The following is a 72089-nucleotide window of genomic DNA, read 5'->3' on the forward strand; positions in this document are numbered from 1 at the left end:
CACCTCTTTACTGTGCTCCTCCTCATTAGGGAAGATGCCCTTACCCTTTCTCTCCAGGTGTGTATTTCTGCCTTGCCTCTGTTGTAAATAAATAAACTGCTTCTCTCTGTGCTCTCCCACATGTTGTGTTGTGCTAATAATAATACATTTTGTACTTGTTTTTACAGTTTTTACCTCCGTAAAATATTCTTGCTTTCAAATGGGGCAAGATCCAGAGCAACTTTGCTTCTAGCCTCTCTACCCTGGTGGACTAGCATCTAGGATTTCTGGTTTTCATCTAGACTACTTAGGTTCAATTCCTGGGCAGGGAACTAAGGTCCTGCTTCAGAATTGCTAATTGCCACCTCTCTGAGATCAGAACCTTGGTGTTGATGAGAAAGAATCAACCTGACCCCCCACCCCCAAAAGAAATGACACACTTGTAATCTCTTTACCTTTCATGGTGTTATTCTTAGAGGAAGACTAGGAAGAAGTTCTAGTCTTTACACACTGATTCTTATATTTAATGTACAATTTCAAGAAGGCACAAGTCTCTTTCCATTGTTTAATAACAAAAGAAACATGATTCGGTGTGAAATTAATTACTACTATCTGTTTCCTTGACATCTTCCATTCAGTGCTTTCAGATTGCTCAGCTCATAGCTTCATCCCAGCCAGGCAGAGGGTTCAATTTATTCAGAGGAGGAAAATGAGCCACAAAAGAATCTGAGCTTATAGAGGAAGGAGAAGAACAAGAGAGGAATCCCCAGAAGGGTGGGCATGTCTACACTCTCTATCTCCCCTGCATCTTCCACATCTTCTTGAAGGCCCTCATTACCTCCTTGTTCCTCAGGCTGTAAATGAGTGGGTTGAGCATTGGGGTGAGGATGGTATAGAAGATGGAGGTGGCTCGGTCCCCCACTGGAGTCCTAGCGGAGGCTCTCTGCATGTAGCTAAATATGGCTCCCCCATAGTAAAGACCCACCACAGCCAGGTGGGAGGAGCACGTGGACAGAGCCTTCTGTTTCCCCTCAGTGGACGTCATGCTAATTACAGCCATGAGGATCCGGGCATAGGAAGCCACAACGACCCCCAGGGGCAGCAGCAGCATGATCACACAGCAAGCATAGATGAGGTCCTCAAAGAGGGATGTGTCTGCACAAGAGAGACGCAGCACGGCCGGGACCTCACAGAAGAAGTGGTCCACCTGGAGAGAGCCACAGTAGGGGAAGCTGAAGACCATCCCTACATCAATCACACTGTCAGTCACTCCACCCATCCAGGACGCCAAGGACATCAGACAGCAGGCCTTCCAGTTCATGAGCACAGGGTACCGCAGGGGGTGACACACGGCCACATACCTGTCATAGGCCATGACTGCCAGGAGGAAGCACTCAGCTCCTCCTACCATGACCACTAAGAAGACCTGAGTGGCACAGCCACCCCGAGAGATGAACTTACTTCCCGAGAGGAAGTTGGCTGCCATCTTGGGCACGACTGCACCCATTATGGTCAGGTCCATGATGGAGACCTGACTAAGAAAAAAGTACATGGGAGTGTGCAGGCGCCTGTCAGCGTGGGTGAGCAGGAGGAAGAGGATGTTGCCGGCCAGGGCTGCAGCAGAGGCCAGAAGGACAAGGGAAAATAGGAAGAAGTCATATGGTGAATAGCTGAACAGACCCAAAAGGATAAAGTCTGATAGCGAGGTGTGGTTCCAGATGTCCATGGCCTTGACCCTGAGGGAAAAATAAATGAGTAAACATCAAAACGAAACAACTTACCTGGCATCTCCATCATATACGTAAACTGTCTCCTGTTTCTTCTAGAGGACAGCGCCCAGCTCTCTGTCTTATCCCTGTCCTTTCCCTCTACAATGAAATCCTTTTCCTCTCATTTGTCCTCGATGGTTACCAAACAAGATTTGATCCTTATTTCTCTAGAAAACTAGTCAGTATGCCCCCAGAGAAAGGGACCTAAATAATGCAAAGGGAGAGAGAGAAGGGGTTTTAGGATAAATAGCTATAGGTTTAGGAAAAGTGGATACAGATTTAAGACTATGAGAGTATTGGAGTTTTCAATAAAGAGTAGGAGGAGGAAAAGTGTATAACAGATGTAAGAATGAATGCTATTAAAAATATAAGGCTTTAATTTTCCCTTCCCCCATTTTCTTAAAGCATTTACTTCAGAGAAATGTGTAATATATTTGACTCTGGAATGTACACAAACAGTTTAAAAGTGAAATAACCTTCTAGCCAGCATTCAGACCCAGTAGTGTCTTTCTCAAAAACTTGAGCCTCCAATTAAAATAAATTAATTAATTAAAAAAAATTGAGATCCATATCTTTTCAATGCAATAGAGCCCCTACTCCCCCAGCTCTGTAGGAGGGCAGGATCCTAACTTCAGCAGGCACCTTGCTCCAAGTGGCAGAATTCTCTCTTGTCGTAGAATGAGAAAAGTTTATTTTCCTTGAATAAAGCCATTTAACCAACACAGTCACTCCAATTACCAGGTGAATCTAGAATGAACTCTGTGTGCCAAATGGTGCTGTCAAGTCTCTTATTTGAGAACTGGTTACTGTTTATCCTGAGAGCACAAATATAATGGATTATCCTTGCCTGGATGTAGAAAAGAGTGATATTCTTCTGTCTTTGCATTCACTTAGCAGATCACCAATAATGCACATCACATTCTGATTTAATGTTTGTTCAAAAATAAAGCTGTTTTCTTTCTCTTATACCTTTTTGGAGAGGTTTTCAGGGTAGGAAGGAGATTTAGTTTTTGTTATATTTCTAGAGTCAGAAAATTGTGGCAGTGGGAGAGAAATCCCAGGACATAGTGAATTACACAAACTTGCCAGCCCCTAGTGACACATGATAAAGAATTTGCCTGCAATGCAGGAGACTTGGGTTTGAACCCTGGGTCAGGAAGATCTCCTAGATGAGGGCATGGCAACCCACTCCAGTATTCTGCCTGGAGAATATCTATGGACAGAGAAGCCTGGCAGGCTACAGTCCACTGGGTCACAAAGAGTGGGAGATGACTGTGCAACTAAGCACAGCCAGCCAAGGGAGCCAGTGTAAGCTCGGGTAGGTAGATTCCTTGATCAGCACAGGCAGGAACACTGCAGTGACGCAGACACATGTGTGGCAGAGACACAACAGATCTGTCTGCCCACTTTGTCTCAGTTCAGAGGCTGGAGAACAGATGATCAATGATAAAAATTTCCCCAAGAAAACTAGGATTATCATATTCTGGTCTCTGATGCTGATAACATTTGTCACTTGACAGCAAGGAAGTATCTGTGTGTCCAGCCTGACACTATAATCTGAAGCCTGAAGTGAAACTAACTTCACATTTCTCAGTCACTTTCAGTCCCTTATCTGTCAGGTCTTCCCTCACCTGCTTCAGCACCTACCACCCCTATTCCTTTCCCCACAGTTCATCTTTCACTCTGACCTATAAATCTCAACAGAAACGGGTTAAACCCAAGCAATATGCAAGGATTTAGTCCTCAGGGCAATGCGTGAGCAAATGGTGACCCGAGATATCCCCTCACAGACTCTCCTCCAACTCTATAGCTCCAAATAAAAATATGTAGAACTAACCATCCAAGATCTTCTTCTGCTGCTTACAAAATTGATGAGCTCATGTCCCAGGTTTCTATCTCTAGTTGCAGAGCAGATATCCTGGGAGACCCAACTGAGCTCATAATGACCCCAGGGAATAGATAGAACTTCCACCCCAAAGAAGAAGCCAAAATTAATGACATGGCCTCAGGATAAAGTTCATTCCCCACAGCCCTGGCTCTGAAAAGCACCCCAGACTCCCTTCTAAGCAAAGGAAGGACCCATCCCTTGACACGTCCACCTACGCTTCCCTCAGGACTCTTAACCCTCACTTCATCCATGGGAGCTAGGAGAGAATGTGATCACCACTGAGTATCAGAGTGAATATCTAGCTGCATTCTGGAAGTTTGGTCATGGATGATGAAGTGGTCCCTGGTCAGTTAATCTATGAAACTTGTACTCAAGTGACGTCCTATACCTTTATGGACTTGATTGTTGGTTTTTGGTTTCCATTCAAGAAGCTATATTTGTGCTCTATGCAATGAAACAAAGAGCAGCCCATGAGGGAAGCAAAGGGTCTTTCTTCAGAGCTTTCGGTAGCAAAAGGGTCAGCCACTGTTACTTGCATTTTGGCAGAGACACAAAGGCAGGCAGAGGAGTGGGAAAGCTTTGGAAAAAGAGAAGCTCCACATGTGCCCTGAGTGGAGAATATCGGTGTGGTGAATCTGTTAGCAGACTCATCAAGACCCCCGTATTGGTAGGGTACATATTTGGCTTTTTTTGGTTGGCCTTAACTTGGAAGTGGGGTAAAAAATTAGGGAAGTTGTCAGTTATTAATCGAGCCTTAGACATTTGGGGCCTATTGTTACAGAAGCAATTGTTAGGCTTCCTATATTGTTACCCAAGTGAACACTCTATCTTCTACAAGACTGACTTACAAAAGACTGCCTTTCTGGCTGGACTGTTTATGATTGACAAGAGGGTTGATTTCCTTGGCAAGTTTTGCAATTTGTGGGTCAGAGTTCTTTTTTTATATATGGTCCATTGTCTGTATATTCAATCCCTCAGCAGCTACAAATGTGAATACCACATTGCTGCATTGTAATATGAAAACTGTTGAGAGAAACTTTAAAAGTTCTCATCAGAAGGAAAAAAAATTTGTATTTATATGAGATGATAACTAAAGTTAATTGAATTTTGTGATAATCTCATAGTATATTTACATCAAATCCTTATGCTGTACATTTGAAACTTATACAGTGCTATATGTCAGTTATATCTCAGTAAAACTGGGAGGAAAAAAGAACCATAAAGAAGGTTCTAACAATGCTGAAAGAAAAGGAAGAAAAAAAGAACAAGTGTGGGTATATACAATGGGTTACAGTTCATCCATTAAAATATAAGGAAATTCTGTCATGTGCAACAATACAGACGAATCTTGAAAGCATTCTGCTAAGTGAGATAAATCAGACACAGAAAGACAAATACTCCATGATCTCACTTATATGTAGAATCTAAAAACAAAACAAAACCCCTCATAGAAACAGTTTCTACTGATTGCCAGAGGCTGGGAGGTGGTGGATAGGGGACATGGTGGGAGAATTGGGTGAAGGAAGTCAAAAGGCACAAATTTCCTGTTATAAGATAATTAAGTTCTTTAGATGTAAGGTACAGCATAGTAACTATAGCTAACAGTACTGTAGTGTATATTTGAAAGTTGTTAAGAGAGTAGATCTTAAAATTCCCAACAGAAGGAAAAAACTTTGTAACCATGTGAGGTGATCGCTCACTCGCTCAGTTGCTTCAGTCGTGTCTGACTCTTTGCAGTCCTATGGGCTGTAGCCTTCAGTGGTGTATCAGATTCTTTCTGTTGCTGTAATAAATGACCACAAACTTGGTGGCTTAAAACAATTTCTTTTCTCTTACAGGTCTAGAAGTCAGAAGTATAACATTAGTTTCATTGGTTTGAAGTCAGAAAGCTGGTTGCTTCTGAGGTCTCTGAGGAAAAATTCTTACTTTGTTCAGATTCTAGTGGCCTCCTGTATTTTTTTATTTCTGACCCTTTTCTCTGTCTTCAAAGTCAGTAGCATAGCATCTTCAAATCCTTCAAATAGCTTCCATTGTCTTATCTCTTCCTTTTACAGTCAAATCTTCATATCCCTCTCTTTTGTGATTCAATTTAGGGCCAGATAACCCAAGGCAGGGGCTCCTTGGTGGTTCAGTGGTAAAGAAACTGCCTGCCAACGCGGAGATGCAGGTCCAAGCTGTGCATCGGAAAGATCCACTGGAGAAAGAAATGGCAACCCACTCCAGTATTCTTTCTTGGGAAACCCCATGAACAGAGGAGTCTGGTGGGCTATAGTCCATGGGGTCACAAAGAATTGGACGCAATAGCGACTAAACCACAAACTCAGGGCAAACTCTCCATCTAAAAATCATCATCTTAACAAATTCAAAGTCCTTTTAACCATTTGTATTCATTTCCTGGGACTGCTGGAACAAAGTAGCATACACTGGGTGGCTTAAATGACAAACATTTATTATCTCACTTCTGGAACCAGAAATCTGAAATCAAGGTGCCTGAAGGACATGAAGAATTGATTCTGTGCTTCTCTCCTTGCTTCTGCTAGCATCAGGCATTCCTTGGCTTTAAAATGGCATTCTCCTTGTGTCCCTTCACATCATCTTCTGTGTATGCCCATCTGTCTCTATATCCACATTTCCCTTTTTGATAAGGACATCACTCATGTTGTATTTGAGTCCACTCTAAAGATCTCATCTTCACTTGGTCACCTACAAAAGACCTTATTTCCCAATAAGGTCACATTCACAAGTAGTGGGAACTTCAAATCTTCATGATTTTTATTTATAAAAACACATGTATAAAAAGATACAATAATCATAAGTAAAATAGACACATAAAATGCCTAGTGAATTAAACAGTGTTAATGACGGATTTGTTCATAAGCATGAAATCAAGAAGGACCCAGTGTTACTGAAAGCTTGGCCTATCTTTGCACCAGTGCTGAATCAAATCCCAGAGACAGAGTTTTGGATAAACTAAAAAGCTTTATTGCTTTACCAAACACTGGATTTCTGCCCCAATAAACTATGTGTCTCCACCCCAGAGAACCTGATGAGGGGTTTTATAACAATGGGTTAAAGCTGGGATCTCTGACAAGATTAGGGTGTGAACAAGGCTTGGATTCCCTTAATCTCATCTCAGATGGTCAGTCCCCTAATCTTGATGAGTTTCTCTGTCTGTTTATCAGGTGGTTTCTTGGCTGTTCCTCCCTTGATCAGCAGCTGTTTGAATCCACCCTTTGGAACTCACTCCCTGGTGGCTCAGAGGTTAAAGCCTCTGCCTGGAATGCAGACCTGGGTTCAATCCCTGGGTCGGAAGATCCCTGGAGAAGGGAATGGCAACCCACTCCAGTCTGAGGGAGGAGACAACTGAGTTCACTTTCACTTTGCAACTCAGGGAAGGTCATAATGACTGGAGCCTTGCAGGCAAGAGATGGGTGACAGAAAGACCTCTGTGCTTGGGAGCCCCAGAGGGCCCCACTAGGTTTCACCTGCAAGGCTTTCTCAAGGGTAGATCCCCCATATCCCCTATCTCTTACTTATTTGTAGAAAAACTTTTGCCTCCAGACCCACATATGCTGTGTGGAGTTGAAACACTTTATTTTTCACCAAGCATTGATAAATATTTTAAGTGAAAGGGAAGAAAATAAACAATAGATTAATATTCATAACATTAAACAAAAGAAATTTTGCTGTATTTAACTTTTAATGAATTCCATTTGAATTGTGAGTCTTTCAAGAAAGAAACCTATTTGGGAATTTCTTTCACATTCCAAGCACTCTTGAAGTTACCCACTTCTCCACACCCACCTAGGCTGCCCCACCCATCTCAGTCACCATCAAGGGTGACTCTAACTACAAAATAAATTTCCAGAAGTGGAATTCCAGGGCCTAGCAATATATCTTACATTTGGGGACATATTGCTACATTGTCCAAAATGTATGAGAGTCCCTGTTTCTCCAGTAGAAGCACCCTCTTGCCCAGTCCAAATGGTCAACATGGACCCAGGGCAGGGATGTAGTTCTGCTGGGGTCAGAGCTCCACACAGCATATATGGGTCTGGGGGCTTTGACTTTTGCTAACTGTTGCTAACCCTGAGGCTGCAGCTTCACTAAAGGGTGATAATCCCAAAGACTGAGAGGTTTATGTATTTATTTATGACAGATTAGGTGGAGATTGGACTTCCCTGGTGGCTCAGATGGTAAAGAATCTGCCAGGTGGTGCTAGTGGTAATGAACCCATCTGCCAATGCAGGAGACACCAGAGAGGCAGGTTTGGTCCCTGGTTGGGGAAGGCCAGGGCAACCCACTCCAATATTCTTGCCTGGAAAATTCCATGGACAGAAGAGCCTGGCCGGCTACAGTCCATAGGGTCACACAGAGTCAGACACGACTGAAGCGACTTAGCACTCACCCACACACACAGGTGGAGATTAATGTAGTGGCTTCCAGGCAACAGCACCATGACAAACTCCCTAAATTCCTTGTCTGATGTCTGTCCCCTCTGTCTGATGATCTAGACAGAGGAACTGTAAGAATTTGGTGTGTTCAACTCATCCCTTTTGTTTCCTCTTTGTTTTCCATTCTAGAAGCCACTCCCTCCAATCATGGCAAGAGTATCAGAAGTGCCCAGAAAGGTTCTTAACTTTCACAGGCTTTGGGTTGTGGACAGACCTGTGTGTACAAAGTATGTATGTGTGCATGGGAGTAGGGAGGAAGGGGGACTCAGGAGTGGGGGTAGGAGAGTTCTTTATATTGCTTTTATAATTTTTTAAAAAATAACACAGGACTATGTTTCTATGTTTATTTCTTCATTACACTCACAATCTTATTAGTATTTGTTGTCATCAGGGCAACAGCAGAGGGATGGAAGTCAACTCTTCTTGGGAACTCAGGGATTTCTTCCCTAATTATATTAATTCTAATATCTAAAAGGTGGATCCCAATCCTGTTTCTAATCACAGAGAACTCTGAAAATAGACTAATTTATCTGATGCAAAATCAGCACCTAAATAGACAGATCTTTAAACGGGGGAAACAATATCGCAATAAAATAGATAACCTGGAAGAAATGGACAGATTCTTAGAAAAGTTCATTCTTCCAAGACTGAACCAGGAAGAAACAGAACGTATGAACAACCCAATTACAAGCACTGAAACTGAAGCTGTGATTAAAAAAAAAAAAAAAAATCTCCCCCAAAACAAAAGCCCAGGACCACATGGCTTCACAGGAGAATTCTATCAAACATCTAGAGAAGAGCTAATGCCTGTCCTTCCAAAGCTCTTTCAAATAATTGTAGAGAAAGGATCACTTCCAAATTCATTCTACGAGGCCACTATCATCCCGATACCAAACCAGACAAAGACAACACAAAAAAAGAAAACTACAGGCCAATATCACTGATGAACATAAAATCGTCAACAAAATTTTAGCAAACAGAATTCAGCAACACATCAAAAAACTCATACACCATGATCAAGTTGGGTTTATTCTAGGAATTCAAGGACTCATCAATATATGCAAATCAATCAATGTGATACACCATATTAACAAATTGAAAGATAATAACCATATGAACACCTTGTCTCACGAGTGTATGTTCCTCGGTTCTTTGTCTCGTCACAACAAAGATTTGGAGCAACGGACATTAAGCCCTTGGCACGTCACAGCTCTCGGGTCTTGGACAAACCGTGTTATAGCTCTTAGGCAAATCAGTGTTACAGCTCTATTTTATTTAGAAGATAGCAGGACAATCCATCCTCAAAGCGTGAGGGCATGCCAACCCAAAGACTCAAAGAGAAGAGAGTGGAGGAGCGCGCAGGGAGGGAGAGACAGAGAGTGAGAGAGGGAGAGAGAGAGAAAGAGTGTTTTGGCTCCTCCTTTTATATGTTTTTTCCTCCATTTGGGCCTGCCCATTGCAAATTGGGCTTAGCCAGGAGTGCTGTTTATTCTACCTGAAGTCTTCACTCTGGTCCTCGGACCTTCCTTTGGCCTTCCTTTGTTCTATTTTTGCGGGCTTTTCCCTTCCTTGTCTTTTAGCCACCGCCATTCTGGACTCCTATTCCATATTCTACCTACCTAACAATCTCAACAGATGCAGAAAAAGCCTTTGACAAAATTCAGTACGCATTTATGACTAAAACTCTTCAAAAAATTGCCATAGAATGGCAGCCCACTTCAGTATTATTGCCTGGAAAATCCCATGGATGGTGGAGCCTGGTAGGCTACTGTCCATGGGGTCGCAAAGAGTCAGACACGACTGAGCGAAGGGAAGGAAGAAGACCTCAACATAGTAAAGGCCATATATGATGAGCCTACAGCAAACATCATTCTCACTGGTGAAAAACTGAAAGCAATCCCCCTAAGATCAGGAACAAGACAAGGGTGTCCACTTTCACCACTATTATTAAACATAGTTCTGGAAGTCCTAGCTACAGCAATCAGAGAAGAAGAAATAAAAGGAATCCAGATCAGAAAAGAAGAAGTAAAGCTCTCACTGTTTGCAGACGATGTGATACTGTACAAAGAAAACCCTAAAGATCATATCAAAATATCACTAAAGTTAATCAGTGAATTTAACAAAGTTTCAGGATACAAAATCAAGACACAGAAATCACTTGCATTTCTATATACTAATAATGAAAGATCAGAAATAAAAATTAAGGAATCAATTTCATTCACCACTGTAGCAAAGAATTAAATATTTAGGAATAAACTTACCTAAGGACTGGAATGCAAAAGTAGGAAGTCAAGAAACACCTGGAGTAACAGGAAAATTTGGCCTTGGAATACTGAATGAAGCAGGGCAAAGACTAATAGAGTTTTGCCAAGAAAATGCACTGGTCATAACAAACACCCTCTTCCAACAACACAAGACTACACACATGGACATCACCAGATGGTTAACACTGAAATCAGATTGATTATATTCTTTGCAGCCAAGGACGGAGAAGCTCTATACAGTCAACAAAAACAAGACCAGGAGCTGACTGTGGCACAGATCATGAACTCCTTATTGCCAAATTCAGACTTAAATTGAAGAAAGTTGGGAAAACCACTAGACCATTCAGGTATGACCTAAATCAAGTCCCTTATGATTATACAGTGGAAGTGAGAAATAGATTTAAGGGACTAGATCTGATAGATAGAGTGCCTGATGAACTATGGACTGAGGTTCGTGATATTGTACAGGAGACAGGGATCAAGACCATCCCCATGGAAAAGAAATGCAAAAAGGCAATATGGCTGTCTGGGGAGGACTTACAAATAGCTGTGAAAAGAAGAGAAATGAAAAGCAAAGGAGAAAAGGAAAGATGTAAGTATCTGAATGCAGAGTTCCAAAGAAGAGCAAGAAGAGATAAGAAAGCCTTCCTCAGCGATCAATGCAAAGAAATAGAGGAAAACAACAGAATGGGAAAGACTAGAGATCCCTTCAAGAAAATTAGAGATACTAAGGGAACATTTCATGCAAAGATGGGCTCGATAAAGGACAGAAATGGTATGGACCTAACAGAAGCAGAAGATCTTAAGAAGAGGTGGCAAGACTACACAGAAGAACAGCACAAAAAAGATCTTCACAACCCAGATAATCACGATGGTGTGATCACTTACCTAGAGCCAGACTTCCTGGAATGTGAAGTCAAGTGGGCGTTAGAAAGCATCACTATGAACAAAGCTAGTGGAGGTGATGGAATTCCAGTTGAGCTATTTCAAATCCTGAAAGATGATGCTGTGAAAGTGCTGCACTCAATATGCCAGCAAATTTGGAAAGCTCAGCAGTGGCCACAGGACTGTAAAAGTCAGTTTTCATTCCAATCCCAAAGAAAGGCAATGCCAAAGAATGCTCAAACTACTGCACAATTGCACTCATCTCACATGCTAGTAAGTCAGTCAGTTCAGTTCAGTCTCTCAGTCGTGTCTGACTCTTTGCGACCCCATGAATCGCAGCACGCCAGGCCTCCCTGTCCATCACCAAGTCCCAGAGTTCACTCAGACTGACGTCCATCGAGTCAGTGATGCCATCCAGCCATCTCATCCTCTGTCGTCCCCTTCTCCTCTTGCCTCCAATCCCTCCCAGCATCAGAGTCTTTCAATGAGTCAACTCTTCACATGAGGAGACCAAAGTACTGGAGTTTCAGCTTTAGCATCAGTCCTTCCAAAGAAAATCCAGGGCTGATCTCCTTCAGAATGGACTGGTTGGATCTCCTTGCAGTCCAAGGGACTCTCAAGAGTCTTCTCCAACACCACAGTTCAAAAAGCAGCAATTCTTCGACGCTCAGCCTTCTTCACAGTCCAACTCTCACATCCATACATGACCACTGGAAAAATCATAGCCTTGACTAGACAGACCTTCTTTGGCAAAGTAATGTCTCTTCTTTTGAATATGCTATCTAGGTTGGTCATAACTTTCCTTCTAAGGAGTAAGCGTCTTTTAATTTCATGGCTGCAGTCACCATCTGCAGTGATTTTGGAGCCCAAAAAATAAAGTCTGACACTGTTTCCACTGTTTCCCCGTCTATTTGCATGAAGAGATGGGACCGAATGCCATGATCTTCGTTTTCTGAATGTTGAGCTTTAAGCCAACTGTTTCACTCTCCACTTTCCCTTTCATCAAGAGGCTTTTTAGTTCCTCTTCACTTTCTGCCATAAGGGTGGTGTCATCTGCATATCTGAGGTTATTGATATTTCTCCCGGCAATCTTGATTCCAGCTTGTGTTTCTTCCGGTCCAGCGTTTCTCATAATGTACTCTGCATAGAAGTTAAATAAGCAGGGTGACAATATACAGCCTTGACGTAGTCCTTTTCCTATTTGGAACCACTCTGTTGTTCCATGTCCAGTTCTAACTGTTGCTTCCTGACCTGCATACAGGTTTCTCAAGAGGCAGGTCAGGTGGTCTGGTATTCCCATTGCTTTCAGAATTTTCCACAGTTTAATGTGATCCACACAGTCAAAGGCTTTGGCATAGTCAATAAAGCAGAAATAGATGTTTTATGGAACTCTCTTGCTTTTCCATCATCCAGCGGATGTTGGCAATTTGATCTCTGGTTCCTCTGCCTTTCTGATTTACATATATTGCTGAAGCCTGGCTTGGAGAATTTTGAGCATTACTTTCCTAGCGTGTGAGATGAGTGCAATTGTGCGGTAGTTTGAGCATTCTTTGAATTGCCTTTCTTTGGGATTGGAATGAAAACTGACTTTTCCAGTCCTGTGGCCACTGCTGAGTTTTCCAAATTTGCTGGCATGGTAAAGAAATGCTCAAAATTCTCCAAGCCAGGCTTCAGCAATACGTGAACCGTGAACTTCCAGATGTTCAAGTTGGTTTTATAAAAGGCAGAGGAACCAGAGACCAAATTGCCAAAATCTGCTGGATCATGGAAAAAGCAAGAGAGTTACAAAGTTATCTGATAGAGCCTAATTGGAGGAAAGTCCAGAATAAAAATCTGGGCATTTGTGTGGAGAGAAAACAGCAGGTGGAAGATGGTAGCTGAGGTGAAGACTTTAAACACCTAGGTCATAGGTGTACTGTTTGAATTTAGTGTAGTTTTGAGTCTAGTGTGGCCAAAGAATTCTTCAGATGATACTTAGAATATTTATAATTAAAATGGATTGAGTCCCTTAGGTGTTTTGATGGGAAAATTAGCCATAAAGCCCTAGACTTCTTATTTGAAAGTTAAATTTTAAGTTTACTAAATTAAACAGTGTACAACTCTAAAATATGTATAAGTCACAAGGTAAAAAGTGCAAAATTATAATAGTTAACATTATTATAATGTTGTTCTGTACCTTTGCTTCTGATTTCTTGTGTAAAGTTCAGGCATTTATGGTGAGAAAAGGGTTTTCCACCCTCACACTCTGGAGGGCTAGAAGTTAACTTGTTGTGCCAAGCTAGTGCTAAAAGTACACGTTTGGTCATTTTGAAGCTTAATTTTTGATATGCTGTAATGTTAAAACCTCTAAGTAGGTGTTCGTTTTCCTGCAGTGTGTTGTGCTGATTTTCCCTGTTAAAACACAAAACATTGTTATGGCTCCTGCCTGCTTTGCAGGGTATACTAGACTTCATTGTTGTCTCTCATGGTCCTTCAGTTACTTGGTTTATGCTAGCCACAGAAAGCTATCAATAACCGTTTCATGCTTATACCAAAGAATTAAATCTGATCCTTAATATCTGGTATTTTGCTTGTAAGTCTACTGATAAGGGATTATTGGAAGCCAGTCACACTATTTGAAAGTAAACTTTAGTCTTTCTGTAGGTCGAGGACTCATTGCAAAACATTTTTGCAAGTATGAATGCTTAGATTTGATTCATGAACAATACATTTTAGACTGGTTTAGAATTATTGATAACTTATTTTAAAGCAAAGGAAAAACAACTGAGCATGAATTTTCTATCTTTAGAGAAGTTTGTGAAAATATGGTAAAAAGATGTTTTCATTTTCTTGTTCTTTTAAATATTATTGTACAGAGCTGTTATTAATGCTTTATTTTTAAATCTTAAAAATCCCTCCAAATATTGATATTAAGTGCACTAAACAAAATGTCGTTGGTATTTTAAACTTTTGCTCTTCATGCGTCTGTAATTTCATTTCCTTTTTAAATATAAAATCTTGCCTTTGTTACAAAAAAAAAACAAACCTCTGAGCAAACAAAAGTCCAAACCAAAATTCAAGGAAGAATTAATATCAAAATTCTCAAACTCTTACAAAAAACAGAAGAGAAGGGGATGCTTTCAACTTATTTTACAAGGTCAGCCTTACCTTGATACAAAACCAGAAAAAGATGGCGAAAGGAAAGAAAATGAAACATCAGTACCACCAGTGTACTTAGAAGTAAAAATTCTCAACAAAATATTGGTGAACCAAATTTAACAATACATGACAAGGATCATATACCATGATCAATAGGGATTTATTCCAGGGATGCAAGGGTGGCTCCACATTCAGAAGTAAATCAAGGCAATATACCACATTAACAAAATTAAGCATAAAAATCACATGGTTACCTCAGTGGACACAGAAAGAGCATTTGACAAAATTCAACATCTATTTATGATAAAAAAAACTTTCAACAGTGAGTATAGACGTCATGTAACTCAATGCAATAGAGACTGTATACAGTAAGCTTACAGTGAATATCATACTCAACAGTGAAAAAATAAGAGCTTTTCCTCTAAGATCAGGAACAAGATAAGAATGCTCACTCTTGCCACTTTTATTCTACATAGCATTGGAAATCCTAGCTACAGCACTTAGGCAAGAAAAAGAAATAAATGTAATCCAAACAGAAAAGAAGAAAAATGATCACTATTTGCAGATAGCATATATTATATTAAAAACACTCCAGATTTTTTTCACCAAAAATATCTATTAACTAACCAACAAATTCAGTAAAGTTGCAGGATACAAAATCCATATATGAAAATCTGTTGCATGCACAAGTAATGAACTATCAAAAATTAAGAAAATTGTTTCATTTACAAATGTCTCAAAAATAATAAAAATAGTCTAGGAATAAATTTAATCGAATATATAAAAGACCTATACAATGAAGAGTATAAGACATTGATGAGAGAAATTGAACAAGGCACAAATAAATGGAAAAATATTCCCTGCTCATAGATGAGTAAAATTAAAATTGTTTAAATGTCCATACTGTTAAAAGCAATCTTCAAATTCAATGAAAACTCTATCAAAATTCTAATGGCATTTTCACAGAAATAGAACAATCTTAAAATTTGTGAAGAATCACAAAAGATCCCAAATAACCAGGTTGGTTTTCTTTTTGCTAACAGAGGGCGCAGATCATAACTCCTCATTACTCAAAACCCTATCTCTTCACATAGCCTATCAAACCTTATGAGATGTGGGCCCTGTTTTCTAGCCAGCTCTCCCTCAGCCTATTCCTGGCTCGCTTTGCTCTAGAACACTGGCCTCAGCCATTGCTCAGTCATCCCTTCTGCCTAGAACATTTTGTATCAGTAGCCAGACCCTAAACTCTCCCAGGGCCAGGCTATGCTCTTTCCTTCACCACTGTGTGTGCACTCCACCCACCCCCATAGGTTGCCAAAACCCCACAGACTCTAAGGATATGAGTGCAAGTCTCTTGGAAGCAGTATGATTGAAAAGAGATTTTTGGTCCAGTGTGTCCAGGGAGCTATTTGTAGAAGACATGACTCAAGAGATTATTTCCCAAATCCCTCCAGAGCTCTTGAACTAAAAATTGGATAGAAGCCAGTTTCTGCCAGGGTTTTATCCTCACACCTCATTTCTCTCCCAACTGAGTTAGCAGATAGATGGGCCCAGGGGTTGAGCTGTGGGAGTTTGTCAAACTGAGATTTTATTTTTCTTAGACACTCCAAGCACAACGTTAATGTCAAGATCTGAACTGTGCTGGAGTAAAGAGATAAGAGGACCACATCTCTCATTCCTGAGGTCAAGGAAGTCTCCTCAGCTACACATGTGCAAAAAGACTCCCAAGGAGAGAGGCATCTTCTCATAATATGTGTTGTCCTACTCCTTTTAGCCTTTGCACAGAAATCCAGCTTAGCAAAAAGATGCACGTGAATATCAGGGAGGGTCCTAAGGAAGTTCAGATGTGGAAAAAAGAAGTGAGATGTTTGGCCAGAGGAGAACAAAGACCCAGAAGGTCTGTTCCTAGATAAATGACTAGCCACCTCTTTACTGTGCTCCTCCTCATTAGGGAAGATGCCCTTACCCTTTCTCTCCAGGTGTGTATTTCTGCCTTGCCTCTGTCGTAAATAAATAAACTGCTTCACTCTGTGCTCTCCCACATGTTGTGTTGTGCTAATAATACTACACTTTGTACTTGTTTTTACAGTTTTTACCTCCGTGAAATATTCTTGCTTTCAAATGGGGCAAGATCCAGAGCAACTTTGCTTCTAGCCTCTTTACCCCGGTGGACTAGCATCTAGGATTTCTGGTTTTCATCTAGACTACTTAGGTTCAATTCCTGGGCACGGAACTAAGGTCCTGCTTCAGAATTGCTAATTGCCACCTCTCTGAGATCAGAACCTTGGTGTTGATGAGAAATAATCAACATGCCCCCCCCTCCCCAAATGGAATGACACACTTGTAATCTCTTTACCTTTCATGGTGTTATTCTTAGAGAAAGACTATGAAGAAGTTCTAGTCTTTACATACCAATTCTTGTATATAATGTGCAATTTCAAGAAGGCACAAGTCTCTTTCCATTGTTTAATAACAAAAGAAACATGTCAGACTTACTTTATTGGTGCAGATGATAATGTGAAGCCCAGAGAATGGAGTAACCTTGTCCAAGGTCACACAGTTCCTACAAGTAAGACTCCATCTCTGACCTTTGCATCACATTTCAGTGAGCGATGACTTCTGAATTGGATCTCCTTCTGCACTTTTAACATGAGTTCAGAAGAAAGACTGTCCCTAGCAATTCTGGGGAAATGGTAAGTAATATATATCTATGGGTCTTTATAAGATGAAAATAGAGGTGCTCGTGGAGGAAAGATTCATTGTGAAACTAATGATTACTCTGTTTTCTTGACATTTTCCATTCAATGCTTTCAGATTGCTAAACTCATAGCTTCATCCTAGCAAGGCAGAGGGTTCAATTTGTTCAAAGGAGGAAAACAAGCCACAAAAGAATCTGAGCTTATAGAGGAAGGAGAAGAACAAGAGAGGAAGCCCCAGAAGGGTAGGCATGTCTATATTCCCTATCTCTATCTCTCTCTATCTCCCCTGCATCTTCCACATCTTCTTGAAGGCCCTCATTACCTCCTTGTTCCTCAGGCTGTAAATGAGTGGGTTGAGCATTGGGGTGAGGATGGTATAGAAGATGGAGGTGGCTCGGTCCCCCACTGGAGTCCTAGCGGAGGCTCTCTGCATGTAGCTAAATATGGCTCCCCCATAGTAAAGACCCACCACAGCCAAGTGGGAGGAGCACGTGGACAGAGCCTTCTGTTTCCCCTCAGTGGACGTCATGCTAATTACAGCCATGAGGATCCGGGCATAGGAAGCCACAACGACCCCCAGGGGCAGCAGCAGCATGATCACGCAGCAAGCATAGATGAGGTCCTCAAAGAGGGATGTGTCTGCACAAGAGAGACGCAGCACGGCCGGGACCTCACAGAAGAAGTGGTCCACCTGGAGAGAGCCACAGTAGGGGAAGCTGAAGACCATCCCTACATCAATCACACTGTCAGTCACTCCACCCATCCAGGATGCCAAGGACATCAGACAGCAGGCCTTCCAGTTCATGAGCACAGGGTACCGCAGGGGGTGACACACGGCCACATACCTGTCATAGGCCATGACTGCCAGGAGGAAGCACTCAGCACTTACTACCGTGACCACTAAGAAGACCTGAGTGGCACAGCCACCCCGAGAGATGAACTTACTTCCCGAGAGGAAGTTCGCTGCCATCTTGGGCACCACTGCGCCCATTATGGTCAGGTCCATGATGGAAACCTGACTAAGAAAAAAGTACATGGGAGTATGCAGGCGCCTGTCAGCCTGGGTGAGCAGGAGGAAGAGGATGTTGCCGGCCAGGGCTGTAGCAGAGGCCAGAAGGACAAGGGAAAATAGGAAGAAGTCATATAGTGAGTAGCTGAACAGGCCCAAAAGGATAAAGTCTGATAGCGAGGTGTGGTTCCAGATGTCCATGGCCTTGACCCTGAGGGAAAAATAAATGAGTAAACATCAAAACGAAACAACTTACCTGGCATCTCCATCATATACGTGTACTGTCTCCTGTATCTTCTAGAGGACAGTAGCCAGCTCTCGGTCTTATCCCTGTCCTTTCCCTCTGCAATGAAATCCTTTTCCTCTCGTTTGTCCTCGATGGTTACCAAACAAGATTTGATCCTTATTTGTCTAGAAAACTAGTCAGTACGCCCCCAGAGAAAGGGGCCTAAATAATGCAAAGGGAGAGAGAGAGGGGGTTTTATGATAAATAGCTATAGGTTTAGGAAAAGTCGATACAGATTTAAGACTATGAGAGCATTGTAGTTTTCAATAGAGAGTAGGAGGAGGAAAAGTGTATAACAGATGTAAGAATAAATGCTATTAAAAACCTAAGGCTTTATTTTTCCCTTCCCCCATTTTCTTAGAGCATTTACTTTAGAGAAATTTGTAAGTTGTTTGAGTCTGGAATGTACACAAACAGTTTAAAAGTGAAATAACCTTCTAGCCAGCATTCAGACCCAGTAATGTCTTTCTCAAAAACTTGAGCCTCCAATTAAAATAAATTAATTAATTAAAAAAAACCTTGAGATCCATATCTTTTCATTCCAATCATCCAGGAAGATAGAGCCCCTACTTCCCCAGCTCTGTAGGAGGGCAGGATCCTAACTTCAGCAGGCACCTTGCTCCAAGTGGCAGAATTCTCTCTTGTCTTAGAATGAGAGAAGTTTGTTTTCCTTTGAATAAAGCCACTTAACCAACACAGTCACTCCAATTACCAGGTGAATCTAGAATGAACTCTGTGTGCCAAATGGTGCTGTCAAGTCTCTTATTTGAGAACTGGTTACTGTTTATCCTGAGAGCATGAATATAATGGATTATCCTTGCCTGGATGTAGAAAAGAGTGATATCCTTCTGTCTCTGCATTCACTTAGCAGATCACCAATAATGCACATCATATTCTGATTTAATGTTTATTCAAAACTAAAGCTGTTTTCTTTCTCTTATACCTTTTTGGAGAGGTTTTCAGGGTAGGAAGGAGATTTAGTTTTTGTTATATTTCTAGAGTCAGAAAATTGTGGCAGTGGGGAGAGAAATCCCAGGACATAGTGAATTGCACAATCATGCCAGCCCCTGGTGGCTCACATGATAAAGAATTTACCTGCAATGCAGGAGACTTGGGTTTGAACCCTGGGTCAGGAAGATCTCCTGGATGAGTGCCTGACAACCCACTCCAGTATTCTTACCTGGAGAATCCCTATGCACAGAGAAGCCTGGCAGGCTGCAGTCCATGGGGTCACAAAGAGTGGGAGATGACTGTGCAACTAAGCACAGCCAGCCAAGGGAGCCAGTGTAAGCTCGGGTAGGTAGATTCCTTGATCAGCACAGGCAGGAACACTGCAGTGACGCAGACACATGTGTGGCAGAGGCACAACAGATCTGTCTGCCCACTTTGTCTCAGTTCAGAGGCTGGAGAACAGATGATCAATGATAAAAATTTTCCCCAAGAAAACTAGGATTATCATATTTTGGTCTCCGATGCTGATAACACTTGTCACTTGACAGCAAGGAAGTATCTGTGTGTCCAGCCTGACACTATAATCTGAAGCCTGAAGTGAAACTACACATTTCTCAGTCACTTTCTGTCCTTATCTGTCAGGTCTTCCCTCACCTGCTTCAGCACCTACCACCCCTATTCCTTTCCCCACAGTTCATCTTTCACTCTGACCTATAAATCTCAACAGAAACGGGTTAAAGCCAAGCAATATGCAAAGATTTAGTCCTCAGGGCAATGCAGGAGCAAGTGGTGACCTGAGAAATCCCCTCACAGACTCTCCTCCAACTCTATAGCTCCAAATAAAAATATGTAGAACTAACCATTCAAGATGTTCTTCTGCTTCTTACAAAATCGATGAGCTCATGTCCCAGGTTTCTATCTCTAGTTGCAGAGCAGATATCCTGGGAGACCCAACTGAGCTCATAATGACCCCAGGGAATAGATAGAACCTCCACCTCAAAGAAGAAGCCAAAATTAATGACATGGCCTCAGGATACAGTTCATTCCCCATAGCCCTGGCTCTGAAAAGCACCCCAGACTCCCTTCTAAGCAAAGGAAGGACCCATCCCTTGACATGTCCACCTACACTTCCCTCAGGACTCTTAACCCTCACTTCACCCATGGGAGCTAGGAGAGAATGTGATCACCACTGAGTATCAGAGGGATTATCTAGCTACATTCCGGAAGTTTGGTCATGGATGATGAAGTGGTCCCTGATCAGTTAACCTATGAAACTTGTACTCAAGTGACGTCCTATACCTTTATGGACTTGATTGTTGGTTTTTGGTTTCCATTCAAGAAGCTATATTTGTGCACTATGCAATGAAACAAAGAGCAGCCACATGAGGGAAGCAAAGGGTCTTTCTTCAGAGCTTTCGATAGCAAAAGGGTCAGCCACTGTTACTTGCATTTTGGCAGAGACACAAAGGCAGGCAGAGGAATGGGAAAGCTTTGGAAAAAGAGAAGCTCCACATGTGCCCTGATTGGAGAATATCGGTGTGGTGAATCTGTTGGCAGTCTCATCAACAGCACCGATATTGGTAGTGTACATATTTGGCTTTTTTTGGTTGGCCTTAACTTGGAAGTGGGGCAAAAAATTAGGGAAGTTGTCAGTTATTAATCGAGCCTTAGACATTTGGGGCCTATTTTTACAGAAGTGATTGTTAAGCTTCCTATATTGTTACCCAAGTGAACACTCTATCTTCTACAAGACTGCCTTCCTGGCTGGACTGTTTATGATTGACAAGAGGGTTGATTTCCTTGGCAAGTTCTTGCAGTTTGTGGGTCAGAGTTCTTTTTTTAAATATGGTCCATTGTCTGCGTATTCAATCTCTCAGCAGCTCTAAATGTGAATATCACATTGCTGCATTTTAATATGAAAACTGTTAAGAGAGAGTTCTAAGAGTTCTCATACAAGGAAAAAAAATTTGTATTTATATGAGATGATAAGTAAAGTTAATTAAATTTTGTGATAATCTCATAATGTATTTACATCAAATCATTATGCTGTACACTTGAAACTTATACAGTGCTATATGTCAGTTATATCTCACTAAAACTGGGAGGAAAAAAGAACACTCACCATAAAGAAGGTTCTAAAAATGCTGGAAAAAAAGGAAGAAAAAAAAAGAAAAAGTGTGGGTATATACAATGGGTTACAATTCATCCATTAAAAAATAAGAAATCCTGCCATGTGCAACAATACAGATGAATTTTGAAAGCATTCTGCTAAGTGAGATAAATCAGACAGAGAAAGACAAATACTCCATGATCTCACTTATATATAGAATCTAAAAACAAAAACAAAACCCCTCATAGAAACAGTTTCTAGCTGGGAGGTGGTGGGTAGGGGACATGATGAATCATCATTCAGATCACAGTCATCTGCATATCTGAGGTTATTGATATTTCTCCCGGCAATTCATTCAGCTGCTTCAGTTGTGTCCAACTCAGGAAGCAAGGATTCTATCTTCCTTGATGATTACATTTCAAAGAGATGGATTTTAGATCCTTGAAAAGACATTCCTGATTCAGAAGTTTGGTTAGAGATTATTTTACTTTAAAAAGATTGATCAGATCAGATCAGATCAGTCGCTCAGTCGTGTCCGACTCTTTGTGACCCCATGAATCGCAGCACACCAGGCCTCCCTGTCCATCACCAACTCCTGGAGTTCACTCAAACTCACGTCCATTGAGTCAGTGATGCCATCCAGCCATCTCATCCTCTGTCGTCCCCTTCTCATCCTGCCCCCAATCCCTCCCAGCATCAGAGTCTTTTCCAATGAGTCAACTCTTCTCATGAGGTGGCCAAAGTACTGGAGTTTCAGCTTTAGCATCATTCCCTCCAAAGAAATTCCAGGGCTGATCTCCTTCAGAATGGACTGGTTGGATCTCCTTGCAGTCCAAGGGACTCTCAAGAGTCTTCTCCAACACCACAGTTCAAAAGCATCAATTCTTTGGCGCTCAGCCTTCTTCACAGTCCAACTCTCACATCCATACATGACCACAGGAAAAACCATAGCCTTGACTACACGAACCTTTGTTGGCAAAGTAATGTCTCTGCTTTTAAATATGCTATCTAGGTTGGTCATAACTTTCCTTCCAAGGAGTAAGCGTCTTTTAATTTCGTGGCTGCCGTCACCATCTGCAGTGATTTTGGAGCCCCAAAAAATAAAGTCTGACACTGTTTCCACTGTTTCCCCATTTATTTCCCATGAAGTGGTGGGACCAAATGCCATGATCTTCGTTTTCTGAATGTTGAGCTTTAAGCCAACTTTTTCACTCTCCACTTTCACTTTTGTCAAGAGGCTTTTTAGTTCCTCTTCACTTTTTGCCATAAGGGTGGTGTCATCTGCATATCTGGGGTTATTGATATTTCTCCCGGCAATCTTGATTCCAGTTTGTGTTTCTTCCAGTCCAGCGTTTCTCATGATGTGCTCTGCTAATAAGTTAAATAAACAGGGTGACAATATACAGCCTTGACGAACTCCTTTTCCTATTTGGAACCAGTCTGTTCTTCCATGTCCAGTTCTAACTGTTGCTTCCTGGCCTGCGTATAAATTTCTCAAGAGGCAGATCAGGTGGTCTGGTATTCCCATCTCTTTCAGAATTTTCCACAGTTTATTGTGATCCACACAGTCAAAGGCTTTGGCATAGTCAATAAAGCAGAAATAGATGTTTTTATGGAACTCTCTTGCTTTTTCTATGATCCAGTGGATGTTGGCAATTTGATCTCTGGTTCCTCTGCCTTTTCTAAAACCAGCTTGAACATCAGGAAGTTCACGGTTCACATATTGCTGAAGCCTGGCTTCGAGAATTTTGAGCATTACTTCACTAGTGTGTGAGATGAGTGCAATTGTGTGGTAGTTTGAGCATTCTTTGGCATTGCCTTTCTTTGGGATTGGAATGAAAACTGACTTTTACAGTCCTGTGGCCACTGCTGAGTTTTCCAAATTTGCTGGCATATTGAGTGCAGCACTTTCACAGCATCATCTTTCAGGATTTGGAATAGCTCAACTGGAATTCCATCACCTCCACTAGCTTTGTTCATAGTGATGCTTGCTAAGGCCCACTTGACTTCACATTCCACGATGTCTGGCTCTAGGTCAGTGATCACACCATCGTGATTATCTAGGTCGTGAAGATCTTTTTTGTACAGTTCTTCTGTGTATTCTTGCCACCTCTTCTTAATATCTTCTGCTTCTGTTAGGTCCATACCATTTCTGCCTTTATTGAGCTCATCTTTGCATGAAATGTTCCTTTGGTATCTCTGATTTTCTTGAAGAGATCCCTAGTCTTTCCCATTCTGTTGTTTTCCTCTATTTCTTTGCATTGATCGCTGAAGAAGGCTTTCTTATCTCTTCTTGCTATTCTTTGGAACTCTGCATTCAGATGTTTATATCTTTCCTTTTCTCCTTTGCTTTTCACTTCTCTTCTTTTCACAGCTATTTGTAAGGCCTCCCCAGACAGCCATTTTGCTTTTTTGCATTTCTTTTCTGCGGGAATGGTCTTGATCCCTGTCTCCTGTACAATATCACGAACCTCATTCCATAGTTCATCAGGCACTCTATCTATCAGACCTAGTCCCTTAAATCTATTTCTCACTTCCACTGTATAATCATAAGGAATTTGATTTAGGTCATACCTGAATGGTTTAGTGGTTTTCCCTACTTTCTTCAATTTAAGTCTGAATTTGGCCATAAGGAGTTCATGGTCTGAGCCACAGTCAGCTCCTGGTCTTGTTTTTGCTGACTGTATAGAGCTTCTCCATCTTTGGCTGCAAAGAATATAATCAATCTGATTTCGGTGTTGACCATCTGGTGATGTCCATGTATAGAGTCTTCTCTTGTGTTGTTGGAAGAGGGTGTTTGTTATGATCAGTGCATTTTCTTGGCAAAACTGCCCTGCTTCATTCCGTATTCCAAGGCCAAATTTGCCTGTTACTCCAGGTGTTTCTTGACTTCCTACTTTTGCATTCCAGTCCCCTATAGTGAAAAGGACATCTTTTCTAAAAGGTCTTGTAGGTCTTCATAGAACCGTTCAACTTCAGCTTCTTCAGCGTTACTGGTTGGGGCATAGACTTGGATTACTGTGATATTGAATGGTTTGTCTTGGAAACAAACAGAGATCATTCTGTTGTTTTTGAGATTGCATCCAAGTACTGCATTTCAGACTCTTTTGTTGACCATGATGGCCACTCCATTTCTTCTGAGGAATTCCTGCCCGCAGTAGTAGATATAATGGTCATCTGAGTTAAATTCACCCATTCCAGTCCATTTCAGTTCGCTGATTCCTAGATTCACTCTTGGAATTCACTCCTAGATTCATTACTGATTCACTCTTGCCATCTCTTGTTTGACCACTTCCAATTTGCCTTGATTCATGGACCTGACATTCCAGGTTCCTATGCAATATTGCTCTTTATAGCATCGGACCTTGCTTCTATCACCAGTCACATCCACAGCTGGGTATTGTTTTTGTTTTGGCTCCATCCCTTCATTCTTTCTGGAGTTATTTCTCCACTGATCTCCAGTAGCATATTGGGCACCTACTGACCTGGGAAGTTTCTCTTTCAGTATCCTATCATTTTGCCTTTTCATACTGTTCATGGGGTTCTCATGGCAAGAATACCAAAGTGGTTTGCCATTCCCTTCTCCAGTGGACCACATTCTGTCAAATCTCTATAGCTTATCAATCCCTGGGCTTCCCAGGTGGCACTAGTGGTAAAGAACCCATCTGCCAATGCAGGTAGACGTAAGAGACACGGGTTCAGTCCTTTGTTCAGGAAGATCCCCCGGAGGAGGGCAGGATACCCCACTCCAGTATTCTTACCTGAAAAATCCCTTGTATAGAGGAACCTGGTGGGTTACAGTCCATAGGGTCGCAAAGAGGCACAACTAAAGCGACTTTGCACGCATTCACTTACCTTATCAGAGACATAAGGAAGTTACAATTATACTTCTTCTAAGTAATTGCTAAGGAAAGAGGGAGGTAGGAGTCTCTTCCTTTGTTTTCAAGTTGGTTTGTCCTTACATCTATTCCCCCCTTTCCCACCTCCTCTCTCTTTCTCTCTCTTCACACCCAAGACTCACTGCTGCTGCTGCTGCTAAGTCGCTTCAGTCGTGTCCGACTCTGTGCGACCCCATAGATGGCAGCCTATCAGGCTCCACCATCCCTGGGATTCTCCAGGCAAGAACAGTGGAGCGGGTTGCCATTTCCTTCTCCAGTGCATGAAAGTGAAAGTGAAGTCGCTCAGTCATGTCTGACTCTTCGCGACCCCATGGACTGCAGTCTACCAGGCTCCTCCGTCCATGGGATTTTCCAGGCAAGAGTACTGGAGTGGGGTGCCATTGCCTTCTCCGCGAGACTCATTAGAGGAAGAAATTTTCCTCTACTTGTCTAGGTTTTCAGGATGGTCTAAGAATTAAATTCACCTGATACACATTTACTGGAGAAAATCAAACACAGGTTTAATAACTTTCGTATGTGGGAGAGACCCAAGAAAAGTGATTAACTCACCAAAAGGACAAAAGTGAAAATGAAAGTCCTTCAGTCCGACTCTTTGCGACCCTGTGGAAAGGACCTCACCTTAAATACTATCTTGGCTTTCAATACAAAAGAGGATGTTGGCGATTGTGGTTTGTGACTATTTACATGGTGATGAAAAAGCAAATGTTTGGTAAATAAATGTTTGCTGGGCTATGCAGCGACAATGGGAAACTGAGTGGCCTCTGATCTCTAAGGCCCTCCCTAGAGTCTGCTCTCACACACAGGTACACTGAGTCCATGTTCTTTGCAGATTTCTCTTTTGGTACTCTTTTAGGTACTTGGGGTGAAAGTCAGTTTCTTCTTTAGTCTTTTCAGCTCTAAGTAAATCCATATGCTAAGGAGAAATTTGGGGGTGACAAATTTTATTTTCCATATCTTTTTAAATGTATATTGCCTTTGCCTAAATCTACAGCTATTCACCTGTTATTTAAAGCTCCTCTCTCTCCCTTTCATTCTCTGATTCTCCTCCTCTGCAGGCCTGCTTCTTAGTCTTTCAAGAGAAATAAGATCAAATCCTGCTTGATAATCACTGATGTCAACTGAGATGAAATGAATTTTCATGGCAGGAGGAAAGGATGGGGCTATATCAGAGATCTGAGGTAGAAATGGAAGATGGTTATTTTCCTTATGTGATGGAGTTGTCTGGTAAGTTATATTGTTTTTATGCTTGCTTTTTCTTCCCTCAGGGTCAATGCCATGAACATCTGGAATGACACCTCCCTATCAGAATTTATCCTTTTGGGTCTGTTCAGCTACTCACCATATGAATTCTTCCTTTCCCCCTTGTCCTTCTGGCCTCTGCTACTGCCCTGGCTGGCAACATCCTCTTCCTCCTGCTCACTCAGGCTGACAGGCCACTGCACATCCCCATGTACTTTTTTTTCAGCCAGCTCTCTATCATGGACCTGACCACGATGGGTACAGTGGTGCCCAAGATGGCAGCCAACTTTATCTCAGGAAGTAACTTCATGTCTCAGGGCGGCTGTGCTACTCAGGTCTTCTAAATGGTCAGTGCTTCTTCCTGGCAGTCATAGCCTATGACAGGTACATGTACATGGCTGTGTGTCACACCCTGCGATAGGTACCCTGTGCCCATGAAATGGAAGATTTGCTATCTGATAGCCTGGCATCCTGGGTGAGTGGAGTAACTGATTAACGTGGGCATGGTCTTCAGCTTCCCCTACTGTGGCTCTCTCAGATGGACCACTTCTTCTGTGAGTTTTCCACCCTGCTGCACCTCTCTTGTGCAGACACATCCCTCTTTGAGGACCTCATCTATGCTTGCTGTGTGGTCATGCTGCTGCTGCCCCTGGGGGTCATTGTGGCTTCCTATGCCTGGGTCCTCACTGCTGTGATTAACATGACCTCCACTGAGGGGGAAACAGAAGGCTCTGACCACAGCTTCTTTCACCCAGCTCTGGTGCCCTTACCCTGGGGGAGCCATCTTTAGGTACATGCAGAAAGCCTCTGCTGGGACATCAGTGGGAGAATGAGCCACCTTCATCTTCTATACCATCTTTACCCCAATGCTCAACGCACTTATTTACAGACTGAGTAACATGGAGGTAATGAGAGCCCGGAAGAAAGTTCTAGGGATATGGAGAATGTAGTCATGTCCACCCTTCTGGGGTTTCCTCTCTTGATTTTGTCTTTCCTCTGCAATCTCAAGTCTTCTTGTGGCTCAGACTTCCTCCTCAGTACAAATTGGGCCCTTGTGCCTAGTTGGGGTGAGGCTATGAGCCGAGCAATCTGAAAATATTTGGATACAAGAGGTCAGTGTAACAGATGATAAGTGATCAGTATCACAATGAATCTTTCCTCCATTGAGCACCACTCTCCATGCAATAAAGGACTGTAGATATATTATTTACCTTTTCCCCAGGTTTGCTAGGGAAAGTCTGTCTTCTGAACTGCATGTTAAAAGTAAGCAAGGAGTAGAAAGAGATTCAAAACTCATTGTTCACTGAAATGAGGTGCAAAGATCAGAGGTGGCCTGAGATGTAGAAACTGTGCAGCTTGGACAAAGTTACTTCATTCTCTGGGCTTCACTTTATCATCTGCATCAACATTGTTGTCATTCATTTGCTCAGTCGCATCTGACTCTGCAACCCCATAGTCCACAGCACGCCAGGTTTCCCTGTTCTACACTGTCTCCCAGAGTTTGTTTAAACTCATGTCCATTGAGTCAATGTGCAATCCAACCATCTCATCCTCTGTCACCCCCTTTTCCTCCTTCTCTCTATCTTTCCCAGCTTCAGGGCACCATATATAGTGAAATTGCTCAGTCATGTCTGACTCTTTGTGATCCCATGGAGTGTAGCCTATCAGGCTCCTCTGTCCATGGGATTTTCCAGGCAATAGTACTGGAGTAGATTGCCATTTCCTTCTCCAGGAATCTTCCCAACCCAGGGGTTGAACCCGGGTCTCCCACATTGTAGACACATGCTTTACTGTCTGAGCCACCAGTACCATAGCTACTAGTAAAGTAAGTCCAATATTTCATGGCACTAACTACTAATTGGGATTTCCCTGGTGGCTTAGATGTTAAAGAATATGCCTGCAATGTGGGAGACCGGGTTCGGTTCCTGGGTGGGGAAGATCCCCTGGAGAATGGAATGGCTACCTAATCCAGTATTCTTGCCTGAGAAATCCATGGACAGAGGAGCTTAGTGTAACACAAACTCAAGTTCAATGTTTCTGATGGTGTTAAGCAATATGATGAGATTTGTCCTTTCTTGAAATTGTACTTTAAATATAAGTATCAATGTGTAAAATATCAAAGAAAAACAGCTATAACTTCTTTTTAGTCTTCTTACATGAAAAATACCTTGGGAAGTTCAGAGATTGCAAATTTGTCATTCCATGCTAGTAGGAATTTGAGGGAAGATTGATTCTTTATCACTGATACCATGTTTAGAAGGGAAATAAGGTATGAGGAGAAAACTTCAGCAAGAACTGGCTTCTATCATGTTTCTATCACAAGAACTCTGGAGAGATTTGTGAAATAATCTCTTAAGCCATGCCTTCTACAAACATGTCCCTGAATAGAGTCTACCAAAAAATCCCCCCTCAATCATTCCATTTTCACTACTCCCAAGAGACCTGCACTCATATCCTGAGAGCCTAGGGCTTTTGGGCACCAAGTTGGTGTGTACACACAGTAGTGAAGGAGGGGGCACAGTCCAGTCCTGGGAGAGTTTGGAGCCTAGATACTGATGCAAAGTGTTCCAGGCAGAGGGGACAGCTGAGCAAAGGCTGAGGACGGTGTTCTAAAGCAGAGAGCACCAGGGAGAGTCTGAGGGAGAGCTGGCCAGAAAGCACAGCCCACATCTCGTACAGCCTGATAGATATTTGGAAACGTAGAGCTTTGAGTAGAGAGGAGGTATGATCTACCCCTTTTTTTATAAAATTACCCTGTACCGTGTAGAAGCCACCACAAGGCTCCCATAGTTATTAAGATGAGATGGCATCTTGGCATCTCATGGCAAGAGATCATGGCACTTCAACTGTGGTGGAAATTTAAGATAGCGGAAGTAGGCAAGTTCTGGGTACTTGTCTTTGGTCTTTTTTAAAAATTAAGTATAGTTAATTTATAAAGATGTGTTAGTTTCAAGTGTACAGCAAAATGATCCTATATATGAATGTGTGTGTTCATACATAGCATATATATATATATATATACCCTGTGCTATACAGTATTCTGGGTACATTTAGAAGGTTAAGTCAGCTTATTAATTAATGGTTTTAGCTCATGGTTTTAGCAAGGATAAAATGAGTAACTTCATTTAACATACTGTGCACTATGAGCTCTTTGTTAGTTCTTTCTATTAAAAATGCATATATATTTTAATAATCAACAATTCCTTTAAAAGTGATGGGCAATTTTGTGCCATTTAAAGGAAGCAAGTTTTCAGGTGGTTCTTTATAATGTCAATGAGTTTTTGGGTAGATGTATTATAGACCAACATGTGTGCTGCCCAACATTTCATTCTGCAACCTCCCTAGTGTCCAAGGGCACTTGGTCCTGGTCACTCCTTCCTCCCACTTCTCACAGACACAAGTTTCTAGTTGTACTAGACCATCCCCACACCACATCTCCTCCCTCTCCCTTATGGGCTCCATTGGAAGCTATGAGTAGGTGGGCATCATCACACACCCCTAGCCCAGGATCAGACCTCCTGTGCACCTGCAGGGACGATGAACCAGGTGGACAGGCAGTGCTGATGACATGAGAGCTGTCTGCCTTGTTGAAGTCAAAGAATCGTACCTTCACCACCAGCCCCAGGTGAAGGGACAGTTCTCCAGCAGAAGGACCCTCTGGCCTGGAGGGGTTGATCATTGCGGGGATCAGCCCTGGGGCTGATCATGACCACCTCCTCCATCAACCAGGGTTCCACCCAGTGTGTGGGGTTCTGGGACCTTCACCTCTGCTCTCCTCAGCTTAAGCGAGGCTTACCTTAGCCAAAAGGTGCAAGTTCCACAGGTGAAGAGGTTTCTGTACAGATCTTCCTCTATTTACCATGCAGTTAAGTATGGATAAATATACTCTAGTTGAAAATAGTATAAATTGAAAATGCATTTAATACATCAGAACTACATGTCACTGCCCAGTACTGTAAGAGAGTTTTGTACCTTATATCACAAGCTAGATTCAAGATTGCCAGGAGAAATATCAATAACCTCAGGTATGCAGGTGACACCACCCTCATGGCAGAAAGTGAAGAAGAACTAAAGAGCCTCTTGATGAAAGTGAAAGAGGAGAGTGAAAAAGTTGGCTTAAAACTCAACATTCAGGAAACTAAGATGATGGCATTTGGTCCCATCACTTCATGGAAAATAGATGGGGAAGCAATGGAAACAGTGACAGGTTTTATTTTGCAAAAATCACTGCAGATGATGAGTGCAGCCATGAAATTAAAAGACGCTTACTCCTTGGAAGGAAAGTTATGACCGACCTAGACAGCATATTAAAAAGCAGAAACATTACTTTGCCAACAACAGTCCATCTAGTCAAAGCTATGGTTTTTCCACTAGTCATGTATGGATGTGAGAGTTGGACTATAAGGAAAGCTGAGCGCTGGAGAACTGATGCTTTTGAACTGCTTTTGAACTGTTAGAGAAGACTCTTGAGAGTCCCTTGGACTGCAAGGAGGTCCAACCAGTCCATCCTAAAGGAAATCAGTCCTGAATATTCATTGGGAAGACTGATGCTGAAGCTGAAACTCCAATACTTGGGCCACCTGATGCGAAGAACTGACTCATTTGAAAAGTCCCTGATGCTGGGAAAGATTGAAGGCGGGAAGAGAAGGGGACAACAGGGGATGAGGTGGTGGGATGGCATCACCGACTCAATGGACATGAATTTGTGTAGACTCCAGGAGTTGGTGATGTACAGGGAGGCCTTGCATGCTGCAGTCCATGGGGTTGCAAATAGTTGAACACGACTGAGAGACTGAACTGAACTGAACTGAACTGATCATTATCCTGGGAAAATTACAAAATTCAAAGTTTGAACAGTTTCTACTGAAGGCATATTACTTTCATACCATTGTAAAGTTGAACCATTTTAAATCTCACTACTGTAAGTTGGAAGGGCTTCCCTGGTGGCTCAGTGGTAAGGAACCCACCTGCCAATGCAGAAGTCATGGGTTGGATTACTGGGTCAGGAAGATCCCCTGGAGAAGGAAATAGAAACCCACTCCAGGATTCTTGCCTGGGAAATCTCATGAACAGAAGAGCCTGGTGGCATCCATGGGGTCACAAAGAGTTGGACACGACTTGGCAACTAAACAACAACAACAATAAACTGTAAAGATGTCTGGGGACATCTTTGTATATCTATAGACAATTAGATGGACATGAATGTATCAAGTGATTTCCAGGTGTCAAGTCCCACATGAAACTCCAAAATAGTACTACTCTGATGTCACTTATGTCTTTGTGGGAGAAAATTGATGATCAAAGCTGTAGGAATGGTATGAATATCGATGCCTCCATTTTCCTTTTTTCTTTTGCCTTTTTCTTCAATAATGAAGTCTCAATCTCATTATCTGTTTATCTTTGATTTTCTTTCAGTTTCTTTCAGTTTGAATATGATATGCCTAAAGTTTAGGACTTGTTTTGGTGTGTTTTGGGCATTCATTTTTTTATTGAGGCATAATTGACATATCACATTATATTAGTTTCAGATGTACAACATAATGATTTAATATTTGTGTTTATTGCAAAACAATCACCACAATAAGTATAGTTAACATGGATTACCATACATAATTTCAATATTTCTCTTCTGATGTGAACTTTAAGATCTACTCTCTTAGAAATTTCAAATATGCCATAAAGTATTATTAACTATAGTCATTATTAACCATGCTGTACATTACATTCCCAAAGATATATTTATTTTATAGGTTGTACCTTTTGACCCTCTTGAAACATTTTGCCAACCCTTCCGAATCGCCTCTGGCAACAACCAGTCTCTACACTTTATCTGTGACTATATTTTTTCTCTTTTTTTAGATTCCACATATAAATGAGATCATCAAGTATTTGTCATTCTCTGTCTGACTCATTTCACTTAGTGTAATGCCCTCAAGGTTCATCCATGTTGTCACAAATAACAAAATCTTCATCTTTCTTCTGGCTGAATAACATTCTGTGTTATTTACATATGTATAACATTCCGTTATATGTATATATGTGTAAATATTTAAATAACATGGAATGTTATTTACATATATATGTAATGACATTCAGCCAGTGTGGAATGACATTAATACCAATTTTATAACATCAGATCAGATCAGTCGCTCAGTCGTGTCCAACTCTTTGTGACACCATGAATCGCAGCCCGCCAGGCCTCCCTGTCCATCACCAACTCCCGGAGTTCACTCAGACTCACGTCCATCGAGTCAGTGATGCCATCCAGCCATCTCATCCTCTGTCATCCCCTTCTCCTCTTGCCCCCAATCCCTCCCAGCATCAGAGTCTTTTCCAATGAGTCAACTCTAAGCATGAGGTGGCCAAAGTACTGGAGTTTCAGCTTTAGCATCATTCCTTCCAAAGAAATCCCAGGGCTGATCTCCTTCAGAATGGACTGGTTGGATCTCCTTGCAGTCCAAGGGACTCTCAAGAGTCTTCTCCAACACCACACTTCAAAAGCATCAATTCTTCGGTGCTATATATATAAATAACATGTGTACATATATATGTATATATACATATCATATTTTCTTTATCCAGTCACCCATTGGTGAACTCAGGCTGTTTGCACATCTTGGCCATTATAAATAATGTTGCAGTGAAGAAGGTGTGTAGATATCTTTTTGAGTTAGTGTTTTCATTTTCCTTGGATAAATACTCAGAAGTTGAGTTGGTGGATCATAATGTCATTCCACTTTTAATTTTTTGAGGAACTCCGTACTGTTTTCATAGTGGCTGCATCCTCTACATTTCCACCAACAGTACATGAGGGTTCCCTTTTCTCCACATCGTTGCCAACACTTGGTATTTCTTGCTTCCTTTTTAACAACCATACCAACGGGTGTGAGGTGATAGCTCATTGTGATTTCAATTTGCATCGTGATTTAATTTGGTGATTAGAAATATTGAGAACCTTTTCATGTGCTGGTTGCCATCTCTATGTCTTCTCTGGAAAAATATCTCTTCATATCCTTTTGCCCATATTTTAAATGGTCTCTTTGGGATTTACTGCTATTGAGTTATATGAATTCTTTATATAATTTGGGTATTAATCCCCTATCTAATATGTAATTTGAAGATATCCCTCCCATTCATTAGACTGTCTTTTCTATTTGTTTATAGTTTTTCTTGCTGTGCAAAATGTTTTTAGCTTGATGGAGTCCCACTTATTTATTCTTGCTATTCTTTGTTTTTAGTGTCACATTCAAAATGTGATTTCCAAGACTAATGTCAAAGATCTGCTTCGCCATGTTTTATTCTAGGAGTCTTGTGCTTTCACATCTCCCATTTAACTCTTTAATCTACTTTGAGGTAATTTTTGTGTATGCTGTAAGATAATGGTTCAGGTTCATACTATTACATGTGGTTTTCCAATTATTCCCACGGCATTTTTTTTTTTTTTTTTTTTTTACTTTTTGGTCATGCCGCATGGCATGTGGGATCTCAGTTCCCCAACAAGAGATGGAACCTGCACTCCCTTCATTTGAATAGGCGAGTATTAACCACTGGACTGCCAGGGAAGTCTCCCCAACAGTGTTTATTGAAGGGACTACCTTTTACATCTTTGTTTTCTTGGTTCAAAATATTATCTTGTAAACAATTTTCTGAATCTATTAAGATAATCATTGATTTTATTCTTCATTTTATTAAGATGACATATTACCTTGATTTACTTGTAGATGTGGCACAATCTGTGCAACCCTAGAATAAATCTCAGTTGATCATTGCGTATGATCTTTTAAGTGTATTGTTCCATTCAATTTGAAATACTTTGTTAAGTATTTTTTTCATCTATATTTATTTATTAGGGCTATTGGCATGCCATTTTCTTTTCTTGTGGCATCTTTGCCTGGTTTTGGTAGCAGGGTGACACTGATCTTATAAGTAAATTGAAAGTGTCCCCTCCTCTTTTGTTTTTTGGAAGAGTTTGAGAAGGTTTGGTATTAATTCTTTTTTGAATGTTTGGTTCCAGACTGCTTTTGCTCAGAGATTTTGATTATAGTGATATTATATTGATTCAATCTCCTTACTAATAATGAGTCTATTCAGATTTTCTTTTTTTCATGTTTTAGCCTTGATTATATGTTTCTGGAAATTTATTCAGTTTCTCTGGGTTGTCAAATCAATTTGTTTATAATTGTTCACACTTTTCTGGTACTCCATATTTCTGTAGTGTCATAGTACTGTGTTTGTTTCCTTTCAGACTTTATTTGAGCATTCTGTTTTTACATTGGTGTGTCTAGGTAAAGGTTTTTCCATTTAGTTTTTCTATTTATAGAACCAGTTCTTGGTGTCATTGTTTTTCTATTGTATTTTTAACTCTATATAATTTATTTCAGCTCTATTCATTATATTTTCTTCAGTATATTGTATTTTTGGCTCATTTGTTCTTTTTCTACTTACTTGAGTTATAAAGTGAGATTGTTTATATGTGATTTTTCCTGTTTTCTTTTAAATGTAGACATTTATTGCTATGAACTTTCCTCTTAGAATTCCTTTTGTTGCATTCCATAAATTTTGGTTGTTGTGTCTCTTTTTATTTTTCTTTCATGGTATTGTTGACGATTCTTTTGATTTTTTCAGGTGTTTTTTTTTTAATATAAATTTATTTATTTTAATTGGAGGCTAATTACTTTACAATATTGTATTGGTTTTGCCATACATCAACATGAATCTGCCACGGGTATACACGTGTTCCCCATCCTGAACCCCCCTCCCACATCCCTCCTCGTACCATCCCTCTGGGTCAGCCCAGTGCATCAGCCCCAAGCATCCTGTATCATGCATTGAACCTGCAGTGGCAATTCGTTTCATATATGATATTATACATGTTTCAGTGCCATTCTCCCAAATCATCCCACCCTCGCCCTCTCCCACAGAGTCCAAAAGACTGTTCTATACATCTGTGTCTCTTTTGCTGTCTCGCATACAGGTTTATTGTTACCATCTTTCTAAATTCCATATATATGCATTAGTATACTGTATTGGTGTTTTTCTTTCTGGCTTACTTCACTCTATATAATCGGCTCCAGTTTCATCCACCTCATTAGAACTGATTCAAATGTATTCTTTTTAATGGCTGAGTAATACTCCATTGTGTATATGTACCACAGCTTTCTTATCCATTCATCTGCTGATGGACATCTAGGTTGCTTCCATGTCCTGGCTATTATAAACAGAGCTGCGATGAACATTGGGGTACACGTGTCTCTTTCCCTTCTGGTTTCCTCAGTGTATATGCCCAGTAGTGGGATTGCTGGGTCATAAGGCAGTTCTATTTCCAGTCTTTTAAGGAATCTCCACACTGTTCTCCATAGTGGCTGTACTAGTTTGCATTCCCTTCAACAGTGTAAGAGGGTTCCCTTTTCTCCACACCCTCTCCAGCATTTATGGCTTGTAGACTTTTGGATAGCAGCCATTCTGACTGGCATGAAATGGTACCTCATTGTGGTTTTGATTTGCATTTCTCTGATAGCTTTCATCCTTCTTTATGGTCCTACTTTCTCATCTGTACATGATTACTGGAAAAGCCATAGCTTTGAATATATGGACTTTTGTCAGCAAAGTGATGTCTCTGATTTTTAATACACTGTCTAAGTTTGTCATAGCTTTTCTTCCAAGAAGCAAGTGACCTATTTAGCAAACTCTAAGTTACTGTCATTGCTGAGTTTAAATGTGTCACAAATAAAGTTTCCCAGAAGCAAAGTCAGATAGACTTTGCATGCAGAAACTTTATTGGAGAATCTTCTCAGTATGAAGACCTATAAAATGGAAAGTTAGCTAAGGAAGCAAAACTGGATACAGAGAGAAGTGGTCTATGATGCCTATGTGTAGTGCACTGGAGTTGGGGAACTCTGGGGAGCTCTGGACTTGGATGGGCCATCAGAGTCAAACTGAGGCAAGGTAGTCAAGCCTTTGTAATCCTCCATTGACCTCTCCAGGCATCCTCCACTATCCCAAGGAGAAGCAAGGCCTAGGGCAAGATGTCTCTTCTGAACTATGGGCAATTGCTTGAGAAGAACACAGCTGAAAGCTTCCACCTGTCAACTCTTTCAACAACCATGGAATGAAGGATGTGTGTCTTCTATTCTTGTAACTCTGTCAGCCCAACTTTTTGTCCAAATTGTCACACTCACCATGGACATGATAGATTGAGCTGATGTCTAAATTTGACTAACCTTAATCAGAGAATGACTTTTATTTTTAGTATGGCACATTCATATCTCTTCCAATGAAACTACAGTTGGTTGGGTCAGATTTCCTGGCCCCAGAGCACATCTCCAGGTGCTAAAACCAACCTAGTTCTGCCCAACACCACAAGAACACCTCCCCAGAAGTTTCTTGAGAGCACCAGCCACTTCCTTGTTCCTCAGGCTGTAGATAAGTGGGTTGAGCATAGGGGTAATCATGGTATAGAAGGCAGAGACCGCCTTGTCCTGCTTGGAGGAATGATAGGCCTGAGGCCGCATGTAGGTGATCATGGCAGCCCCGTAGAAGAGAGACACAGCTGCCATGTGAGAGGAACAGGTAGCAAAGGCCTTCTGCCGACCTTCAGCAGAACGCATGTGGAGCACAGTTATCAGGATCCTCAGATATGAGGCAGAGATGACAGAGAAGGGCAGGAGCAGCATGAGGACACAGCACACATAGATCATAGTCTCATAGAGGGAGGTGTCAGCACAGGCCAACTTGAGCACAGCAGGGACCTCACAGAAGAAGTGGTCAATCCCTTGGGAGCCACAGTAAGGGAATCGTAGTGTAAAGACAGCCTGGATCAGCCCATCCACGAGGCCAAAGAGCCAAGACCCTGCCACCATGAGCCAGCAGACACGGCGGCTCATGACCACTGAGTACCTCAGTGGGTTGCTGATGGCCACATAGCGATCATAGGCCATGAAAGCCAGCAGGAAGCACTCATCCCCCAGGAGGGTGAGGAAGAAGAGGATCTGGAGCCCACAGCCTGTGAAGGAGATGGAACCATGGCCCATAAGATAGTCGATGGCCATCCGTGGTACAATGGTGGAGATGAGCATGAGGTCCATGAGTGACAGCCAGCTGAGGAAGAAGTACATGGGGCTGTGGAGACGGGAGTCAGTGTTGATGATGAGGATCATAAGCCCGTTGCCAGAGAGGGCCACCAGAAACATGGCCATGATGATGGAGAAGAGGAAGAGGTGCAATGGTGAGTGTGTGAAGAGGCCCAGGAGGATGAAGTGGGAGATGAGAGTCTGGTTTCCCAACAAAGCCATTGTTCCTTCAGAGGGACGTGCCATAGAGAGGACTGGGATCTGGAAGCAGGAGGTTTGTGTTCAGTGCCATAATATGAAATCATTGCAAATTTTTCCAATATGTTGCCCTCTTTATATGTTATTTGATTTAGAATAAAAGAAAAAATATCCTAACAGAAATGCAGGATACTTCTGTTGCCTTTACTTTTAAATCTTTCTGCACACAATTGAGAAGCCTGTCTTAACCATTATTATTAAAGTAAACACTGCTTCTACTTCTGCTAGGATTGGTCTGTACTCCAACCCACAGATGCTGCTCCTATAGAGTTCTGGGCAGGCCTCACTAAAGGATTTCTTTTTCTCCAGAAAAGACCTAAAGCAGCAAAGACATTAACAACTGTGTGAACTGAGCATTTTTATGACCTTTATGAATCTCAATTTTCTTATCTTAAATTGGGATAACAGCTATCTTTGAAGTAATAGTAAAGGTTGAAGATGACAGCATAAGCAGTGTCTTGTAGCACAGAAATATTACTGATATTACTTGATCATTTCTCATGTGCCAAGCACAATGATGAGCACTCTATAATCATATTTAATCCTCATAACTACTAAAAATTATCATTTGCCCCATTTGTGAAATGGAGAAAGTGAACAAGTGGGGATTAAAAATTTTTATAATCAACATTAGATGAGATATAGGAAGGTAAATATGAAACATGAATAAGAATTTATAGGAAAAAAAGTATGTAGAAGATGGAACCTTAAAAAAACTTTTTAAATACACCTCAGACTACACAGTTCTACTTATAAGAATTCATCTTACAAAAACATTTACACATATATGAAATGTTGTGTTGACAACAGGATTTGGTGTAGATTTGTTTATAGTGGAAGAAAGATCACAAAAGATCTAAATTTCTATCAATATAGGAAAAATTGAATAAACAATGGAATAATAAACTGTAAAAAAGAAGCAAAATGAGTTTGCTTTTTATGTGTTTATATAGAATTCTCCCCAAATAATATTGTACTGTGAAAAAGGTACATGACAGAGCAGTTTTTGAGCTATATTACATACTATATAATTACATGCCATAATTATATGTTATATATACCTATAGAAATTATGCTTTATGTTTTATAATCATATAATTATTCTATATTATACATCATATATCATGGAATACAACATAATATTACATTTTACTGATATGTATTAAAAAAGAAATGAGTATGTGTCTGTATATATTTATATCTATAAACTTAGTGTAAAATCTCTGGAATTAAACAGAAGAGCTAGTAATGCTGCTTACCTCAGAGGAAAGAATGAGAAGAAGATTGCTGAGACCTAAGTTAGGGGCTTCCCAGGTGGCACTAGTGGTAAAGAACTTGCCTGCCAATGGAAGAGACTATAAGAGATGCAGGTTCAATCCCTGGGTTGGGAAGATCCCCTGGAAGCAGGCACAGCAAACCACTTCAGTATTCTTGCCTGGAGAATCCCATGGTTAGAGAAGCCTGGTGGGCTACAGTCCACAGGTCGTAGAGTCTGATGTGACTGAAGCAACTTGGCATGCCCACAAGTTAGGAAAAGAATCTTTATGGTATATGATTTTTACCTCTTAAATTTTACTCTTTGTGAGACAATATATACTTTTTATGGAGAAGGAAAGGGCAACCCACTCCAGTATTCTTGCCTGGAGAATCCCAGGGACAGGGGAGCCTGGTGGGCTGCCGTCTCTGGGGTCGCACAGAGTCGAACACAACTGAAGCGACTTAGCAGCAGCAGCATATACTTTTTAAAATACATAAATATAATATTGAGATGATAACCAACAACATTTGTCATGGAAATCAATCAAGTGATAACCAACATTCATTCACAACATGTTGTAGATGCTTAATAGATCTGGACATCTTACTGGACGAAGAACCAAAAAATTTTCAAGAGTAAAGCAATGTTTTACAGACCAGAGTAAAAAGTGAAACTGCCTCTTTAATTATCAGAATATATAAAGTCTGATACTGGTGAAGTAACAGGACAATTGACAAAAGTAACAAAAAAGAAGTGCGGGATCAGGCACGTATGTGTGAAAATTTTAAATTGGATTAAAATACCATAGTTTAATTTCTGTGAGTAAAGAATATTCAATAAATGATTTAGGGCAATTTTTCACCTGTTTGAAAAATCTTTAAAAATTAAGTCCATAATTGTACCTCTCAGTAAAACAAATTCCTGGAAGCTTAAAGATTTAAAGTGAGAAATTTATATTATTGGAAGAAATATGGGAGAATGTGTCTGTGCCCTTGTGGTAGGATTGGTCTCATTAATTACAGCAAAAGGAATGAGCAAATCTATAAACTATTATATATAATGATAAAAATCTATAATATAATATATTACCAAATACATATCCTTTTCATATTCAAACCATATAAATAATACCCACAAGTCAATAAGAAAAACAATGAACATGATGAGCAGTAATTCTCAGCAAATAGACTGCAAATAGCATCAATAAAATGACTTTATTTCACAAGTAACTAGAGAAACTCAAATTAAAAGAGAGATACACTTTTACATATCAGGGTGGTATAAAGCTTGGTAATGCTAAGTGTGGGGAGACAAGAAAATGAGAAATAAGTACATGTAATGTGCTGAAGGACACAGAATATAACAGTGGTTACTTCTGGAGAGAGGATTAAGACTGGGTAAGGATGGTGGTCAAAGAAGACTCTAGTTAAACCTGTGATGTTTGAATTTTTAATAATAAGAACATGTTCTTATGAAACTATCTCAAAAAACTGCAGAGGAATGAACACTTCTGAATTCATTCTGTGAGGCCATCATCAGCCTGATACCAAAACTAGACAAACATATCACAAAAAGAAAAAAATTACAGGCCAATATCTCTGATGAATACAGATGCAAAAATCCTCAGTAAAACACTCACAAACCAAATGCAACAATGCATTAAAAGGCTCATACACCATCATCAAGTGGCTTTTACCCCATGGATGCAAGGATTTTTCAATATTTTCAAATCAATCAGTGCAACACACCACATTAACAAATTGAAGAATGAAAATCACATGATCATCTCAATAGATACAGAAAAAAATTTAGTTAAAATTCAGCATCCATTTATGATAAAACTCTTTGGAAAGTGGGTATAGAGGGAAAATATTTCAACATAATAAAGGCCATAAATGACAAACACAACTAACATCATAATCAACAGTGAAAAACTGAAAGAATTTCCTTTGATCTGGAACAAGACAAGGATGTCCACTCTCACCACTTTTACTTAACATAGTTTTGAATGCTCTACCATATCAACCAGAAGAGAAAAATAAATAAAAGGAATCTAAATTCAGAAAGAAGTAAAACTGTTTACAGGTGACATGATGTTATACACAGGAAATTCTAAAGATACTACCAGAAAACTAGTGGAGCTCATCAGTGAACTCAGTAAAGTTGCTGGATACAAAATTAATATACAGAAATATGTTGTATTTCTCTATACTAACAATGAAACATCATCAAGAGAAATTAAGGAAACAATCTCATTTATCATCACATGTAAAAATGAAGTATCTAAGAATAAACTTACATAAGGTGGCAAAAGACCTGTACTGCAAAACCTATAAGACACTGATAAAAGACAGCACAAACAGATGGAAAGATACACCATGTTCTTGTATTGGAAGCATTGCTATTATTAAAATGACTACACTACCCAAGGCCATCCATAGATTCAATGCAATCTCTGTAAAATTACAGTGGCATTTTCCACAGAAGTAGAACTAGAAAAGTTTTTTAAAATTTGTATGAAAATACTAAGACCCCAAACAGCCAAAACAATCTTGAGAAAGAAGAATGAGGCTGGAGGAATTGTGCTTCCTGACTTCAGACTATACTACAAAACTACAATAATCAAAGCACTATGGTACTGGCACAAAAGCAGAAGTCTAGATCAATGGAACAGGATAGAAAGCCCAAAAATATGCCTATGCACTTCCAGTCAATTAATCTATGACAGAGGAAGCAAGACTCTATGATGAAGAAAAGATAGCCTCTTCAACAAATGATGCAGGGAAAACTGGAAGTCACATGTGACTTTATGAATGTTCTAATGAAGTTAGAACATTCTTTAACATTGTATGCAAATAATAAGCTCAAGTGGATTAAAGATGTAAATTTGAGACCAGACAGTATAAAACAGAGGAAAATATAAGCAAAACACTCTTTGACATCAATTGCAGAAATATTTTTTGGCTGTGTCTCCTATAGTAATGGAAATAAAAACAAAAATAAACAAATAGGACCTAATTAAAGTTAAAAGCTTTTACAAAGCAAAGGAAATCATAAGTAAAAAGACACTCTGAGGGTTTCAGAATGGGAGAAAATATTTGCAAATGATGTGACAAATAAGGGATTAATTTCTAAAATAAGGAAACAGCTCATACAGCTCATTATATACATAAAAAAAAAATCAAAAAGTGGGAAGAAGACCTAAATATACAGTTCTCCAAAGAAGACATACAGATGGATGATAAGCATCTGCAGAGATGATCAATATTGCTAATTATTAGAGAAATGCAAATCAAAACTACAGTGAGGTATCACTTCACAGCAGTCAGAATGAATGGCCATTAATAAAAAGTCTACAAATAATAAGTGCCAGAGAGGATGTGGAGAAAATGAACCCTCCTATGCTGTTGTTGGGAATGTAACTGCTGCAGCCACTATGGAGAATGATATGGAGGTTCCTTGAAATATTAAAAATAGAGTTACCATATGACCCAGGAATTCCATTCCTGGGCATATATCTGGAGAAAACCACAATTCATCTGGATATATGCACCCTGATGTTCATTGCAGCACCATTTGCAATTGCTAAGACATGGAAGTAAGCTAAATGTCCACTGACAGAAGAATGGATAAAAATATTTGGTACACATATATGTATATATATACAATGGAATATTAGCCATAAAAACAAATGAAATAATGCCTTTTACAGCAACACGGATGGACCTAGAGATTATCTACTAAGTGAACTATGCCAAAGACAAACATCATATGATATCACTTACATGTGAAATTGAAAAAAATAATATAAATGAACTTATTTCCAAAACAGAAATAGACTCACAAACATAGAAAACAAACTTATGTTTAACAGAGGGAATAGTGATGGGGTGTGTGTGTGTGTGTGTGTGTGTGGTATATGAGGAATTAACATATACAAACTACTATGTATAAAAGAGATGAACAAGGACTGTATGGCACATCTTGTAAAAACCTATGATGGAAAAGAATCTGGAAAAAAATAAATATATATATATATAGCTAAATCACTTAACTGTATACATGATGCTAATATGACATTATAAATTAACCATACTTCAATATTTAAATGGTCAAAAAGAAATGCAAAAAAAAAGACAATAAAATATCTTTAGATGAATGTTTCAAACAGAGTCCGTGTGACATGTAATTAAGTAATGAAGCTCAGATGTTTAGAATTTTGTATTGAATTAGAGGTAGGCAAAATGACTTTACCAGGCCTGCACAAAGAAAAGTGACAAGGAGGAAATCATGTAGATAGAATGACTAATGAATTTACTCTTATTTTAAATCATGACATTATGTCTTGAAAAGATTTTAAAAAGGCTTGTAGTCATATTGCTTTTTTTGAAAAATGTTTTTGATTCTAAGACCTGTAACAATTCTCAAATTTTAGTGCTCATAAAAATTATTTCTGATGCTGATTAGAACAGCAGGTTTCTTTTGCCCCATCTAAGAGCTATTAAATGAGGAATCTTAAGTTTATGCACAATGAAGTTTTGAGATAAGCTGGCAGAAAGTATCCCCCCTACACGTCCCCCATTTTTTTCTTATTATTGAACTTGCCTTTACTAAATCTCTAACTGGAGTCAAGTCACCTTCCATTTCTGTCTTTTTTATCTCTCAAATTTTATTGAGATAAAATTGACAAATAAAATTTTATATATTTAGATGTGAAAAAAAACAGTAAGAACATGTTCATATATTCCTTAAATTTTTAAGTGAAGATTGTCATAAGCAGGTAATTGATGCACCTGGAACATCCTTTTTCTTTTGCTTGTTTTGTAACATAACATTATAAAACACATCCAAGGAATTAGCAATTAGGAAAATTTTAAAGTAATAAATTAGTATTTTAACATGTTTTTATAGAAAAAGTAATCAATCAGATACTATTCTCAATGTCACTTACCTCTGGGGTGTTGTGGTGGATCTCTTTGTTGTCACAGCTACCTGGCCACACACATCAGTCATAGCACACGTGACCAAATTAACAATCCCATCCCAGGCAACGACTGGGACTATAGTCCTCATAGAACATAGAGCAATGGCACTGATGCAAGCAAAGTGTGAGAGAAAGAAGATGAGGGATTAGAAAGGAGAAGGATGAAGAGAAGCACTAACAACAGACCAAGAAATCAAGGGAGAGATGAAAGGAGTAATGGGAAAATGTCAAGGAAAATGAGACTTGATAAAACAGAAAAAAAAAATGAGAGAATGTGTTGGAATATAAAAAATTATTCTTCCCCTGATGAGACAGAGAAGGCAGAGAACACAGACATAGTGGGAAAAGGGAACACAGATGCTGAGAGAGAAGGATCAGGGGAAAGCCAATGGCACAGACGGGAGAAGGCACAGGAAGAGGAGTGCCTGAGTGCAGAGGGCAGCCAGGCAGAGGCACAGAGCTCTCCCATAACCAATGCAACAGTAAGTTCTCTGAGTTCTGCGACTCTGGGGGTTGTGAGAGCCCAGTGTCTGACTCTGCCTACCCTTCTGGGAGGAGCTATGGAGCAGACTGCATTATCTGCAACCTCTTTTGGCTTCTGTGGTCAACTTTGCCCTCTTTGGTGTCTTGTCATACTTGCCCTGAGGCCTCCCCCAAGCACCGGAGGCAGTAGTTTTCAGTCTGCACAGAAACCATGTAAAGACCTGATGCTTCCCAGCTTCCTCTTCCATCACTGGAACATTCTGTGCTTATGTTTAAGAGCCTGGCTTCTTCCAGGTGAGCAGGTGTCCATAGAGCCTGTAAGGCCAAGCTCAGCAGATCCAGACATTCTAGACCTCCTTGTTGAGAACCAGACTTCATCTCCATCTCTATATGCCTAAATCAATTCAAGTTCTTGCTGGACAGAGCCTGTACTTGTATCCATACCATCTCATCTGCCTGGAATGCCTTCCCTGATCCTTCTTTCATTCAATAGATATTTAATGAGCATTCACTATGTGCCTGGTAATGTGCTAAGTACCGAGAATAAAGGGAATAAGCAGATACACTTTCCTTCTGGGAGATGACCTCTCCTCCCATCCCTGAAACCCTGACTCTTCCATCAAGTTTCTTCTCCTCAGTAATTTCTCCTCTTTCCTATATCATTTGTCTGGAATCAATAAGATACTGATTACAAGTAATGCCCTGTTGACCAACAGAACATCAAAGGTTCCTAATACAGGGATTTATGAACCTCCAAACTGTATGTACAATCTGGTGTTTATGTGAACAGTCATGGACAGAAAATTCACAGTTTTCTTATATTCCTTTAAAAAGTAAAGACTTTGCTTTTATTTCTGAATTGAAGTTATTTATCTGGTGGAGGTACTTACACTTTCAAAAATGGATTTCCTCAATCTTTTATTATGTTTACTGAGCATAAAGCCCATAAGTGTGGTCCCTGTGTGTATTGCTTATATTACCTATTCACACCTGAGAACATTTAGCATCGGGAAAGGTGGCAGCCGGACAAGTACCATGAGTTCAACTTTCCTGTCCTTAAAGGTGCCAGAGAAGAAATTCTCAACTTTGGGATGAATCAGAAGTTTCCTGGAACCCAGGAAGTGATTTTTGATTCTCAAGAATAATTGGAATACCTCAGACTGAGCAGAGGCCAAATATTTCAGGCAGAAGGAAGAGACAGAGCTTGAGGCAGAAAAGAGAAAGCAAAAATTGATGGAGGAGGCAAGTTGAGTCCCTTGACTGAGCAGGGGTCCACACAGGGAGACAGTGGAGGGAATCTGCTCATGAATGCCGTACTTAGGAGATGGAACTTTATATTGATACATCACTGAGTCATGGTTAAGAAATAGGATCTGGCCAATTATTAGTTTGGGGCAACTGCTCGCTGAGCCTTTCATCTCATCTGCAAAGTGAGGACAAGAATAATCACCTTCCAGGGTGGTTATGAAGATTGAGTTTATGTGTTCAAAAGCACCAGACATTTGCCTGATTCACACAGAAAACACATAACAAGTGGTGGGCATTGTTGGTGCCCACAAGTTGGTGGGCTGTTGAGCAAAGGAGCAGATTATGCCTGTTCACTGGATGGCAGACAGACAGGAAGACAGGAGAAGAGAAGAAGCTACTAATAATCAGTTTGATGGTCCAGGCTGGAGACAGCTCTGGGGTGTGTTACCTGGGACAGGTTCCTTAATCATTCTGTTGCCCAGTTTTATCATCCAATCTGGCAGTGAAAATAAAATACGATAATGTATGTGAAGTCTCTACTCCATTGCCTGGTTCATTGTGAGTACCCAACACACCGCGACAGCTATAATCATGTCTCCAATTTCATCACTTATTGTTCCCTGGACAAAGATGAAGTGTAAAGAAGGAAAGTCTTTTTTCTTTTTTTTTTTTAAGTGCATGGCAGTTCTGGGAAAAGACCACAAAAGCTTGTCTTCAAGAATTGGAAACATAAGCACAAACAGTAGATAAGCATGAGAACCTTTCAAAACCTAACAACCAGGTATCAGAAACACTGTCCCAGTACCTTGAAGGGGCCAGTTTCAGGTAGTCTAGCCATTGTTGCACCTCTTTAGACTTGAAAAGACAAATCGTGCACACTCTCCCTATAACCTGTGATGAGATCCTATGGAAGTAAATTTCTTTTTCTGGGTCTCAGTCTCACACCTGTAAAATGACAGGTTGGATGCAGCAACACTCAGCTCCTTCCTAGTTCTACCCATGGATTAGAGAATTAGGAGAAAAAATACTTCAAAACAAAATCTGACCACACAAGAGTCTTCTACCTTAAGAGAAATAGTAAGTAGGAGAATGGCAAGGATAGTTATGCATTGAAAAAAACATCTTAAGCGTTTCATAGTGGAGAGGTGAAGTATCAATACGAGATGCAGAGAAGAGCCAGACCTGAAACTATATAATCAATGACATGAGGAAGACCTGGAGAATCATGAGGCAGGTTCCACTGGCAGCCCTGTGTCCTGGGTGAACAGATTAGATTCCACACCCCAGGGAGGGCTGCTGTGATCAGTCAGTTGGGTCTGTAACAAAGTTCCTCTTAGTGCAGAGAAAACTGCATATTTCCATCTTCTTAAAGGAAATAGGGCTGAAAGAAGCAGAAGGGAACCATTAAACACAGAGAAGAGAAATTTCCAGGGGAAAGAAAGGCTTATTTGATCAAAACTCTTCTAGAATTTCCTTCTATCTTGCTTGTGAAAGTAGCAGTTGACCAAGATGCCTGGGGCACTCGCCATCCAATCAGCAGAAAACATTCAATGCTTCCCACCAGGACTGTCTGAAGAAATTCAATAAGACTCATTAAAATGAAAATAGAATAGCTCAAAAAAGAAACCCAGAAAATCCTGGGAGAGAGAGATTCATACTCAAACACTGGCAGAATCTTTAGAAGTTAAGAAAAGTCTTTCAGAAACAAAAATCAGAGCACAGAGAGACCATATAGCCCTCATCCAAAAGGAGAACAGTGGAAGAGGGCTGCACCAGGAGGAGACAGGCTTCTAGCTGGGAGCCAGCACACAGCCTCTCATCTGTGAAAGAACCCCTTACTGGGCCAGATTCAGCATCTAGCTCAGGGGTTTTATTCCTTGTCACTTCTCACTGCCACACATTTTTCTCCCTTCTGCTGTGACTAAGGAAAGTTACTTCTGCTCTTACAAGTCCTCAGAGAACCCTTCTCTGCCACATCTCTGTCCCCAGTCTGTTGCAATTAAACCTCTTGGGAAAGGAAGACTCTTGCAAAGTTCTCTGCTCACCAATAAACAAACTCTTTCCCAGGGGTACGTGGAGAAGAAACTGGGGAGAGATTCTCTGGGTCAGTCCAGGAAAAAGTGTCTCTCCCTGGGCTTAAAACTCGAACAAGAAATGTTGGCTTTTGCTCTGGGTTATGGCTCACAATATGAATGCCCAATAAATACTGTATGTAGGTGAAGACAACAGGGTATCTTCCAGAGTCTTCCAGACTGTTGCCCCTCTGATTTCGTTTACCTCCTCCTGTTGCCTAGGCTATGAGACATTCCCATCCAAGATGACACTGATGCTTCTAAACTCAGAATTCAGTTCCACTGGAATTCAATGAAGTCCTAAAGAGGTCAAAGATTCAACAAACACTTTGCTAGGACAAAGGTCACCTGTCCCTGAACTGACCACTTTTTGCCCACTTTTCCATCAACTCACACCCAGCTGAACTTCTGTCAGACTAAGAAATTTAAAGGTATAGCACAGACACTTGACCTTAAAGTCAGACAGAGCTGGGTGTCAATATTTTTAGACTTCACTCTAGGCAAAGGACCCATCTGAACACCAGTTTTCTCATCTTTAAAATGGGAATAATGATTTTCACTATAATGTGTTTGTTGTGAGGCTGAAATTGAAAAGATAACTGAAGTCATCTCCCCATTATAATTTCTAAGAATTATAGTTACTAGTATGACTTCCCTCCATTCTCTCTAAAGCCCCCAAAACAGAGACAAATACAGACTTTACAAAAATAGTTTATAAAGCTTATTAAGCAAATAACAAAGCCACAAGGGAAAAAAATGTTGAGGAGAGAAAAGAATCTATTTCCCAGTTATCACTTTATAATATTCAAAATATCCAGTTTTCAATGCAAAATCACAAAGCATGAAGAAAACAAGAGGGTAAGATCTACTCACAGAACAACTGAACAGAAGTTGTCCTTGAGAAAGCACAGATATTTGACATATCAGAAAGGACTTTAAATCAGCTGACTTAAATATTCTGAAAGAGCTAAAGGAAACCATGGACAACGAGCTACAGAAACTAGAAGAACAGTTCATGAATAAATAGAAAATATCAATAAGCAGATACAAATTATAAAATGAAATAAATAGAACTTCTGAAGCTGAGAAATGAAAAACTCACTAGGGGTATCAGTAGCAGATTTTAAAAGGCAGAAGCAGAAGACAAATCAGAGAATCTGATGATAGATAAATTTAGATTATCAGGTCTAAGAACAAAAATTTTTTTAAATGACAAAAAAAAAAAAAAGAGCCTAAGAGATCTGTGTTATATAATCAAATATAGCAACATAGGCATTTGGAAATTCAAGAAAGAGAAGAGACAAAGACGCAGTAAGAATATTTAAAGAAGTAATTGTTGAGAACTGTTCAAGTTTGATAAACACATGAAAAAACACATGTAGGAAGTTCAATGAACTCCAAGCAGCACAAACACAATAGAGATACATTATAATGAAATTGTTGGAAGCCAAAGACAAGGAGAGAATCTTGAAAGCAACAAAAGAGAAACAACTCATCATGCACATGAGCTCAATGAGATTAACAACAAATTTCTCAGAAACCCTGAGACCATAAGGAAGTACCCTGACCACTTAAACCACTGAAATTAAAAAAAAAAAAAAAAAAAATCAACAAAGAATTCTATATTGAAACATACATACTACCATATGTAAAATAGTTATCCAGTGGGTATTTGCTGTAAGATACAGAGAACCCAAAGCTGGTGCTCTGTGATAACCTAGAGCAGTGGGATGGGCAGGGAGATAGGAAGGAGGTTTAAGAGGGAGGGGACATATGTATACCTATGGCTGATTCATGTTGATGTATGGCAGAAACCATCACAATATTGTAAAGTAATTATCTTCCAATAAAAAATATTTTTAAAAAAGTCCACAGCTAATATCATGCATAAGGCTGAAAGGCTGAAAAATTTCCTTCTAAGATGAAGAAAAATACAAAGATGCCAGTTTTCATCACATCTGTTCAACACGGTACTAGATTTAAATATATATATTTTTGACTTTTGAAAAAAAAAAGAATTTTATATCAGGCTAAATTACTCTTCAAATAAAGGAGAAATAATATATTTTTAGCTACACAAAAGCCTTTAGATTACATTATTAGTAGACAAGAAATGTTAAAAGATGTTATTCGGGCTAAAAGGAAAGGTCGCTAGATAGGAATTTGAAGTCATATGAGAAATAGAGAATTCTGGCAAAAGTAATACAAGTATAAAAACTAGTATTACTGTATTTTTGGTTTTCAACTTTCCTAAATTACTGAAGATGGTGCCGAAGGTGAAGAAGGAAACCCCTGCTCCTCCTAAAGCTGAAGCCAAAGCAAAGGCTTTGAAGGCCAAGAAAGCAGTGTTGAAAGGTGTCCACAGCCACAAAAAAAGAAGATCCGGACGTCGCCCACCTTCCGGCGGCCCAAAACACTGCGGCTCAGGAGGCAGCCCAAATATCCTCAGAAGAGTGCCCCAGGAGGAACAAACTTGACCGCTATGCCATCATCAAACTCCCCCTCACCACGGAGTCAGCCATGAAGAAAATAGAAGACAACAACACACTGGTATTCATTGTGGATGTCAAGGCCAACAAGCACCAAACTAAACAGGCTGTGGAGAAGCTCTATGACATTGACGTGGCTAAGGTCAATGCTCTGATCAGGCCTGATGGAGAGAAGAAGGCGTATGTTCGACTGGCTCCTGACTGTGATGCTGTGGATGTTGCCAACAAAATTGGGATCATCTAAACTGAGTCCAGCTGGCTAATTCCAAATATAAAAGTTTTCACTATGAAAAAATAAAATAAAATATAAGTATATTAAGGAAGATTATAAACCTGTGCTAAACAATGTGTAAAGATGTAACATTTGTGACAACAGCAAAATAAAGAGAGACAGAGCAATGTAGGGGGCAAGGTTTTATATATAATAAAAACAAAGTTACAATAAATCAAACTAGATTCTTGTAAATTTAAGATATGAATTGTAATTCCTATGGCAATTGAGAAATAAATTTATGTACAATATACACAAAAGGAAACAAGGAGAGAATCAAAACAGTACACTAACAAAAAATAAATTATATACAAAAGACAGTAATGGAAGAAGTGAGAAACTAAACATCTGTAAGACATATAGAAAATAAATATCAAAATGGCAGAAGTAAGTCTGTCCACACCAGTAATTACTTTAAATTTCAATGAATTAAACTCTCTTATTTAAAGCAAATATTGGCAGAATAAAACATGATCCAACTATGCTATCTTTAAGAGATTCACTTAGATTCAAAGACATAGGTTAAAAATTTTTTAATGGAAAAAAAACATTCCATGCAAATTTATCAAGAAAAAACTGGAGTGGAAATACTGATATCAGAACAGTATAGTTTAAAAAAAAACTGTTACAGAGGAGAAGGTGAAGATGTTGGAATAGGAGGAAAGAGAACCCCAATGAAAATATCAAAAATACATCTACATGTGGAACTGTTCTCACTGAAAAGTAACTGAAGACTGGCAGAAAGAATTCTGCACAACCAAGGTTGTAAGATGATCCACAGAAAATCAGGTAGGAAGGGAAGAGAATCAGTCCAATCTGGCCTGTGAACCTGGAAGGGGACTTAGAGGAAAAGGGAGATTATAGAGTGGAGATCCTCCTGTGGTAGTGAGATTCGAACCAGATTTGGGTGTACCAGCCCTGGGCACCAACAGAGGGAAGATGAGCCCCTTTGGTGGGTTGAAGGGCCAGTGGGACTAATAGGAAGTCTGTGGGAAGTTTGGGCTTGGCTCAGGAGGAGTGCACATGCTCCCTAAGCAGGGCAGAGAAGGCAGATGGACAACTGCATGAGTGGCTGGTCAATTTCCCATGACTACTCTAGTGGGCTGCCCTGCCAAGTGAACACTCCAGCTCTGCTTGGAAGCTCAGGTATGAGACACAGAGGAGGCTCAGACCCTAAGGGGCATCTGAGCAGAACAGGGGTAGCCATTACCAGCACTCACATAGGCAGCTCAGCAGCAGCAGCTCTGGTCTCTCCCAGCAACCATACCACCACAGCTTGTGCCCCTACTTATACCAAGAGTCCATACAGGCCTCACGTACTTGGAAGAGCAGCTCAACACCAGGGCAAGAGCAGCAGAGTCCAAGGGAAGAGCCAGCTGTGAGAGACAAATGAGGCTCAGACCCAAATTGCTGTGTGAACAAGGTAGGGGCAGCGAATACAGGTGCTTACTCCAGCAGGGCATCAGAAGCACTCATATCTCTGACCCCAGATGGACTATCACAGCCCATGCTCCAGACAACATCAGCTACTCTGGCCCCAGCACTACTAACCTCTGGGGAAAGGATTCTGTGCTGGGAGGGTTGAGAGCACCACTAAAAAGAAATGAAGCCAGCTTAGGCCCAGCCTTCAGAGTTTCTGCTCTAGCAACTTCAGACCTGCCTCCAACCCTGATAGGGAAGTGACAGCCACTGAGAAGATGGGAAGCTCTGAAACACACCTAGCTCAGGCCCTGGCCCCACGATCTCCATACCAGCCTCCTACCAAGATGAAAGCTGCCTGAGGGAAAATGTGAATTCTGTTCCTATCGAATCCAGCTCTCCTACCAAAGTCATGGGGCATACTGCATAGGGATGCTCCCACACAAGGATATCACTTCAAGATTGCAATAGGTAACTGTTTTACCTAATTTCATAGAAACAAAGAGAGTGATGCAAAAGGAGAAGATGATATTTTTCAATTACAAGAGAAAGAGAGGAGGGAGATCAAGCTGGCAAAATAGAAGGATGTGGATGGGAGGCAGGAGGGAGGCTCCAGATGGAGGGGATAAATATATAATTATGGCAGAGAAGGCAGATGGACAACTGCATGAGTGGCTGGCCAATTTCTCATGACTACTCCAGTGGGCTGCCCTGCCAAGTAAACACTCCAGCTCTGCTTGGAAGCTCAGATATGAGACACAGAGGAGGCACATTATTATATGGCAGAAACCAACACATCATTGTAAAGCAATTATTCTCCAATTAAAAAAAAGAAGGATGTGGAGTCCAATTCCTCCCACAAATGCATAAATTACATCTATGTGTGGAACAATTCACAGAGTACCCACTGAACACTGGCAGAAGGTCTCATACAACCAAAATTGCAAGAAAGGTAACCATGTACTGGGTGGGATTAAAGGGAATCTAGATGAAGCTTGGGCCCCTGAAGGGGAGCTTTGAAAGAAGAAAGGATCCTTCACCCTAGGAACCCCCTTCACTGGCTAGAAGTTCAGCTAGAACAGATAGGGAGTTTCAGAGGACAGTGTAGCAGCTGGCTTGTGGCAGATAGAACATACAGCACCAGTGTAGACGGTCCTGGCCACCTTGCTGCACTACTCAGCTCAAGAGTGTGGTCCTGGCCACAACTGCGGATGTGCTCTGATCTACCATAGAAGCCTCACTGTTAACATGTACATGAAGAGAGGTGCAGGGTCCCATCATATCAGCCTCATTCCCAGTGTGCTCACAGCAAGCATGGCTCTGCCTCTACAAACTCTGGGAATGCACCTGCAGATTTCCCTCCTTCAGAGGCAGGGCTTAAATCTGAGCCATGTTTTGGCAGTCATGCAACTTTGATGGATTTATGCTGCCAGCAGCTTTGTAAGCTAGGCACTTGCAGAACCTCCAAGCAGGAGCTCCTGTGGCTGGAGCCGATCTGACATTAGCAGTGGTGAGTTTTGTATGTGCGTGCATGTAGAGGTTGGGGCAGGCATCTGGGCTGATTCTATAGCTCCTATGGCAAGTCCATATGCAAGAATATTTTCCTGGTGCCTAACTTTGGCGGGATCACCGGTGACTTTGTAGACACAGCACCTAAGGAACACGCAGGCTGCTTGCCAGCATTCCCGTGGTTGAGATGGGGCTGAGGGCAGTGGCAACAACAGTATGCTTGTGAGCACACACGAAATGTGACAGGTAATGCCGTAGGGTGAACCATCTGGTAGGTAGCTCCTGCAGAGCAGTATTCCATGGCTCTTCTCTCAGTTAAAGTGCTCAAGTCCCACCTACCTTACACCGCACCTTAGAACTGGATCAAGGAGCTTCTACTCCAACAACTGGGGGGTAGATCCAACCCCAACAGGGCTGTGACAACCACAGAGCAAAGAGGAAGCCCTACTCAACATCCAGTGTAGGGGCCAATCTCCACCTCAGTCACAACCCTATCAAAAGGATGCTCCTGGAGAAGGGAATGGCAACCTACTCCTGTATAGTTGCCTGGAGAATCCTGTGGATAGAGAAGCCTGGCGGGCTACAGTCAATGTGGTCACAAAGAATCCAACATGACTGAAACGACTGAGTATGCATGCCTGGCATTAAGAGGATGAAGGCCTGCACGCACTGAGGAAAGACAGATAGGCATCCATACTAAAAAACAGCCCTCACACCAAAAATTTTAGACTAACATAGGCTACACATGGTTGATCCCACATAAAAACAATCCTTTAAGGCCAGAGTAGATAACTGTTTCTCCTAAATTCAAAGAGTCAGAAAAATACAAGTAAAATAAAGAAGCAGAGGAGCCATTCCAGATTAAAAGAATAAGAGAATTCCCTTGAAAGAACAAAAACTGAAACAGACCTCTCCAGTCTACTAGACGCTGAGCTCAAAAAGGAGGTAATAAAAATACTAAAGACATTAAGAAAGGTTATCAATAACAAACAACAAGAAACTATAAATTATATGCAATGGAGTATTACTCAGCCATTAAAAAAATACATTTGAATCAGTTCTAATGAGGTGGATGAAGGGAATGAGTGAAGTTGCTCAGTCGTGTCTGACTCTTTGCGACCCCATGGACTATAGCCTACCAGGCTCCTCCGTCCATGCGATTTTCCAGGCAGGAGTACTGGAGTGTGTTGCCATTTCCCTCTCCAGGGCATCTTCCCGACCCAAAGATCAAACCCGGGTCTCCCGCATTGCAGGCAGACTCTTTACCATCTAAGCCACCAGGGAATCAGAGGTGGATGAAACTGGAGCCTATTATACAGAGTGAAGTAAGCCAGAAAGAAAAACACTAATACAGTATACGAACGCATATATATAGAATTTAGAAAGATGGTAACAATAAACCTGTATGCGAGACAGCAAAAGAGACACAGATGTATAGAACAGTCTTTTGGACTCTGTGGGGGGTGGGGGGGATGATTTGGGAGAATAGCATTGAAACGTGTATATTATCATATGTGAAACGAATCACCAGTCCAGGTTCGATGCATGATACAGGGTGCTTGGGACTGGTGCACTGGGATGACCCAGAGGGATGGGATGGGGAGGGAGGTGGGAGAGGGGTTCAGGATGGGGAACACATGTACACCTGTGGCAGATTCATGTCAATATATGGCAAAACCAATGCAATATTGTAAAGTAATTAGCCTCCAATTAAAATAAATAAATTTATATTAAAAATAAATAAATAAAAATTAAAATTAAAAAAAGGAGCCAATCAAAATTAGAAAACTGGTGTTTTCCTAGTGGTTTGGTGGTTAAGACTCTGTGCTTCCAATGTAGAGGGTGCAGGTTCAATCCCTGGCCAGGAAACTAAGATCCCACATACTATGAAGTATGTGGCCCCCTCCAAAAAAAATTAGAAAACTAGTTTTCTGGATGAAAGCTATGCTAAAGGCAATAAATAGTAAATTACATAACACAGAGGAAAATTAAGTCATCTGGAAGATTGATTAATGGAAATCACCTAACCAGAACAGTAGATAGAAAGACAAATTAAAAAAAAAAAAAGACGAAGAAAGCAACATAGGAGATCTGTGGGATAACATAAAGCAAGTCAATCTACACATAATAGGTATCCCAGAAAGAGAAGAAAGAGAACAGGATTGAAACTGCACTTGAAGAAATTATGGTTGAAAACTTCCCAAACCTAAAGAATGAATCAGATACTCAGGTACAAGAAAAATGGAGGATCTCAAACAAGGTGAACCCAAACAGACCCACATCAAAACATTCTAATTGAAATGGCAAAAGTTAAAGAGGATTCTGATGGTAGCAAGAGAAAAACAAGAGTTAGTTACAAGGGAACCCCACCAAAACTATAAGCTGATTTCTCTACAGAAACCTTGCAGACCAGAAAGAAGTGGCAAAATATACTCAAAGTTCTGAAAGGGAAATACCTACAACATAGGATACTCTACCCAGCAAGATTACCATTTAGCTAGGATACTCTACCTGGCAAGATTACCATTTAGAACAGGAGAGATAAAGAATTTCCCAGGCAAGCAAAAATTAAAAGAATACACCAATATAAACCTATCCTTAAAGAAATATTGAAAGATCTTCTCTAAATAAGAAATTAGCAAGAATCTATAGGAAAGGAAAAAAATCACATTAAGAAAGAAAATTGTTTAAATAAGCTAGTACATAGATTTTTAAAAATCAAAAATGGAAAGCAATTGTAACTATAATGAACAGCAAAAGGATAACCATGAAGATGTAAAAGAGTACATAAAAAATTTTAAATGTGGAAAAGGAGAGTAAAAAAACATAGATTATGTTTTAGAATGTGTTTGAGTTTATAAAGACTACCTGCATAAAGCAAGTAGATATAATAGTGAGTTAACATACTTGAAAACCAGAATAACCACAAGTCAAAAACATATGATAGGATCACAAGAACCAAAGAGAACTCAAGCAAAAACAAAAGAAAGACATCAAACCACAAAAGAAAAAAAAGGAGAAATACAAAATCAACTGGAAAACAAGATTTAAAATGGCAATAAATACATATTTATCCATAATTACCTTAAATGTCAATGGACTAAACCCTCCAATCAAAAGACATAGGGTGGCAAATTGGACAATGAAACAAAAGCTTACAAAATGCTTTTACAATAAGAGGCCCACTTTAGGGTGAAGGACACATTTGGATTGAAAGTAAGAGGATGAAAAAAGATATTTCATGCAAACAGATATGACAAGAAAGTGGGGTTAGCAATACTCATCAGACAAAATAGACTTTAAAACAAAGGCCATAAAGAATGATAAACAAGGACACCATATACTAAAAAAAAAAAAAAAAAGGCTCAATACAAAAAGAGGATATTATACTCATTAACATATATGCACCTAATAAAGGAGCACCTAAATACATAAAACAAGCACTAGCAGACATAGAGTAAGAAACTGACAGGAACACAATAATAGCAGGAGATTTTAACAGCCCACTGACATCAATGAACAGACCTTCCAGACAGAAAATCAATAAGGCAATAGAGATCCTAAATGAAATAATACAACACATGGAGACTAAACAAAATGCTACTAAAAATATCAATGGGTAAATGATGAAATCAAAGAGGAAATTTTAAAATATCTTCAGACAAATGACAACGAAAACACAAATCTACAAAATCTATTAGATGCAGCAAAAATAGTTCTAAATAGGAAATTCCTAGCAATACAGGCCTTCCTGAAAAAATAAACATCTTAAATGAACAACCTAAATCACCACCAAAAAGAATTAGAAAAAGAACAAACAAAGTCCAAACTTAACAGAAGGAAAGACATAATGAAGATCATAGAGGAAATAAATAGAGATTTTAAAACTATAAAAATCAATAAAGCCAAGAGGTAGTATTTTGAAAGGGTAAACAATATCAACAAACCTCTGGCCAGGCTCCCCAAAAGAAAAGACAGAGGACTCAAACACAATAAGAAACAAAAAAGGAAAAATAAAAACTTTTACTTTAGAAAGTTAGAAATACCATGAGAACACTATGAACAATTATATGCCATCAAATTGGACAACCTAGAAGAAATAGGCAAGTATCTGCAAACATTGTTGCTGCTCAGTCAGTATGTCTGATTCTTTGTGACTCCATGGACTGTAGCACACCAGGCTTCTCTGTCCACTCCTTCCCAAAGTTCGCTCAAATTCATGTCCATTGAGTCAGTGATGACATCCAACCATCTCATCCTCTCTTGCCTCCTTCTCCTCCTGCCCTCAATCTTTGCCAGCATCAGAGTCTTTTCCAGTGAATCAGCTGTTTGCATCAGGTGGCCAAAGCATTGGAGCTTCAGCTTCAGCATCAATCCTTCCAATAAATATTCAGGGTTGATTTCCTTTAGGATTGACTGGTTTGATCTCCTTGCTGTCTGAGGGACTCTCAAGAGTCTTCTCTAGCACCACAGTTCAAAAGCATCCATTCTTTGGCACTCAGCAGCCAGATATGTGTACCCCATCCACACTGATAAGTCATGAGATTCAGGCAGCACACCAAGGAGAACCATGAACTTGGGCAGTCTCCTCAGCCTTCTGTAATTCTTGAAGGGACACAGCTAAGAGTGGTCTCATGCCCAGTCTCCCAGCAGCTGAGGGATTAAGGGTCTGTGTCTTCTGTACTATGTAATCATAGAGGCTCGGACTTCCTCCCACATTGCCCATACTCAGCATGGATAGGATAGATTGAATTGATGTGCTAATCTGGCTATTTCTGGTCAGAAACTAACTTTAATTTTCAGTAGGACATATTCGGCAACCCACTCCAGTATTCTTGCCTGGAGAATCCCAGGGACGGGGGAGCCTGGTGGGCCACTGTCTATGGGGTCGCACAGAGTCGGACACGACTGAAGCGACTTAGCAGCAGTAGCAGCAGCAACAGCAGGACATATTCGTACCTCCTTCAATCAAACTACATTTGAGTAAGCCAGGTTCCCAGGGCCCAGAGCTATATATGCAGTGGCAGTGCCAAGTTATTCCTGTCTCCCACCACATAGACACCTCCCCATGAATTTCTTGAGAGCACCAGCCACTTCCTTGTTCCTCAGGCTGTAGATGAGTGGGTTGAGCATAGGGGTAATCATGGTATAGAAGGCTGAGACCACCTTGTCCTGCTTGGAGGAGTGGTAGGTCTGGGGCCGCATGTAGGTGATCAGGGCAGCTCCGTAGAAGAGAGAGACGACTGCCATGTGGGAGGAACAGGTAGCAAAGGCCTTTTTCCGACCTTCAGCAGAATGCATGCGGAGCACAGTTACAAAGATCAGCAGATAGGAGACAGAGATGACAGAGAAGGGCAGGAGTAGCATAATGACACAGCACACATAGATCATCGTCTGATAGAGAGAAGTGTCAGCACAGGCAAGCTTAAGCACTTCGGGGATGTCACAGAAGAAGTGGTCGATCTCCTGAGAGCCACAGTAGGGAAAGCTCAGGGTATAGATGGCCTGAGTTAACCCATCCACCAGACCAGAAAGCCAACACAATGCCACCATGAACCAGCAGACATGGCGACTCATGACCACTGAGTACCTCAGTGGGTTGCTGATGGCCACATAGCGATCATAGGCCATGAAAGCCATCAGGAAGCACTCATCCCCCAGGAGGGTGACAAAGAACAGGATCTGGAGCCCACAGCCTGTGAAGGAGATGGAACCATGGCCCATAAGATAGTCGATGGCCATCCGTGGTACAACGGTGGAGATGAGCATGAGATCCATGACTGACAGCCAGCTGAGGAAGAAGTACATGGGGCTGTGTAGACGGGAGTCAGTGTTGATGAGGAGGATCATGAGCCCGTTGCCAGAAAGGGCCACCAGAAACATGGCCATGATGATGGAGAAGAGGAGGAGGTGCAGTGGTGTGTGGTTGAAGAGGCCCAGAAGGATGAAATGGGACATGAGAGTCTGATTTTTCACCAAGACCATTGTTCCTGCAGAAGTGTGCACCAGTAGATGGTTTGGATCTGGAATCAGGTGGTTTATGTTTAGTGCAACATTACTAAAGTAATTACAACTTTTTCCAATATGTTGCCCTCTTTAAATGTTATTTGGTTTAGAACAAAAGGCATGTCCTCTTAAGAGAAATAACCTGTAACAAAGATGCAGGCTGTTGTTGCTGATGCTGCTTTGAATCTAGGACTTGCTGCATCTTGTTGAGAAGCACATATCAAGCTATTATTGCTAAAGTGGGCACTGATTTTGCTTCTACTAGAATGAGTCTGTCTCCAGTCTATAGAACTGCTTTTCCTACCAAGCCCTGCTGCTGCTGCTGCTGCTGCTGCTAAGTCACTTCAGTCATGTCCGACTCTATGCAACCCCATAGACAGCAGCCCATCAGGCTCCACCGTCCCTGGGATTCTCCAGGCAAGAACATTGGAGCGGGTTGCCATTTCCTTCTCCAATGCATGAAAGTGAAAATTGAAAGTGAAGTTGCTCAGTCGTGTCTGACTCTTAGTGACTCCATGGACTGCACCTACCAGGCTCCTCCGTCCATGGGATTTTCCAGGCAAGAGTACTGGAGTGGGGTGCCAGCCTTAATCAAAGATTTTCTTTTTCAGATAAACATACTAAAGCAGCAAAGGCATTTACCATCTCTGTGAACTGAGCATTTATATAACCTCTCTGAACTTGTTTTCTCATATTAATTTGAGATAACAGCTATCTTATAAAGTGATATTAAACACTGAAGGTGAAAGCATAAGCTATTCCTAATAGGACAGAAATAATGATACCTCACATTACTCAAGCATTTCTCATGTGCCAAGCAATACCATGACCACTCTGTCACATCCTCATAACTGCCTGGAAAGACTGATTATTATCACTGTTAATAAGTGGGGAAACTGAGACAGAGGGAGATTACTTTTTCAGATATGGAAGCATAAAGTATTTCTTAAGAAGCTAGTAAATGAAAAACTGGAGGCAACCTAAAACCCAACACAAAGTAAATTATAAAATAATCAAATATGTTGCCAGTGGAATACTTATGACATTTTAATAGATACTGAGCAAAAAAATTATAACAACTAGTCTTTTTAAGCATTTCAAAAAACTGAGAAATATGCCAATATATTTAAGCACATAGTTCCATTTAGGTAGTAGGGTTGAGAGTTATCTCTCTCCAACTGTGTATTTTATACATCTTATATTAGGAATATGGAAATATAATTTTAAATTAACATTATACTATGTATAAGATCAACATACAAAAATCTGAATCTTCTTCATACATACCACTAAATAAACAACTTATACAATTGCAATAAAAAGTGTGAAGTGCCTAGGAAAGAACCCTAATGCTAAAAATTATAAAGCATAATTGAAAGACAGTAAAGAAGGCCTGGAAAAAGCTATGCATATTTTTTGAGACATAAGCTTAACAGTGTAAGGATGTAAATTCTCCACAAAATTAATCTATAATTTCTTTGAGATCCCAATTAATTCCCAAAAGGACTCTTGCATTTTGGATATGACCATATAGAGGTAGAATTCTCTCAAAAGTCACTCAAAATCAGTAATGAGATCAAGAACAGGAACACAGTATATGTTGGATAAAGTTAGGCTAGCTGAAATTAGAACCCACAAAATAAAATTTGAAGGGACAGCAAAAGCAATAAAAAACTGAGCAAGGGAAGGGGGAAAAATGGAAAAAAGACACCTGTGAGCATAAACCACAAAGTAACCTCTCCAAAGATAGGAATAAAACCAAAACTACCAGTTTCAGCCAGCAGAAGCTGGAAAGTGGTACAAGGATTCTAAAGATAGTAGTTTATCCCAAGGAGCAGAGGAGAAGGACTTGAACAAAGACTCGTGCAGATGAGTTGTGTTTGCAGGAATAGTTCTGTATTGGTGATGGGGGAAAAGACAGGATGTACATTAGGAACAGCCACATAGTTCTCCATCCCAGTAGCTCAAGGAAAACTAAATAGAATCCTCAAAACCTAGTCTAGCAATCCACGATATACTAACAACTCAACCTCTGGATTAAAATGGCAAACTGAACACACCTAATACCTGCTTCCTGAAAAAAACCACTAGAAAGACAGCTGCTGCTGCTGCTAAGTCACTTCAGTCATGTCCGACTCTGTGCGACCCCATAGACAGCAGCCCACCAGGCTCCCCCATCCCTGGGATTCTCCAGGCAAGAACACTGGAGTGGGTGGCCATTTCCTTCTCCAATGCATGAAAGTGAGAAGTGAAAGTGAAGTCGCTCAGTCGTGTCCGACTCTTAGCGACCCCATGGACTGCAACCTTCCAGGCTCCTCTGCCCATGGGATTTTCCAGGCAAGAGTACTGGAGTGGGAGAAAGACAGCAGTTACAGGTAAAAAGAACTAAGTACCTATCAAGAGTAAAAATTGAATAAACTGAAATAATATGAGAATGAGGTTGCTTTTTGTATGTTTATATAGAATTGTCCTCAAACTATATTGTTCAATGTAAAAGTGACATTAAAGAAGAGTGTATACAGTAAAATTGAACATATAAGGTATTGTATTACTTATTTTATATTATGTGATATATATGTTTAAATAAATATCATATTACAATTATACTATATTTCATACATTTCAGGGAGTATTACTTAGTATTATATTTTACTCATATATGTGTAAAAAGAAATGAATATGTTTCTGTATACATTTATTTATGTGAATGTCAAAATCTCTGAAAGAAACCTCTGAAAGTAACACCATCAATTATTAGTTTTCAGTTAAGTGCTCACTGACTCTTTCATCTCATCTGCAAAATGAGGACAAGAATAGTCACCTCCCAGGGTGGTTAGGAAGACTGAGTTCATGTGTCAAAAGCACCAGACACTTGCCTTATTCACACAGAAAATGATCAACAAATGGTGGGTACTGTTGTTGAGCAGAGGAGTAGGGCTAAGCCTGTTCACTGAATGACAGAGAGACAAGGAGACATGATAAGGGGAGAAACTATTAGTAAGAAGCTGCGATGGTTCAAGCAAGAGATGGCCACTGGCTGTGTTACGTTAGGCAGGTTACCTAATCATTGTGATCCTCAGTTTTATCATCCATTTCGGCAGTGAGAATAAAATGAATTATGTATATAAAGCCTCTACTCTTGTGTCTGGTGCATAGTAGGTACCCAATACACATAGGCAGGAACATAATGATGTCTACAATTTCCATTACTTATTATGCTCTGAACAAGATGGTAGCAAGAGAAATGTAAGGAAGGAAAATATTTTTAAGTGCATTGCATTAGAGTTTGAATTTACATCTTAATAGGAAACTTGGCCACTGTTTACTCAGGCTAATCAGATGCATCAGTTGACTTTCAATAAATGCCTTGGGAAAACTAATCTTTACTGATAAACATGGCCCTACTCCAATGTAATGTAATCCCTTGGTACCAACTGTAAAGCAATTTTTTTTCAACAAAGCCTTACCAGATAGCTATTGCAGATATAGTCTCAGCCAGACAAAGCAGGGGATATTTTAGTGTAGAAAGGCAATCCTGCATCCCTCAGGTAAGGCTTGCAGAGCCCAAGGTTGTGCATAAATGACTCCTGTAAGGGTGCACCCAGGAATTTTCTCAGAGAGCCTGGAAGCAGAATGAGGAGAAGTCAAACCTGTGGTAGAACTTTCTCAAAAGAGAAGGAAGCTACAGTGTAGAAGGAGAAAGGAGCAAACACCAAAACATTTCACCAAATAAGAGCAGAGTTCAGGGTTCTTCAAGTAGAAGAGGAACAGGAGAGATCATCCAATAGAAAAAAAAAATTATGTGGTTTTAGGGAAAGACAAGCAAAAATTGTTTTCATGAGTTGCAAACATAAGCACAAATGGTAGATAAGCATGAGAGGACTTTACCATAATCTTTCAAAATCTAACAAACAGGTATCAGAGACACTCTCCCAGTACCTTGAAGGGGCCAGTTTCAGATGGTCTAGCCAAGTTGCACTTCATTAAACTTGAATAGACAAATCATGTATAACATTGTAAAACTGGTCATGAGCCCATAGGAATGAAATTTCCCTTCTCTTAGGTCTCAGTCTCCTGAGCTTTAAAATGAAATACTGGATCAAGCAACTCTCGGGTTTTCTCTAATTCTACCCATGGAGTAAAGAGTTAGGAGAAAAATCATTTCAGAAAACAAAATCGAAGCACACAAGAGTTTTCTAATTTAAGATAAATAGTAATCAAGAAAATGTCAGGGATAGTTGTCAGGTGAAAAATCATTTTAAGCATTTCATAGCAGAGAGGTAAAGTATAAGACACAGAGAGGAAGAGCCTTACCCAACACCATGTAATCAGGAAAGCCTGGAGAGTCATGAGGTAGATTCCATTGGGAGCTCTATGCCCTGAGTAAATAGATTCCACAACCCAAGAAGGACTGATCAGATCACTCAGCTGGATCTACAAAGGGTCTCTCTAACTGCAGAGAAAACTACACATCTCCATCTTCTTGAAACAGAAGCTGAAGGGAATTATTAAACATCGAGAAGAGAAATTTCCAGGGGAAAGAAAGGCTTGTTTGGTCAGAACTCCTCTAGAATTTCCTCCTAACTTGTGAAAAGATCAGTTGATCAAGATGTCTGGAAGGCCTCCCATCCATCAGCAGAAACTATCCATTGTCTTCCACCTTGGCTGTGGAAAGATTTTGAAGAAATGCATTAATACTGGTTGAAAATGGGAAGAAAAAGTTCAGAAAGAAGGAAGCCCCAAATCCTGGAAAAGAGTGTTTCATGCTAAAAACCCAATAGAACCTTTAGTGGTCAAGAAAAACTCATTTGGAAAGAAAACTTAGAGCACAGAGAGACCATACAGCCCTCATGCAAAAGCAAAGACCATGGAAGAGGGCTAGACAAGGAGGGAAGGGGCTTCTATCTTGGAGTCAGCAGACTCTGTCACCTGTGGAGAAACACTTGTTGGCCAGGTTTAGCATCCAGCTGAGAGGTTTTATGCTGTGTCACTTCTCACTGAGACTCATTGTTTTCCCTTCAACTGTGACTAAAGAAAGCTACTTCTGTTCTTACAAGTCCTTAGAGAACCCTTCTCTGCCACATCTCTGTCCCCAGTCTGTTGCGGTTAAACCTTTTGGGAAAGGAAGCCTCTTGCAAAGTTTTCTGCTCATCTCGGTTCACCAGTAAACAAACTCTCTTTCAGGGAAACATTGAGAGGAAAACTGGGGAGAGATTCTATGGATCAATCTGGGAAGAACTGACTCTCCTTCCATTCCAAAGTGGAATGGGAAATATTGACTTTTGTTCTGGGATATGACCTACATTGTAAGTGTTCACTAAATATTGGGTGTAGGTGAAGCCAACAAGGAATCTTCCAGAGTTTTCCAGACTTTTGTCCCTCTGGTTCCTTCTGCCTCTTCCTATTAAGCTATAAGATGTTCCCATCCAATATCACACTGATCTTTCTAACCTCAGAGCTCAATTCCACTGGAATTTTTCAAGTCAAAAATTCAACAAATACTCTGCTATGAAAAACACATCACCTGCCTAGACTGATCACCTCTTTCTCACTTTTCCATCAGCTCTGGCCCAGTTGGGTTTCTGTCATACTAAGTAATTTACAGAAATAAACATAGCATAGACAGACACTTGACATTGAAGTTATATAGAGCTGAGTGTCAATATTTTTAGGCATCATTCTGAGCTAAGAACCTGCCTGAACCTATTTGCTCATTTGTAAAATGGGAACAATAATTTTTCATCACAAAACATTTGTTGCATGAATTAAATTCATAGACAACCTTAAGTCATCTCCCTGTTATAAGGTTGTAAGAATTGTAGTTACTAGTGTAACTTGCCTCCATTCTCTCTAAAGCCACAAAACTGTGACAGAAACACAGATTTTACAAATATAATATAAAGCTCATTAAACAAATATCCAATGTCCATAGCAAGCAACAGAACAAATGCCAAGAAGGGGAGGATATTTAATTTCCAAGGTTACCACATCAAATATTGAAAATTATCCAGTTTTTGGGCTTAGGGGCGTCGGGTAGCTGCAGAGTACATCATGAGAAATGCTGGACTGGAAGAAACACAAGCTGGAATCAAGATTGCCGGGAGAAATATCAATAACCTCAGATATGCAGATGACACCACCCTTATGGCAGAAAGTGAAGAGGAACTAAAAAGCTTCTTGATGAAAGTGAAAGTGGAGAGTGAAAAAGTTGGCTTAAAGCTCAACATTCAGAAAACGAAGATCATGGCATCCGGTCCCATCAGTTCATGGGAAATAGATGGGGAACCAGTGGAAACAGTGTCAGACTTTATTTTTGGGGGCTCCAAAATCACTGCAGATGGTGACTGCAGCCATGAAATTAAAAGATGCTTACTCCTTGGAAGGAAAGTTATGACCAACCTAGATAGCATATTCAAAAGCAGAGACATTACTTTGCCAACAAAGGTCCGTCTAGTCAAGGCTATGGTTTTTCCAGTGGTCATGTATGGATGTGAGAGTTGGACTGTGAAGAAAGTTGAGTGTTGAAGAATTGATGCTTTTAAACTGTGGTGTTGGAGAAGACTCTTGAGAGTCCCTTGGTCTGCAAGGAGATCCAACCAGTCCATTTTGAAGGAGATCAGCCCTGGGATTTCTTTGGAAGGAATGATGCTAAAGCTGAAACTCCAGTACTTTGGCCACCTCATGCAAAGAGTTGACTCATTGGAAAAGACTCTGATGCTGGAAGGGATTGGGGGCAGGAGGAGAAGGGGACGACAGAGGATGAGATGGCTGGATGACATCACTGACTCGATGGACATGAGTCTGAGTGAACTCCCGGAGTTGGTGATGGACAGGGAGGCCTGGTGTGCTGCGATTCATGGGGTCGCAAAGAGTCGGACACAACTGAGCGACTGAACTGAACTGAACTGAAGGTCTTTCCATGATTTAATTTCTTACTTCTCTTCACATCAACCATAAAAGGAGCCCCTCCTAATGCCCACATGCAGTGAGTGCATGTACATGATGATATTTTGCCATCTCAGCTTTAAATCACCATTATTCCTGAGTCATAGTTCAGTTTCACAGAAGTAGACTGAGACATGCTTTGCAAGCAAAAATTTATTAGAGAATGCTCTTCAGAATTAAGAATTCTGGTGAAAGAAGAGGGTTAAGGAAGAAAAGTTGGATGCAAGAAGTCGTCTGCAGTTCCTCAGATGATTCTATGGGGAGACTGAATTTGGGGAGCTCTGGAACTTGGTTGTCCCTTCAGGGTCAAACTGAGACAAGACAGTCAGGCATTTATATCCTATATTACCAGTCACGAGATTCAGACAGCTCTCCAAGGAGAACCATGGCCTTCAGCAAGGTGCCTCTCCTCAGCATGGACAATTCCTTGAGAGGAACACAGCTGAGAGTGGTCACCTGCCCACTCTCCCAGCCCCTGAGGGGTGAAGGATCTGTGTCTTCTAGTCTTTGTAATCCCAAAAGCTCTTACATTGCCTATACTCAGCATGGACAGAATTTATTGAATTAATGTGCTAATCTGGTTACTTCTGGTCAGAGAATGACTTTTATTTTCAGTGGGGCATGTTCATACCTCTTTCAATCAAACTACAGTTGAGTAAGCCAGGTTCCCAGGGCCCAGAGCTGTACAAGCAGTGGCAGTGCCATGCTATTCCTGTCCCCCACCACAGGGACACCTCCCCAGGAGTTTCTTGAGAGCACCAGCCACTTCCTTGTTCCTCAGGCTGTAGATGAGTGGGTTGAGCATAGGGATAATCATGGTATAGAAGGCTGAGACCACCTTGTCCTGCTTGGAGGAGTGGTAGGTCTGGGGCTGCATGTAGGTGATCAGGGCAGCTCCGTAGAAGAGAGAGACGACTGCCATGTGGGAGGAACAGGTAGCAAAGGCCTTTTTCCGACCTTCAGCGGAATGCATGCGGAGCACAGTTACAAAGATCAGCAGATAGGAGACAGAGATGACAGAGAAAGGCAGAAGCAGCATGAGGATGCAGCACACATAGATCAAAGCCTCATAAATGGATGTATCTGCACAGGCCAGCTTAAGCACTGCGGGGATGTCACAGAAGAAGTGGTCGATCTCCTGAGAGCCACAGTAGGGAAAGCTCAGGGTATAGATGGCCTGAAACAACCCATCCACCAGGCCAAAGAGCCAAGATCCTGCCACCATGAGCCAGCAGACATGGCGGCTCATGACCACTGAGTACCTCAGTGGGTTACTGATGGCCACATAGCGATCATAGGCCATGAAAGCCAGCAGGAAGCACTCATCCCCCAGGAGGGTGAGGAAGAAGAGGATCTGGAGCCCACAGCCTGTGAAGGAGATGGAACCATGGCCCAGGAGATAGTTGATGGCCATCCGTGGTACAATGGTGGAGATGAGCATGAGGTCCATAAGTGACAGCCAGCTGAGGAAGAAGTACATGGGGCTGTGTAGACGGGAGTCAGTGTTGATGAGGAGGATCATAAGCCCATTGCCAGAGAGGGCCACCAGAAACATGGCCATGATGATGGAGAAGAGGAGGAGGTGCAGTGGTGTGTGGTTGAACAGGCCCAGGAGGATGAAGTGGGAGATGTGAGTCTGATTTTTCATCAAGGCCATTGTTCCTGCAGAGGGATGTGCCAGACAGAGCGTTGTGATCTGAAAGCAGGAGGTTTATATTCAATGCCATATTACTAAAGTCATTAACACTTTTCACAAAACTTTTCCCTCTTTATATGTTACCTGGCTTAGAGTAACAGACATGTTCCCTCAAGAGAAAGAATGCTAATAAACATGCAGGTCGCTGTGGTTTCAGCTTCTAGGTCTTTCTGCACATAACTGAAAAGCAAATGTTAAGCTATTTTTACTAAAACGGACACTGCTTCTACCTTTGGTAGGCTGGATCTGTCTCCAGCCCACATAGTTGCTTCTCCTGAAGCTCAGTAAAGGATTTGCTTTGTCAGGGAAAAACTACCAAAGCAGAAAAGACATTTACCAACTTTGCAACCTAGTCACTTAATACCCTTTCTGAACCTGTTCTCTCATCTTAAATCGGGGTAACAACTGTCTTGTAAAGTGATAGTAAAGATTGAAAGTAACAACTTGATCAATGCCTGGTAGTACAGAAATGATGACAGCTGACGTCACTTGATCATTTCCCATGTACCAGGTACCATGGTGGGCACTGTCACATTCTAGCATTCAATTCTCATAACTGCTTTGAAAGAATAATGATTATTCCTATTTCACAAGTGGGGAAAGTGAGAGAGTGGGAGGTTTATTAATTTTTTTCAAATGTAAAAGCCTAAAATATTTTCTAAGAAAATTAGTAAGTGAAAAACTGCTGCTGCTAAGGCACTTCAGTCATATCCGACTCTGTGCGATCCCAGAGACGGCAGCCCACCAGGCTCCCCAGTCCCTCGGATTCTCCAGGCAAGAACACTTGCCATTTCCTTCTCCAATGCATGAAAGTGAAAAGTGGAAGTGAAGTCACTCAGTCGTGTTCAACTCTTAGCGACCCCATGGACTGCAGCCCACCAGGCTCCTCTATCCACGGAATTTGCCAGGCAAGAGTCCTGGAGTGAGGTGCCATTGCCTTCTCCGAGTGAAAAACTGGGGACTACCCAAAAGCCCAACACAAAGGAAAACCTAAGTAAATTGTGGCATGATTAAATGACAAAATAATATGTTGTCAGTGTGATACTTATGACATTTAAATAGATACTGAATAAAAAGTTTATATCAATGAAATATTTTTGTATTTCAAAAGACTGAGAGAAATATGCCAAGATATTAACCATGCGGTTCCACCTAGATAGTGGGGTTAAGAGTTATCTCCCTCCAAAATTTTGTTTTTTACACATTTTCTATTTAGAAATATAACTTAATTTTAAAGTAACATTATACTATGTATAAGATCAACAGCCAAAAATCTGTATCTTTCTCATACTATACCACTAACCAATTAAAAAGTAGAAAAAAAATATTTACAACTGCAGCAAAAACTATGAAGTAGGGACTTCCTTGATGGCACAGTGGATAAGAATCCACCTCCAAATGCAGGGAACGTGGGTTTGATCTCCGGTCTGGGAAGATTCCACATGCTGCGGAGCAACTGAGTCCATGTGCCACAACTACTGAGCCAGCACTCTGGAGCCTGCAAGCCTCAACTACTGAGCCTGTGTGTGGCAACTACTGAAGCCTGCACGCCCTAGAGCCTGCAGGCCACAACTACGAGCCCACGTCCTACTACTGAAGCCCAGTGCCTAGAGCCTATGCACTGCAATAAGAGGAGCTCCTGAAATGGAAAGTCCATTCACACAATTGAAGAACAGCCCCCACTCACCACAAGTAGTGAAGAGTAGTCCCTGCTCATCACAAATAGAGAAAGCCCACACCCACACAAAGCAATGAAGACTCAGTACAGCCCTAAATAATAAATAAATAAATTTTAAATATATATTTTTTAAAAACTGTGAAGTACCTAGGAAAGAATGCTCATTCTAAAAATTACAAAACATAAGTTAAAAACAGAAAAGAAGGCCTGAAGAAAGCTATGCAGCTCAACATTGTAAGGATGCAAATTCTCCCCAAAATTAATCTATCATTTCCATGTAATCATGATTAAATTCTCAACACAACACTTGCAGTTTTGAAATGACAGTGTACAGTCAGAATTCTCTCAAAAGTCACTCAAAGGCAGTAAGGAGATCAAGAGCAGAAACACTGTCCATGTTGGCTGAAGTTGGAGTTAGCTTAAAAAAGAACTCACTAAATAAAATTGTAAGGGTCACCAGAAGCTGTAGAAACTGAGCAGGGTGAAGAGAAAAGGGGAAAAGAACACCCATGAGCATAGACCTCAAAGTAACTCATCAAAGAGTGGGGCAAAACCAAAACTGATTGTGCCAGCAGAAGGAAAGAACTGGTACAAAGAAGGTCTTGGGACCTGGTTTATTCTAGCAAAGGAGAAGGGATTCAACAAAGACTCACACAGATGAGCTGTATTTGCAAGAATTCTGTTCTTGTGGCATAGAGAGAAGAGAGGCTATACATAAGAATAGCCCTCCAGGGAGTTCTCTGGCAGCCTAGAGGTTAGGACTCCAAGCTTTCACTCCCGTACCCTGGTTCAGTCCCTTGTTGAGCCACTGAGATCCCATAAGCTGCACAGTGGCATGGCCAAAAAAAAAAAAAAAAAGAAGCCCTGTAGTTCTTCAACTTAGAAACCTGAGGTTAACTAAATATTATACTCGGCACTCAGAGTCCCAAGACCTATGATACCAGAGTCCCAAGAACTCCACTTCTGGAATTAAATGGCTGATTGAACATACTCAACTTTTGTTTCCTCAAAAAAATCTTACTAGAAAGAGGTAATGAGTAAAATCTGAACATGAGAAAAGCAAGAATAACAAAGGTTTTAGAACCTCAAATAAATGGGTGGATTGTAACTAGCATGCAGACCTAAGATGGCTAAGGGACTATAAGTCAGGGCAAGGGTGAGACTGAAAATGGTGATTTTCTGAAAGATGGCTAAAGGAGCACAGTTCCCTCCCAACTCCACACACATGGGCCCCACCCATCCCTCTTCCTGGCAGAAAGTAGGAGAATAATTCTCCAGAGAAGTTGAATCCAATAATTCCAAGCCCAGTGGAGGCCCAGTGGAGGTGATGGTGCTGTGAGCACAAGGCAACATGTCAAGAATGGGGTTGGGGGTTGGGGGGAGTTCCCAAGATCCAGATTTATTCCCTTTAAGCAGGAAAATAGATGAGCCTCTACTCAACACAGAAAACATCTAAAGATACTGACATTGTAAATTAAAAAAAAAAAGGCCAGTCATTTTGCTAAGTGAAGCCACAAATGACATGCCCATGGGCTTGCCTGATACCTCCACCTAGGAAAGAATCCATTGGGAAAGAATCCACCTGCCAAGCAGGAGATCCAGGTTTGATCCCTGGGTCAGGAAGATCCTCTGGAGAAGAAAATGGCAACTCACTCCAGTACGCCTGCCTGGGAAATCCCATGGCCAGAGGAACCTGGTGGGCTACAGTCCGCGGGGTTGCAAGAATCAGACATGATTTAGCAACTAAAAACCACCACCACCTACATGCTTAGGGTGCCCAACGTGTTTGTTTTGACCCCACATTTTAATACAGGTAGACAACAGAGGGTCAGCAAACATCTGAAAAATGTTTCCAACCTCAAAGAAGGAAAGGAAAATCAACAGCAAAGCAAAATGGATGAAAAAAGAAACTCTTCAGGGAAACAAAACTGTTTACATTCAACATTAAATGATGTAAGGAAAGATACAGTAAACATGAACTAGAATGATGTGCAATAGAAAAAGGAACATTCAGAGGATGGAGGATTTTTTAGTAAAAATATAGTTCTATTTATTCATTTTACAGATACATGTGCACATACATGAATTGATACACAGACAAGACGGTTTGGTGTAGATTTGTTTATAGTAGAAA

The 72089-nt window shown here is 40.7% G+C and overlaps 5 protein-coding genes and 1 pseudogene across 5 annotated transcripts; 1 reads left to right on the forward strand and 5 right to left on the reverse strand.

Moving 5' to 3' along the window:
• Window positions 1-772: 772 nt before the first annotated feature.
• Window positions 773-1705, reverse strand: LOC133252095 (olfactory receptor 2M3-like). Its single transcript, XM_061424819.1, has one exon. It carries the CDS (start codon window positions 1703-1705, stop codon window positions 773-775), a length of 933 nt encoding a protein of 310 aa, XP_061280803.1.
• Window positions 1706-17353: 15648 nt separating this feature from the next.
• LOC133252096 (olfactory receptor 2M3-like) lies at window positions 17354-18286 on the reverse strand. Its single transcript, XM_061424820.1, has one exon. It carries the CDS (start codon window positions 18284-18286, stop codon window positions 17354-17356), a length of 933 nt encoding a protein of 310 aa, XP_061280804.1.
• Window positions 18287-36843: 18557 nt separating this feature from the next.
• On the reverse strand, window positions 36844-38057 carry LOC133251119 (olfactory receptor 2V1-like). Its single transcript, XM_061423187.1, has one exon. The coding sequence runs from the start codon at window positions 37883-37885 to the stop codon at window positions 36911-36913; it is 975 nt and encodes a 324-aa protein (XP_061279171.1). The 5' UTR covers window positions 37886-38057; the 3' UTR covers window positions 36844-36910.
• Window positions 38058-50206: 12149 nt separating this feature from the next.
• On the forward strand, window positions 50207-50694 carry LOC133251127 (large ribosomal subunit protein uL23-like; annotated as a pseudogene).
• A 7970-nt stretch (window positions 50695-58664) lies between these two features.
• On the reverse strand, window positions 58665-59615 carry LOC133252097 (olfactory receptor 2T8-like). The gene has a single exon (XM_061424821.1). The coding sequence runs from the start codon at window positions 59613-59615 to the stop codon at window positions 58665-58667; it is 951 nt and encodes a 316-aa protein (XP_061280805.1).
• Window positions 59616-67280: 7665 nt separating this feature from the next.
• Window positions 67281-68337, reverse strand: LOC133251121 (olfactory receptor 2V1-like). The gene has a single exon (XM_061423189.1). It carries the CDS (start codon window positions 68236-68238, stop codon window positions 67288-67290), a length of 951 nt encoding a protein of 316 aa, XP_061279173.1. The 5' UTR covers window positions 68239-68337; the 3' UTR covers window positions 67281-67287.
• Window positions 68338-72089: the final 3752 nt, after the last annotated feature.

The sequence above is a fragment of the Bos javanicus genome, chromosome 7, assembly GCF_032452875.1.
Source record: "Bos javanicus breed banteng chromosome 7, ARS-OSU_banteng_1.0, whole genome shotgun sequence".
NCBI classification, from domain to species: domain Eukaryota; kingdom Metazoa; phylum Chordata; class Mammalia; order Artiodactyla; family Bovidae; genus Bos; species Bos javanicus.

Excerpts from the sequence above, each read along its gene's own strand:
- LOC133252095 (XM_061424819.1), bottom strand. The coding sequence starts at position 1,705 with ATGGACATCTGGAACCACACCTCGCTATCAGACTTTATCCTTTTGGGT.
- LOC133252097 (XM_061424821.1), bottom strand. The coding sequence starts at position 59,615 with ATGGTCTTGGTGAAAAATCAGACTCTCATGTCCCATTTCATCCTTCTG.
- LOC133251121 (XM_061423189.1), bottom strand. The coding sequence starts at position 68,238 with ATGGCCTTGATGAAAAATCAGACTCACATCTCCCACTTCATCCTCCTG.
- LOC133251119 (XM_061423187.1), bottom strand. The coding sequence starts at position 37,885 with ATGGCACGTCCCTCTGAAGGAACAATGGCTTTGTTGGGAAACCAGACT.
- LOC133252096 (XM_061424820.1), bottom strand. The coding sequence starts at position 18,286 with ATGGACATCTGGAACCACACCTCGCTATCAGACTTTATCCTTTTGGGC.